We start from the raw sequence: 72,089 nt of genomic DNA, 5'->3' as shown, positions 1-72,089 counted from the left end.
AGAACATTTTCCATGGTATGACTTCGATTGCTTTCAAATGTTCATCGGGGAAATCATAGCTTACTTCTTCCTCTTCTGCATTCAGGGGTTGGTTAGCCAGAAACTCTGCCACGGCCCTTCCTTTGATACCCTTCTTCGTCACATATTCAATGTCAAACTCGGACAAAAGCAACAACCATCTGGCTAACTTCCCCGTCAAGGATGGGGTTCGGTATAGATACTTCACGGGGTCCATCCGAGAAATAATGATCACTTTATACGATTGGAAATAGTGCCGCAGTTTCTTCGTCAACCACACCCCTGCCACACATGTCTTTTCGATCATGTTGTATTTGAGCTCATACTCTAGGAACTTCTTACTCAAATAATACACCGCGTGCTCCACACCGGTGTCTCCCTCTTGGGCCAACATTGCTCCAATAGATCGCTCTTCCATCGCTACATAGAGGAGAAGCGGCTTTCCCAGTTTAGGCGGTCTCAACACTGGCGGATTAGACAAGTAACTTCGGACACTCTCCAACGCTTGTTGACACTTATCATTCCAAACGATGGGTTGGTCTTTCCTTAGCAACTTAAAGATTGGCCCGCAGATTGCGGTGAGTCTTGCTATGAACCGACTGATATACTGAACTTGCCCCAGAAACCCCCTCACTTCCTTCTCATTTCTCGGCGCTGGCATTTCCTTTATAGCCTTCACTTTATCGGGATCCACCTCAATTCCCTTATTTCCGATTACATAGCCTAAGATTTTCCCAGACGAAACGCCGAAAAAGCACTTCTTCGGGTTTAACCTTAGCTTGAATTCTGCAATTCGGGCCAAAAACTTCTCGAGTGCGGCAAAATGCCCTTCTCTTGTCTCTGATTTGACCATCATGTCATCCACGTAGACTTCTACCTCCTTGTGTATCATGTCATGGAACAGGGCTGTGGCCATTCGCTGGTAGGTTGCCCCGGCATTTTTCAAACCAAATGGCATCACTCTGTAACAGTATGTTCCCCACTCTGTTGTGAACGAGGTTTTCGCTTTGTGCTTTTCGGCCATCTGAACTTGCATGTAGCCCATGAAACCATCCACATTTGTGTGTAAGACGCTTGATGCTGCACTGTCGATCAATACATCGATATGAGGCAAGGCGAACTCATCCTTGGGGCATGCCTTGTTAAGATCTCTGTAATCCACGCACATCCTCACTTTGCCATCCTTTTTCGCAATGGGTACTACATTTGCGACCCAAGGGGGATAGTCGATCACTTCGATGAATCCTGCTTCTAACTGCTTCTTCACCTCCTCTCTGATCTTATCTGCCCATTCGGGTCTCATACGTCGGAGCTTCTACTTTACGGGCCTCGCCTCGGGATATGTTGGAATGCGGTGAGTTACGATTGATTGATCGATTCCAGGCATGTCTTCGTATGTCCAAGCGAATACAATTTCGTATTTTTTAATTATTCTCTCAAATTCTTTTCTCTCTTCAATAGTTAGTTCTTGAGCAATTTGTATAAGTTTAGGATTTTCATCCGTACCAAGATTGAAAGTTCACATTTCTATTGTATTGATTTCAAATGTAGGCATGTTATATGAATGAGAATGCATGGAATGATTATGATCAACATCAAGCAAGTAAGCAAAATCAGAATTCATTTCATTGATAGCATGGGTGATTACATCATCAGATTCAAACAAAGCAGTAATACAATTTTCATCCTCAACATCTTCGGACTTCTCATATACTCTCGAGGTACTAGGCTCAATTTCAGCTCCTGTAGCCGCTTCAATGGTAATGACCTGCTCCTCGGCATTTGAATCCAGCATCATGATCTCCTCGACAAAGCAGCTTGCCTTTCCTTTGCCCCAGTCGGCGACATCATTGAAGATTTCAAACCCTGGCAGAATCTTTCCTTCCGTGCTAGTCCACGACTCGGAGGTTCCCGAATATGGCTTTCCATGCCCCTCGCTTATAAAATGCTTCCTCAAACCTATTTTTCCTTCTGCAGTCATGTTGGATGGACTCCCCTGCTCATATCCCAAACCCCTCCGGGTTTTCTGACTTTTAAAATCCGGAAACTCCGACAACCCTTGATGGTGTGCTCCTAATCCCATTCCCGGGATGAAACCTCCTTTCATCATCTTCACCACATCGGTGGTCATGCTCGATTCGTAAATCCCGGAGACTTGGAATCCGGAGAAAAGTTGAGGCTCAATTCCCAATGCTGCCACCGAGCTCAGTTTCTCAGCTCTAATTGTTACTATTTCCTCCCCGAAAGGGAACTTGATCATTTGGTGGAGCGTGGAGGGCACACCTCCCAGCTTGTGGAACCAAGGGCGTCCCAACAACACAGCAAAAGTTACCGGGATGTCCAACACTGTGAACTCAGTCTCTTCCTCATGCGGCCCCACTTTCAACTTGGCCTTGAAAACTCCTTCAATATGCCTACGGCTGTCATCGTATGCTCTGATCACTGTTTCAGAAGCTGTCAAGTCTCCTCTCTCTACTCCCAACCTCGACAAGAGTTTCAACGGACAAACATTAATGGCCGATCCGTCATCGACCATAACACAGCTAGTCTTCTTCCCGTTAATTTCCGCTCGGATATACAATGGCTTGTTGTGAGCCTTCCCCTCCTCTGGGAGATCCTCGTCGGTAAATGTGATCTCAGTCCTCTTTCGGGCCATAATTGCCCCTACTAGCGCTGCCGGCTCCGTGTCGGTGGAAATAACCAAATTCTGCAACTCCTTCATCAGGTTCTCACGATGGTACTTAGAATGGCATAAAACTTCCCAGACCGTAGACTTAGCTTGCGTCTTCTTCAACTGTTCAAGAACTTGGTCATCGGGCTTAGGAGCCGACCCTTCTCCAATCTCAATCTCTACCATTGTTGCCTTTCCTTCGGCCACACGACCTGATCTCGTCATCACCGTAACTTCCAGCTCGTCATCCGACTCGTCCCAAATGTTGATAGGGATCTTCCGATTGGCATCCTCCTCGTCCGAGGAACTTGCCCAAATGTCCACGACCATCAAATCCATGACGTGAGGAACACTCGGATTTAGGAAAAAGGGATCCGCCGATCCATATAAGGCCCAACTTATCAACTCATCATAGTCACGGAGGGACACTCTACTCATCCTCCTTGCGGCCAACGGAATAGCGCCTCGTTGTATGCACATAAACTGCACCTTATCGCTCATTGTCTCATTACACTGCTCATAAAGGTGCCTCCACCTTCTAGCATAATCCACAAAATGTTCCTCGGGGAATTGCCTAATCCTGTCCAGATCATCCAGGGATCCCGTCCATGGAATGTACATTTCATATCTTGCCACAAAGGCATTTCGGAGCGGTATCCAATGGCACATCTCTTCCTCTGACAGACCCTGATGCCACAATAAGGCTTCTCCCATCAAGGTTTCCGGAAAATGTTCATGCAACTCACACTGTGGGAATCCAGCGTTATACATATGATCGCGGAATATCCTTGCATGCTCCACAGGATCCCGGTATCCACCATACTTAGGCATTGCTAACACCGCATCGGGTGTTTGGTAAGATGGGGAATCAGGGGTTTGCTTTGCTAGCATCCATACTGTATACTCCTTGATAAATCTCTTTGCCATAGCTGCCCAATCGGTCTTAACATACATCGGCAGCGACATATACCACATCAGCGGTTCACCCATCAGTGAATTACAAAACAAGCTAGTGATCTCTTCTTCTTTAAAACTCAAGGCTGTCATAGCTGACAAATAGAAGTGAAGGTGCTCCATAGGGTCCTTATTGCCGTTATACTTGCTCACCCTTGGCAATGGACGCTTGATGGGTCCAATCTGCATTGCAAAGTGCTCTGCGGTTCTATCCTCAGCTCTCTGATACTTTTCAAGAAACAAATCCGACAACCGATCCCAATCGTGCTTGCAAGAGTCGGGCAATGAATGGAACCATTGCAAAGGCTCACCTACCAGTGAATGGTGGAACCACTGAGCAATTTCATCTACCCCGAAGGATTCAATAAACATGTCGTGCATATACTCACGCAAGTGCACTTCGGGATCCCTTCCTCCACTGAACAAACCCAAATTAGGCACGATAGTCCGAGACGACCCTTCTCTGGTCTCTTCGGCACTATCCTCGTCGTATGGTGCTCCACCATCTGATCCTTCCTCCATTGGTTCATCCTCTTGTTCCTCACCCAAGAAGGACACATACAGACCATTTCCTACATTGATTCTTTCGACGGAGTCCAACAACTCCTCTACATCTTCCTCAAAAGATTCCATCACCACAGTTTCCGTCAAACCAACTCCGATCACGCTCACCCTATGATTAGGCAATGGATTGCGCCTAACGGAAGGGTTTGCTGACGAAGGATCAGCTATCTTCTTCTCCTCAATCAAATCTTGGATTTCGTGTTTCAGCCTCTCGCAATTCTCAATCGTATGTCCATAACTGCTGTGGAATTCACAATACCCTCTAGACTGAATCTGCGGAGTAGGTTGAGATTTGTTATACGGGGTAAGGGCTTTCAACAACCCCTTCTTCTGCAGACGTTCAAAAACTTTCGCATAGGTCTGATCGAACTTGGCGAACCGCCTCTTTTCGATAGCATTAAGATCAACCACTTTCACTGTCGCAGATTCCGTACTCGCGCTAGGCCCTCCGGCACTATATCCAGACTTCGTCCATTTGGTATAAGCTTTCTTCGGCTCCCCATCGCCTTCGACAGTCAAGGCACAACTATACATCTGATTAAAATCTGTGAACGGCATATATCTCAACTCATTCTTAATATACGGCAACGTATTGCCAATCACCATTCGGATCTGATCTTGCTCAAGCGGCTTCTGTTTCATGACCGCAGCCTTAGCCCTCCATCTTTTCACGAAGTCTGAAAGGGATTCCCCAGTCTGCTGCTTAGTGCTCTCTAACTCTTTCAAAGTGACTTCCAACATGGTGTTAAAACTATACTGAGCGATGAATGACTTTGCTAACTCCTTCTAATCCTTCTTTGTCACCATTGGCAGTGCATGGAACCATGTGAGGGCAGCCCCCTCCAGGTAAGTGTTAAACAGCCCCAAGACTTGATCCTCGGTCAGGATCGTATGCTTTATTACCACAACATACTGATTCATGTGAGCGGTGGGATCTCCAGTTCCATCGAACTTTTTCATGTCAGGGAGCCAGAATTTCAGAGGCAAAGCTGTTGCTGTCAAGCAATTTTTCAAGTTATAGAAATCCTGACTTCCGGAGCTTCCTCCGTGCAAGTCCTGCACTTCCTGTGTGATGTGTTGCCTCCACTCCTCTTCCTTAGCTTTCTCCTTCTCTAACTGTTTTCGGACATAATCCTGATAATCCTCCTCATTCCCAAAGCGAGGGCCATCGTTCACCTCATTCTCAGCATGCTTACTACCACTCTTGTTGTCCTTCAGTGCTAACTCAGCTAGCTGGGCCAAGATTGCGGCCAGCTGGTCGTTGATATTGTTCACAGAATTCTCCAATTCAGCCACCTTCTCGTCGGTTGCAGACATACTGACGGAAGACTGAGTATACTCGGATGAAGATGATTCAGAAGCCACAACTACTGATTCGGGACTGTCTACTCGCAACTGATCAAACTGTCTGACAAGCCGATTACTCTCGCGAAACCACAACCGCTTAATGATGACGTCTGCGCGAACGGTATCCATTAGTATGTATGCATGGTTTTATATGCATGATTCGTGGTGTGTGCGTTTATTTATTTACGATTATAAGATAAGAAGAACAAACGTTAGTTCTATTTACATGTATCACAACATCTCTCTTCCACCCTTATTCCTCCACACACTCGTTGGTCCAGGTCTCTTTCCTAGGATTTTGGTTTGGGGCTCACATTGCGGTCCAGGGGACGCGTGATGCCATCGATTATTGCGGAAAAATAAATCATTCATCAGACAATACAGTTTGTTTTGACGTATCAACGTTCAGTGACTAAGAAATCGACCCAGTTGGATTGTTCTTTCAGAATAACTCGTCTTTCGTCCTTTCGTGAGACGCATCAATTCGGGTTTCGACTCCCTTTGAGCGCATCTCAGTTTTTATACGTGGTTCGAGTTATTCTTCTAGTCCAATCGTTCGTTATTGTCAATGACTCGTTCCCTTTTGTTCGCGTGGGTTCGTGTCTCGATTTTTGGATTACAACGGGATCTTTTGGATCTATCGAGAGACGTAACCACGTGTTTATTTATTGATGGAATCACTTTTTGATTTTATTTTAGGGAACGGACTCATCGCGTAACGTGTTTGTTCTTAGCGTCGAGAATTCGTTTGCTCATTTTGCTACATGAAAAGACGGCGAGTCTTATTTTGAGCGCACGATAATCTTTCGGCTAATTACAACTCTTTGTTCCTCCCAATCCACGGGATATATCATCTCAATGTGGTTATAGAAAATCCATGTTTCGTTGAATCGCATGTTTATTCGAAGCGAGGATATCACCGTTTTCCTTCCTTTAGGCGCGAATTTAAGCAAACACGTATATCGGGCCATATTTCTTGCAGTTTTGGTAACGGTCGAAATGATCGAGTCGTTAGTCAAAACCCGCAGTCTCGTCCATATGGCGCAATTATGTGGTTTGGCTTAATTCGGCTTCGAGATTTTAAACGGGGTATACTCTCGTCCGAGGCACGTATTCAACGACATGGGTTTATTTTCTTTAACTACTCGCGGGATTAACATATATCGTAGATTTAGAATGATTTTGGTCGATTAGTTTATTTTTCTTTTCTTTGTTTTCTTAGTCACCTTTTTGCGGACACGTCCATTTCTCCTAAGAATGACACAAGGCATAACGTAAAAGCTCGTCTTTTATTCGGAAGGGACGGGCTACTTGTGCGAAACTTTTCACGTTACAACAAGGTCGTTCGAAACAGAAATGTTCTTCGTTTTCGTTTCGTCGTGATCTCGTTTTATCCTAATTTATTTAAAGAATGTGAATAACGGCTACCGTTAATATAGTCTTTTGTATCGAAATGTAATTATCCTTAACACCGAACCGCTTCATACTAATACGTGCTTATGTCATAACATATTTCCTGAACACGTGCCTTCGTCGGGACACCGAAAGGGACAAGGCGGGTCGCACATGTTCATTCATATGAGATGACTAAGTCGTCTTTAGTTCAAATCGTTTCGATGTTTTAGGGTAATTAGTATGTCGATTCATGAGTATATATTAACGCATCGTCTCATTTTCTTTACATAGTTTAGGATTAGACACGTATCATGGCGGTTTGAAAACACGAACTGATTCATTTATCACATCAAAAATAGTAACGGGTAATCCTATGGAAACTTCTAAGGCTACTATATGCTGACACGGCTGACCGCGGGACCTCACAGGACCGCACAGATTCGCCCCTCATGGATGGGGACCCTCTGGCGCCTTACTGTAAGGGGGAACTTACGCTAGCCTCTTTCGAGCGACGAATGGACTCTCGCTAGAGGTTTCGCGGAAATTACCCAAAGGGTTTGCAATAATGCTCGTGAATGCATACGAAAAGAAGTAAAACGATCCGTCCCCGTTAAGGGCTTAGTGCATGCCTTCCGGAATCAAATTTCTCGCTTCCCCAGCAGAGTCGCCACTTGTTAGACGAGGTGCCGCGGCCTAATCTCCCGGGCGGACCGGGGGGTGGACAACCTCATGGCGACGTAAGCGGTGATTGGCGCCGAAAGCAACCAATCGTGGAATCAAGCTGCTCGGTAGGACCGGAGCTCGGAGATATGGAAGAGTCGCCACCCACGAATGGGAAAATGAACACCGATCCCTTGCGGGAGACCGGTGTGGGTTCGGGAAACTTAGGTACGAGCCGAGAAGGCTAGCTCCTTTCCGGAGAAAGGCTACTAGGCACCCCGACATCGCCCGATTATGAACCACCGGCCTCCTACTCAGCATGTTAGGCGATAACGGACTAATCGTATACTTCTTTAAGTTTAAAATTCATTTGAAACCCTTTTCTTTCTCTTTTTAGAAACCGTTTGAGCATATGATATTGAAAAAGCCACACCAGTAAAGAATCACCCATTTATGTTTATACATACACAGAGAGGGGGAAGAAAGAAGTGGTTTATTTACAACCGTGTTAAATATTATGTCGTGTGCTTATTCTACATTAACTTATTTCCCCAAAACGGATTTATTTACATGGTTCGCACCTTAATCGCCGTTGGAACGATTAGGGTGCGCTTTAAAACCCCGTTTGATGAAGTTTACCCGAATCGCCGTTGGAACGACTCGAGTATTTGAAAACGTTCGAGATGAAAACCTTTTGATGAGAAAACATGGTTAAACATACAAGTCAATTTTATTTTGTACAAATTCATTAAGAAAGCGATTCAAAAATTCTAGTATTCACAACAAAAGTGATTTTAATTACAATGATCCTTTAATCCGCCTTTGGAACGGATTAAGGTTTTAAAACGTGGTGTTTTGAAGATGGTTTGAAATATTAACAAGAATGATTCTATTTATTTACATTAGAAATCTAAAAAAACTCATTAGTTTAAACAATTCAATTGAAAACTCTCTTTTTTGTGATTTATTTTCCCCATTTATTTAATAGACTCTCTAACCATTATAATTACATCAATAAACACATTTAGGCCTAAAAATTAATTTTTCCAAGTGAAGCCCATTTGAAACATGGACTTACAAATGACCAAAAGAAATAAAGAAAATAATATAGATATATATTTACACATTTTAGCCCAAAAGACATAAAATAAGAGTAAAAGAAAATATACTATCTAATACATATATAAGAAAGAATAATGAAAATAATATATTTATACTTTAAACATAAGAAAATAGTGAATGAAATTCATAAATAAGAAAATAGCATTTATCACTCAAATAATTTTATTTAACAATAATTAAGATAACCCTATACATAACTAATATAATCCTAATGTCAAAAAGACTATATTTCATCCCCCAATATCTACTAATTATCTCCCAAAATGCCCAAGTAAATAACATTTAAAATAGAATTTAATGTAATTTAAATGAATAATAATAAAAAAGAAAGTAATATGTACATATATAAACAAAATTAGAATAAAAATGGAATACCAATCTCCTAAAATAATTATATATATGTTAAAGTTTTAAAACAATTTGAAAAACATGTATTACATAATCATATATATATATACTAAGGATTAAAAGTCTAAAAGTTAAGAAAAAAGGACTGAAATGGTATTTTTTACATTTTGACAGATTTACCGACGGAAAATCCGTCGGTAAACAGCATTTAGTGACAGAATTGGCAAATTACAGCAGCACTCCAATATTTTCCAGATTTATTCAAAAGCTTTAAATTAAATCTAATTCAATCGTTTTGGACTTCCGAACTACCAAAGATGGATCATAGTCGAAAACGGAAGTTCCTAAAACGATATTTTTATTTTAAAACGTTATTTGGAAACCTCTTTTAAATTAAAAACTTATAATTACAACATTTTCGATACCCGAACTACCTTTTTATCGGATCACGGTTCGTATTGGGATATCCAAAACGAGGTTTTTATTTTAAAACAAAACCGAATTTTATTTAACACGAAACGAAAATTAAATAAATACGCTAACTAAATAAAACGTGACAAAATAAATAAATGACTAAAGGAATAAAAACTATAGCATAAAAAATCAATAGACGGAGAGAAATAAATAAAATAAAATAAAGAGTCTAGTCCTCGGATAATACCTTTGATTCGGTATCTGATAGTTGAAGCCGATTGATTCCACGAACCGCGAGCTCCTGATTTTAATAAAAATTTAGTAAAAATTGAACTTAGGAAATTTGGAATTTTTGAGAAAAAAATATTTTTCTCAAAAAAATCCACTCTCTCTCTCTCTAAAAATGTTTAGAGTGAGAAAGTTTTTCCCCCAAAAAAAGGCCTCTCCATTTTTCACCTTGGGATCCGTGCCCTTATATAGGGAAACGGATCCCGGAACAATGGGCGACGCCCAAAAAAAATTGGGCGTCGCCCATTGTGGTTGGGCGGCCGCCCAACCTTGTTGGGCGGCCGCCCAACATGAGTTGGGCGATCGCCCAACTTTCGTTAGGCGATCGCCCAACGCGAGGTTGGGCGCTCGCGCCCAACCCTCGTCGGGCGTCCGCCCGACGCGTTGGGCGTTCGCCCGACGTGGTTGGGTGCCCGCCCGGCGACCCCCGGGGCGTGCCCCGTGCCGTCGGACGCGTGCACTCCGTGGCCGCCGAGCGCGCGTTCCGCGCAGCTAGACGCTCGCACATCGCGGCCGCCGAACGCGCGCCTCGCGCTGCCAGGCACGTGTGCTCAACGGCCCACGAGGGCGTGCACCGCCAGCGGGCCCAGGCATTGCCCCGAGTGTCGAGAGCGTGCCACTCGCGGTGCATCCGACGGACGCCGCGCGCACGTCTCGAGCCGTCAAGCGGGCGTTCGACCATCGTCGTCCGCGTGCGGGATGCCGTTGCGTGCCCGCGCCGTGCCGTTAATTTTCCTCAGCTTATTATTCTTTATATATTTTTCAAAACTTCCGGAATCAATCGCTTCGACCGTCTTGTTTCAGGTTTTCGTCACAGGTCCTCCGACTCGGTGTCTACACCTGGTCAGCCTCCTACTGATCATGTAGTGTTTTGAATGTATTGCAGCTACAAGGCGTCCTGCAGACGCACTTTGGCATATGCCTGAGGTTGGTAAGCTCGTTGTAAAGTATTATGAGGTTCATGTAGTACTCGGTTACAGTACCTGCTCCTTGTTTTAACCCATGCATTTCTCTGTACAGCTCCAAAATCTTTAGGGAATCTGTTTGAGTGAAGCGTTCCCTTAGATCTGCCCAAACCTAATCGGCTTTGTCAAGCCACATAATGCTCCTCACGATCGAAGGAGATAAGGCGTGGTGTATCCAGGACATCACCATGTTGTTGCAGCGTTCCCACTGACTATACATGTTGTCTGCCGTTGCCGGCGTCGTGATCGTGCCATCCATAAAAGAGTATTTGTTCTTCGACATTAGAGCAACCTTCACGGATCTTGACCATTGATGGTAGTTCAGTGCAATCAAGACTTGTGATACCAGTGCCAATGCCGGTGTCTCATTTTGTGGGAGGTGGTAGGGCTATTCGAGCTGATGATCGGAGGATTAGCCATGATTCCGTTTCTGGATTTTTAGCAGAGTGGTGTTGATTTCTCTGATACCATGTTAAAGTGAATGAGGTAATGAACTATTTTATGGGCAAATACCCTCGATTCTCATTAATATTAAAGGTCTAACATTTACATATTTATATTCTTACTAGGTTTGCTCTCCAAGCAAAATAACTATGCTAAGGAATTAATACCATAAAGAGGGTGACACTTGGGTGAATCTGAGCCCTTGATGCTAGGGCAAACATTGGATGGTGCATTGTTGAACATGTGTTCCTCTTCTAGAATCTACCTAAAGGTGTTTGGACACAAAAGCCCCTGATCTTGGTGAAAGGACTTAATTACCCTTGGCAACTCAAAGGTTTCCCGACAAGTAGTTTATAGGCCTAATAGGCACCCAACCCCCTAAACTTGTAACTCTTTTTTCACCTAGCCCCCTCAACTTAGGGGACAACCTCTCAACCCCCTCAACTCTCTAAAAATATCACATAGAGCCCCTTACTCCTCTATGTTCGGTCAAAATATTGACCCGTGTAGAAAACGCGATTGACTGTTGACCACACCAATGCCACGTGTCACTCTTTTTATTAAATTTTTCCAAGTGATTTCACCTCGACGACAACTACCACCAACCTCAGCACCTCGATAAGGCTGCGATGACAAACACCGACAACACGTCGCATACAATAATCACTTGGAACAAAATCACTTGGATACATAACCTGTATATTAAAAAAAAACACTTGTCTAAAAATTGCCCTTCAATATTTTGACCGAACTGAATAGGGGTGTTAGGGGCTGTATGTGATGTTTTTGGAAAGTTGAGGGGGTTGAGAGGTTTTCCCCTAAGTTGAGGGGATCAGGTGAAAAAAAGTTACAAGTTTAGGGGGTTTAGTGTCTAATAAGCCTAATTTATAAGTCTTTCAGACTTATTAATTGTACTTTGAAATCTTGTGAACTCTTCATCTTCATCTCCTTTCTCCTCTCTCGAACGTTTCTGTGTTTCCAAAGCCAAAGGCTTTCTTTCTTCTTGTTGAATAATCTTCCATGGATGCATGTTGATGTTATTAATAATAATAAATCAGTTTCAATCCTCTTGTTTTTATCAAGTATATATGTGATAGTTGGATGCAGATCAGATGATCCTTTTTTCAATGTAATATGAATACTATAAATAATTCTATGTTTTGATTTCACATGAGAAAGTCATTTTGAAGTCTTAATATCCATTTTCATAAAATTAAGTTTCGCTACGAGAGGTTACCCAACTTCAGCTTTTATTGTGGTATCATAGGCCACTCGGACAAGTTTTGTGGGAAGCTCTTTGACAACTCGCTAGCTCCAACAGAGAGGTAGTTTGGAAGTTTCTTACGAGAAGCTCCTCGTCGCATAGGCAGCACAGCAGGTAAGGAGTGGTTACGCGAACCTGGTGAGGAAGGGGGCGAAGGTTACGTGGACAATATCGTATCTACTCGATTGAATATCCAGCAATCTGGTGGTGACTCAGGACCTAGCTCCGGAAAGGTTAGATCGATAGTAAGATCATTCGGTTTGCATGTCAAAGGAAGTCCACTTTCGACTAGTTACAGCAAACCTAATCAAGGGGTTACTCATGACCCCAAAAGGCTAAGAACGGAAGATAAGGATATGGAGATTGAGGAGACATATCTGCCAAAAAAACGAGCAACCGACGGGCCCTAGAATGGAGCCCCACCAGCATCAATGAGTCTACTTAGCTCGAACTATCGTGGGTTGGGTAACTCACGCACAGTTCAGGTCCTAATGGACCAAATTCGGGTTCACAAGCCCACGTTACTGTTTTTTATGGAGACGATGGTCGGTGAATCAAGAGTCCAGGCTGTATGTAAAAAGCTGGGGTTTAGTAAGCTCTTTGTTATTGACAGTGTAGGTCATGGAGGTGGGCTTGCTCTTCTCTGGAAGGAGCAGGTTAATGTGGAAATCATATCATCATCGTTAAATTTCATCAACGCTGTGGTCACAATACCAAATTTACAACCTTTTTGAGTCACGGGTTTTTATGGTTTCCTAGAGAGAAGTACAAGGTGAGCATCCTAGGACTTACTGCGATCCCTCAAGGTTCAAGATAGTTCAGCCTGGTGCTGTATCGGAGATTTTAACGACATTTTATGTCCGAGTGAGAAACAGGGAGGTAGGCCTCACCCGAACTGGTTAATGGAAGGTTTTAGAAACACAGTGGAAGACAGTGGGCTATACGAGGTGGAAATGGAAGGTCATCAGTTCACGTGGGAGGTAGGGGGAGGTTCAGACAGGTGGTTGGAAGAAAAACTGGATAAAGCTTTAGTAAATGCGAGTTGGAAAGATGTTTTTGCTGAAACTAAATTAAATAATTTAGTCACAATAGCCTCAAATCATACCGCCTTACTTCTGGAGCTTCAAGTCTGGGTTTGTCGTCCTCTTGGAAGTAGATTTCGATTTGAAAATGCCTGGCTTCAAGAGGATCAGTGTGAATCGATGGTAACAGAAGCCTGGAGAGCAGAAACAGGCCAGACGATTAGCGGGAAAATTCAGAATTGCAAAGAAGCTCTCACGAACTAGAGTTCGCAGTTAGACCTAAACTTCAATTGGAAATTGAATGATCTGCACCGGCAGATGCAACGATATAAGGGTAGAAGGGATGAATTTGGGGTAGATCAATTCAATAAATCTTCACATGCTTACTCAGATACATTGCGGCAATAGGAAGATTTTTGGAAACAACGGGCAAAGCGATTCTGGCTTAAAGACGGGGATTCTAATACAAGGTATTTCCATGCATTCGCCTTGGAGAGGAAGAAACATAATAGCTTCAAGGAGCTACAGAACCAGGATGGTATTATGTGCACTTGGGGGCAAGTTTAGGGGAACTGCTGGTTGATTACTTCAGAGATATTTTTACCAGTTCCGACATAGATGATTCAATGGTTTTGAATTGTGTCTGAGCAAAACTATCGGATCAGAAGAAGGTCAGCCTTGCTCGTCCATTTACTACAGTAGATGTCAGGAAGGCGTGTTTTGAGATGTAGTCGGATAAAAGTTCAGGACTGGACGGCTTTAATCCGGCCTTTTATCAGAGATTTTGGGAGATCGTGGGATCGGATGTTAGCAAAGCCTGTCTTTCATATCTCAGTCAATTCCAACTCCCTCCTCACCTGAATGATACTTTGATAATCCTCATCCCGAAGAAAGCAAATGAAAAATTGGTCACTGAGCTTCGCCCCATTGCTCTCTGTAACGTCCTCCTCAAAATCTTAACAAAAATGTTGGCTAATCGTCTCAAGCAGGTACTTAAAGATATTATCTCTGATAACCAAAGCGCTTTTCTGACAGGGAGATTGATTTCTGATAATATACTGGTGGCATACGAAGTTATACACAAGTTGAAAGGGTCTAGACATGGGCAAAGAGGATCAGCGGCCTTAAAGCTCGACATGAGCAAAGCGTATGACCGAGTGGAGTGGGGCTTCATTGAAAACATGCTTCAAAAGCTAGATCTCCCCATCAATTGGATTCGCTGGATTATGATGTGCGTCACATCAGTGTCGTACAAAATCTCTCATAATGGAAGAGACATTGGCTCGATTACTCCTCAATGAGGGCTCCGCCAAGGAGATCCTCTCTCCCTTTTTTTGTTTCTTATATGTGCAGAAGGACTGTCAGCAATTCTGTCAACTAGGGAAAGAGAAGGGTGAATTCATGGAATTCAAGTCGCAAGGCATGCACCACGGGTTTCACATTTATTCTTCACAGATGACAGCCTATTATTCTTCCGAGCAAACAAAAGTGAAGCCCATTGTATTCAGGAGTGTCTTTCTGAGTATGAGAGAGCATCAGGTCAGTGTATTAACTATCAGAAATTTTCCCTCTTCTTCAGTTTCAATACCAGGGCGGAAGCTAGGAAGGAAGTTAGTGATGAACTTTGAGTAGTAGAGGTCGACTCTCTGGATTCCTACTTGGGTGCTCTAATTGACATAGGAAGGAGCAAGATGAGGGTATTTAGAACCTTAAAAGATCGTATCTGGACCAGGATAAATAATTGGAAGGAGAAGTTCTTATCCCATGCAGGCAAAGAGGTCCTAATCAAGTCTGTATTACAATCCATTCCTACTTATATGATGAGCCTATTCTTATTGCCCAAAGAGTTCTGTGATGAAGTGAACAAGATGCTTAACCAGTTCTGGTGGAATACGGAAGGTTCACCGTCGTCTAGAGTACACTGGAAGAGGTGGGAGCGAATGAGTATCCTAAAATCTAGAGGAGGGATGGGCTTCAGAGATATCCATTGGTTTAATATGGCTTTGTTACCAAATAAAGTTGGAGACTCATACAGAACATGTCTTTATTAGTGGCAAGGATATTGAAAGCCTGGTACTATCCTCAAACTGATTTCCCACAAGCACAACTAGGCCATAACCCGTCATACACTTGGAGAAGCATCCTCGCAAGTCGGGAGCTGATGATGTCAGGACTTCGTAGAAAAATTGGTGCAGGCTCAAGCACAAATATATGGAGCTGCCCTTGGCTACCTGATAGCTCAAATCCGTTTATAACTAGTGCCCCGTTGTATGAGGAGCCAGTTGAGGTTGTGAGGGATTTGTTGGAGCAAATGGGTGAGTGGAACAAACAATTAATTCACAGAATTTTTAATGAAAGGGATGAGAGACTCATCCTTTCTATCTCTGGTGGAAGGTCCCTCTTCAGCGATACCTGGTTGTGGCAACATACCGCGAATGGGATGTACTTAGTGAAAAGTGGGTATATTCAGGCTAGTAGTACCAATACAGACGAACCAGTGGTGGCTAGTGGGAATTGTTGGAAACAGCTGTGGAATCTCAAGGTGGCCCCAAAGATAAAAAAAACTTCCTTTGGTGAGTGTTATCTCGCTGCTTGCCTTCCTTGTCGAATCTGAATGCGAGACACAGCTCATTGGTCAATCGTTGTCCGATTTGTAATGAGTCGGGTGAGGACGAGACTCACATTTTTCTAACTTGTTTCTTTGATAGACAGGTCTGGGAAATCTTTTTACTGATAGACGAATGGAGGGGATATGCGACTTCTTCTGCTGGTTTAATCAGTTATTGATCTCAAACTCAGCTACAAATGAAATAACCGTAGTAATTTTATGGCAGCTGTGGAAAAACAGGAACCGCATGGTTTGGGAGAAGAAATACAGCCTCGCAGCTTCGGTGGTATCAGTAGCACACATTGAGCTGCAGAACTGGAAGTCGGTCATCCGAGCGAAAGAGAGGCAGCATACGAAACCTACGGAACCTCAGTCAAAATGGAGAAAACCGCAGCAGGACACCTTAATTTGCAACGTCAATGAAGGTATGAACGAGTCAGAGAAATTCAGCTCGGCAGGCATGATGATTCGCGATCATAGGGGATATTGTTGTTGGGCTCGAAAGGTGGGTTTCCCGTACATGATCCTCCCGTCACTAGCATAGGCGATTGTAGTTAAAGAGGCCCTAAGCTGGATTAAGTCTCCCAATCTCTCCAAGGTGGAAGTTTAATCTGACTGTCACGAAGTAGTTCAAGTGATTAATCACCAAAACGTCAATCTTTCCTATTTTTCTGATGTGATACAGGATAGTTGTTCTTTATTAAGAGATTTGAACCAAGTTTCGATCTTATTCGTTAAAAGGTTAGCGAACCTAGAAGCCCATTTATTAGCAAAGACTGTTAGTTCTAGCTCTGATTTTAGTGAGTGGGCGTGTCCACCACCGTTCACTTTTTATACTCTTCTTTCAGATTCAATATAATTCATTCATTCTTTCAAAAAAAAAAAAAGTTTAATTTTATCAAATTCTATTAAAATTGGAAAGTTTTTGAAATAAATTCTCACCCCAAAACTGAAAAATCCGTATTTGATAAAAACAACTTTATTATGTGTTGGTAATATGAAATAAGCCAATAAGGGTTGGTATGAATGGTAAGAGTTGAATCTCTGCATGTCGGATTTGAGGTTTGATTTCCCACCCTGTCAAAATTTAAGCCTTAATTATTGGTAGGTAATTTGTAAATTGATTTTTTTTTTGGGTGTTATTACATAATAATAAAAGGTTAGTTACAAGTAGATACTCTATGGTTTCGCCGATTTGCAGATGGATACCTGTTGTATTTTCTTTTGCAAACGCAACCCTATAGTTTGCAAAATTTTACATTTGGGTTCACGTTGTCAGAATTTGACCGATAAGGAGCTCAAAATAAAAAATTTCAAGAGTTAAATAATATATTTTAAGCAACTTTAATTCGTCAACTTTTTTAGGTTTGAGGTCATTTAGGTGTTGTTTTTTTATGAGAGATAAAACTCCAAAAATGATGATTTTGGAAAATTAAAAATGTGATTACATAGTAAATATGATATTAAACAACTTTAATTCTTGAAAATTTTCATTTTGAGGTTGTTAATGTCCAAGTTTGAGAAAGTAAAAAAATGCAAAATTTTGCAAACCACAAGATTGCGTTTGGAAAACAAAATATCACAGGTATCCATCTGCAAATCGGTGAAACCACATGGCATCTACTTGTAATTAACCCAAAAATAAATTAAAAACTCATATACATAGAATTTTTAATGTGTCTCGGCGGCCAGTGAATGCCCAAAGCCCCTGTAGATCCGTCCCTAGTATTAGAACTAGGCATGATGTCACGTCCATGTCCCAAAATTTCAAACTTTTATAAGATGATATTAGATTATATAATATCTCGAATTCATTATTTGAATTTTAGACCCGAGATAACATCTTTGGTTATGTACGATGAAGTTTTGTAGTCGGAATCATAAATAAAGGTTCAATTTGGATACCGATTATAGTGACGTTTAGACAAAGGAACAGTAAATGATACATAAATATAAATAATAAAAATTTAAGTATCAGAATTGTTGTTTAAATATCGTAATTAATTTACAATATAGAAGTAATTTAATATCTTTATGAGTAAATTACAATTTTGGATAATTAAATACAAAATCAGAATAAGGAAAATGATTAAGCTATTAATGTTAGTTGTAAGTAAAAGAAAGCCATGTTTAAAGCAAATGTGGAATGCATTCGTTAGAACAACAAATGTATAGGATTTATGAAATTCTATTTTATGCTTATTTTATTGTTATAAATATATAAATTAAAAATGGATAATTCCATGAACCACAGGTAGGTAACATGCATGAATGACACCTAATGTGGTGATTTGGTCTGGAACTTTCTTAATAAAGAAAAAGAATGACATTTTTTTTGTGGAGGAGGGAGAGATAAAAGCTTCGAAATTTCATTTTTAAAAAAACATATCAGAGATGATAAAAAATTAAGGGGGGATACGAGAGAGTGGGGGATGGCTAGAGTAAACATGTAATTTTCCTCTCTCTTCATCCGTCGCTAGCGAGCTAAGTCTTCGTTGCTTATGTTTCTTGTGATGAATTCCGCTATTTGCCTCCACTTTCGAGTGATTTCAGGCAGTTTTCACTCAGGCGAAAACGGAATATTCTGCTCCGTTCTATGATTGTAAGTCACTTTTGAATAAATACGAATTCTTTGAGGAGTAATTCGTTACCAACGACGCTTCTAAGGTCATCTCAGTGTCCCTACTAACTAGGTCTACGCATGTAAGTTGAACCTAAAGGTAACAACCCGGTTTGTAATTTTGTTTTTACGTCATGATTTTCATCTATGATCTATGATCTCGGATCTCGGATTTTGTTTAATATTATCATTCTAACATTCCTTCTTTGAGTTCTTAAATTTTGAAGTAATACAAACTATTTTGAGGATGGTGTGTAAAATGAACAGCAAATTAAGTTGTCTATGTCTAATGAGTCGTCTTAGACTTTTGTGTTGGATTCGTATGGTAAAAATGGTTCGTTTGGTAAAAATGTTGTTAATCAAATTTCTATGTGTATATTTCATGGATTTATAGTTTACTGGTCTTTTAGTATCAGGTTATACACTCTTTTAGAATTTTTCTGTCGAGAATTTATAGGAAGATGTGTTAGTTAGAACTACGGGGCTTTGATTCCCGATTTAAAGATTGCAAGATGACTCGGAATACGTAGGAAGCTTGATAGAATTATCGAGTCCAAGCCAAATAATTCAATAAACTTTGGGTAGTCCAAATAATTTTTATTTTATTACTGTTAGAAGTTCGTCATCCTCTTTACCATTCATAACCGACGTCGTTTAGGGTCGGGTGTGACACATGATAATTATTAATCCAATTCATACTTATGCTAACGGATTTTTAAAATTCGTGGACTCATAATATGTCTAGAGATTGATGAAATGAAAAGAGATACTGAATTGTATTAAGACAAATAGGAAGAACTACAAAATACAGAGAATGAAAATTGAATTACAAGTTGAGATTTGTTTCCTATTTAAACTATTCTAACAGCTGTTGCAACAACACATAACAACTAATTAACTTCTTAACGACCTTTTACCCTTAATATTAAAGAGTTTTACTGTGGTTAAAATCTAATAATGATTTTAACCATATATCAGTAAACTCATCATCCCCCCTTCAAACTTGGTGTTATGGTGCTAATGACACCAAGTTTGCACAAGAACTTATTGATCTGTGTTCCACTTAAGATTTTTTTGAAAAGATCAGCAGATTGTTGTGCAGATGAAATATGTGGTGTAATAATAAACCCTGCTCCACATAATCTCTTATAAAGTGAATATCAATATCAAAATGCTTTGTCTTCTCATGATCAACCGGATTGGCTGCAATGGCTATAATTGAAGTGTTGTCACAATATAAGGGAATTGGTATGTCAATGTGGTTTTGGAATGTGGCTAATATAAATGTGATCCATTTTAGTTCACAAGCTGAAGTTGCCATACTTATGTATTCAGCTTCTGCCGACTATAGATTGCTTTTTGCTCTTCCATGATACTAATGACTTCCATTAAAACACACAATAACCTGTGATTGACCTTCATGTGACCTTGCATACTCCCCAATCTGCATCATAGTAAGCATATAATAGTAATATAGACAGAACATGAAAGAGACATCGAGTCAATGTACCCTTAAGGAATTTGAGAATACCTAATGCAACATCAAGATGATGTTGTTGAGGATTTGTCATATGTTGACTCAGTTGCTACGTGGGAAAACAAATGTCTGGACGTGTGAATCCTAAGTATAATAACCTGCCAATGAGCCTTCTATAGGTGTATGCATTTTCTAACTTTGCAGATTCTTGCTTAGGTTGAAATCCTGAGGGTAATGGAGATTTGACTGCATTTGCCTCCTGCATTTGTGGATCAGCTAACATGTTCTTAATGTACTTCATTTGGGATAAAACCATTCCTGTTTCTGACCTTGCAACCTCCACTCCTAGAAAAAATTTCACATATCCAAGATCCTTGATAGTGAACTTCTCATGAAGAAATTGCTTCAATTCTAGAATGAGTGCTTTTGAAGTTCATGTGATTAACAAATCATCAACATACATCACCAGAATTGTTAAATGCTCACCTTCCTGCTTGGTATATAAGCAATGATCATGTGATGCTTTAATAAAACCAAACTAAACTAGTTTAGTCCACATCTCTTTATTCCACATTTTGCCAGCATGTTTTAAACAGTATAAGCATCTAACTAGCTTATACACTTGCTCTGGTTGAGCCTGCAAATATCCCTCTGGTGATTTCATGTAAAGGCCCTCTTCTATAAAACCATGCAATTTATACCAATTTGATGCACTGGCCATTGTCTAGCTGATGCAACTGCTAGAAATATTCTAACTGTAACCAGTTTAGCTACCAGTGAATAAGATTCTATGTAGTCAATGCCATATTATTGATTATAGCCTTTAGCTACCAATCTTGCTTTAAAACGATCAATTGAACCATCTGGTTTCCTTTTAATGCGAAACACCCATCTTGAAGCTATACTTTGCTTTCCTTGTGTCAATATGGCTAGGATCCATGTATCATTTGCTTTTTAAGGCTGTAATTCTTCTGACGTGGCTTGTACCCATCTGGTATCTTGTGTACCTTGCTTGTAGGACTTAGGTTCTTGCTCATTTTGTATATTAGTAAGAAAGGCTTGATATTCTGTGGAGTACTATGGCAATGAACAAAGATCACCGTGTGAGTTATAACTAACATCTGCAATAAAATCAACACTGCCTACAAAGTCAGTCATCCAGGCAGGTTTTTTTCTGATTCTGCCAGTTGCTGTTGTGTGAACTTTAGGATCTCCTGCATATATAATTTCATCAACAGAAACAATTTGATCTACAAAGTTAGGAGATTTAGCTATTGTACTAGGTGGTATAAGATTGTTAGATGAAAATTCAGATGATGAGAGAGATGTCTTGAAAGGAAAATGAATTTCATGAAACTTTACATCTCTAGTTGTCATAAATTGATTTGTGTCTTGCATGTAGATCATATATCCCTTCTGCCCAACTGCATATCCCATTAATACTCCTTTGAAAGCTCTTCATTCAAATTTGTCCTTCTGCGGCTTCAACTTTGAGACAAAACACATGCATCCAAACACCTTTAGATGTGTGTAGTTAGGTGCCCTTTTATATAGTCTTTCAAATGGAGTTTTCCACTGTAAGCTTTCAACTCGTAATAAGTTAATGATGTGAATTGCTGTTTTAACAGCTTCACCCCAGAAATCATTCGGTACCCCTGATTGGAATAATAAAGCCCTTGCCACTTCTAGTAAATGTTTATGTTTTCTTTCGATAACCCCATTCTGCTGAGGTGTATAAGCATATGCTTTCTGATGTTGAATTCCAAAAATAGACTAATGGCCCATTCCATTCCCCAAATCTCTACTCTAATTCAAGCTAGAGTTCCCTTGCCATCTTCACATATAAAAAAGAATCTGCAAGATCTTTTGTAATGAAACTTAAAAGCCATGAACTCTGACCATCTTTTTAATAAAGCAGGGGTTGATGGATATGGTTTTGAATCAGCTTTCAGTACAAAATCGAGTTTATCCTTCGCTATAAGTCCAATTTTAACTGCATGTAGCCAAGACAAATAATTGATTTCAGTTAAAGGAACACTCAACAAAGATTGGCATGGATCGTCTGATTTCTCCATATCAATATACGAAGAATCCATGGTAGCCATTGCTGTATTACTGTAAAACTGATCTTATTAGTTTCAAGAATCTGAAACATGTTGTTTCTCCTTTGATTACTTCTCAAATTCACCATATGTCTTTGTGGAAGCTCTGATACCATCTAGATTGATGAAATGAAAAGAGATACTGAATTGTATTAAGAAAAATAGGAAGAATTACATAATACAGAGAATGAAAATTGAATTACAAGTTGAGATTTGTTTCATATTTAAACTATTCTAACAGTTGTTATAACAACCCATAACAACTACACTTCTTAACAACCTTTTACTCTTGATATTAAAGAGTTTTCCTGTGGTTAAAATCTAATAATGATTTTAATATTAAACTCGTCAATATGTCAATGAATTTTTGTAAAAAAAAAAATTTTAAACTTTATATGCTAATTATTACATTCATTTAGATTATTCGAGAAATAATGAATGAATTATTAAGATATATAATTCGATATTTTTCTTATTTTTATGTTTTTTTGTTCATTTTTCTGTTATAAGCTTGAGTTTGATTAGGACCATCTGGATTAACTATCTCTAGAAAATGTTTGTCAAACGTCAAATTTATGTTAATTATTCAAAGTTATATCCTTGATTATAAAGGTATATCCTTGATAAGTTGACATAATTGATCGGATCAACTTGGTTCAATCAAAACAAGTCATTATTTCGATCCGATTGAGATCAAAAATTCATATCTTTGAAAATCAGTTAGACCCATTCAAATCAGTTGGAATAAACGTGAACTAGTTGATCTAGTCCCGGTCCGATTATTCAATCAGGAGTTCTGTTTATGATGCATTATATACTTACTTAATTATTTATAATCATTATTTTCAATTATTTTAATTTTGGCTTATAATAATATATAACAAATTAAACTATATATAATTATTTAAAATTATCACATATTATTTTTTTATTTTTTTATTATTTTTAATTACTTTTCTAATTAATTTTTTAGATAACTCATAATAATAATATATGTAAAAAATAATAAACTACTAATCAAAGTTTTGTTGAATGAAATAAAGTGGAAAATATTTAGTGTAATAACCGATATAGTGGTTTGAATGAAAATAAAAATCATTTTTTAACATTACTAAATTTTAATTAATGTTTAGACTTTAAATATACACAAAATAAAGTTAAAAAATGTACTAAATTACAAAATTTTAGTTGAATTTTTATAAATATATATAACTTGTTATTATATGTTATTTACATGTGGATAATACTAATAATATAACTCTTTTTATCAAGAGTTTATTTTAATTAAAAATACTTAATTAATGAATTTTGAACAGTTTATTGAGTCATTTGGAAAGTCAAATGTGGCGTGGGAATTAATACTCACTATTTTGTACTCTTTAAATAATTTATACTACTAATATTGTCAGAATCAAACCGGAAATCAAATCGAATTGATATTAGATCATGAGTCATTTGGTTCAACTAAATAAAAGTATCTGTAGTGGTGGTAACACCCAAGTGGTGTCACCTAGACATAAGTTACTCTTTAAAATAACATCCCACTAGAACTGTTGTAACTTTTTAATTTTAGAGGGTCAAAAAATAAAATCAAACTAATGATAAAGGATTGAAAAGAAAAAATGACATAATATAAAACTATATACTGTAAAAGTAGTGGAGACAGTGGACATACTTTATGAGGCATGCTTGTCTATTTTGATGTGCCAGACACGCCTCCTCTGGCGCGTGTATTACACGCGCCAGATGCATCGCATCTAGCACCTTCGTGTTGTGTCTTCGCGTGTTGTTGAGTGCTTTTTCATTTTTAGATGTAAAGTTTGTGGTTTGTTACCACAAAAACTAATAAATTTAAATTAGTCAAAACCTCAATATTGGTAGGTTGTAACTAATTGGAAGAAAGTCACACTGAAGTTAGAAGGATTAGAGATGCTCTAATTCGGATTGATCAGACAAGATGATGTAATAATAAATGAATAAATCATATATATATATATATATATATATATATATATATATATATAATCTAAAAGTATACACCAACTATATATCACTTGGAAAATATATTATTTTTTCAATTGTAACCTAATAAGCTTTATGGTCTCATCACCACCGTATTTTAGTGTACTTACAACTATTTCTACGTCAAATTATTAGTATTTTAAAATTAAAATATTGATTATTTAAAAAAAATTAAAGAAAAGTTAATGAATTATGAAAGTAATGAGAAGATCCAAAGTTTTTGGAAAGTAATGATTCTTATCTCATTTCTTTAAAAATAAAAAAATAAAAAATCGAGGTCATATTGTGCCGTGATTGGACCATCAGATCCCGAGTTGACTCTGATTTTTATTGGTTGTTGAAGATTAATAAACCCAACATGATCTAAACTAGAGACCTTGTTGGTTTTCGGTCAAACCGGCCGATTTATTTCGAGTCAAACAATATTGTATAATACTTAATTATTTTTAAGTGGGGTCATTTATTTTTTCTTATAGAAATTGGGACGAGACAGAACTTGGGCGGGGTAAGTGGGGTCATTTATTTATTGGTATTAATGAAGTTCATTACAATTACAAAAAATACAAATTGAGTTAAAAAAAAAAGTACAAATTAAAATCATTACTATATAGTATAAATTTTTATTGATATTATAAATACTCTGTTAGAAGGCTAAAAATATTAATTTTCACATAATATTTTTAACCTAAGTTGAACCTTAAATTTTTAACCATCTACCATTTCATGTTTCTAGGCTAATCCAGTTTTGATAACTATGTTATCAGAAGTCAAGTCAATGTGTTACAAATACATTGGTTTAAAGCTTTGATGATTGTAGAGAGCTCGACTGAGAGTGAGATACACATACATACCTCCAACTTATAAACATAATAACGTACTCATAATAATATAATCACTATTTCATCCTACTATATTACAATTTTATTTTTACAAACTTCGCTTACATAATATTGCTTTACTACAAAGTAATAAATGCTACCTTAGTATCTCTAGAAATAGTTGAAAAGTGAGTCATGCAATCTATAAATTAGCTGTTTCAAAAAATGAATGATTCTAATATCAGTAAAAAGGATAGAGTAGATTATCGAAGTATGTAATAAAGATGTATCTCTGGAAATGTTACGTGATAATTGAGAGTTTAATTGTATTTACTCTGATGATTGATTACAAAGATAATAGGATTACATTGGATGTCCTTATCAGAGTAGGATTTTATCCTGATTAGAAATAGATCTCCTAACTAATCTAAGTTTGAGTATCTGGATTATTACACTAAATGAAAGGAGAAACAAAATGCATAAATGAAATAAACAGAAAATAAAAACACAAGGCATAAATTGAATTTAGCAAAATTCACCATTATCCACAGACAATTATTGTAGAAAAATAATTATTTGAACACGATTCCTTTTCTACAGTCTTTTCTAGTAAACAAATACACACATACAATAATAAATAATTAAAATTGAGCATAGGCGACGTCTTCATCCAAAATAAATTCGGGTGTATCAATAGCAACAGGAGTAACTTCAGGTTTGTGCAAAATGGTCATATAATCCCCATCAAAAGAAGAGAAATAAGCATTCAAAAAAGCAGCCATAATTCCAGCAACCGTTGTTCTAATTTGATTTTTATTAGGATCCCCATTGACACATTTATGTTGAGCTATGAAGCCCATAGTACCATCCAGATCATCATCTAGCATGTCGACATGGCCATAATCTGTGATGACAATATGACTAGTAGGAGGTGTGGTCTCCCTGTAAAACTCAACATGATTCATATCATTGGGTGCACAAGCTGGGCAAATCAATGCACATATTGTTTGATTACCCAAACCAGTACCGATAACAGTATTAGGAATGGTTAATTTAAAAGAGCGAGGAAGGTATGTGAGAATTCGGGGTTCATCTTCATTTCCTTTACCTAAGCCAGCAACAGGGTCTAAAGCTAATACTGCCGCAATATCTACATCAAAGCCTTGTGTAATTGCCATTGCAAAAGATGTCTTTGCTCCTCTTCCATGGCCTCCAAGTGTAAACATGTCGAGGTTGGCTTTAGAAGTGGAAGGTAGCACTGACTGTAGATATTTGGGTAACCAGTTCACCACTTCTGCTGCATACTTAACTTCATCCGTTCCACTTATAGGGTTACCAAATACTTGGCACATGTATAGCTGCACATATTTACATTAAGAGAGAGATTTAGTATAATTTAAAATGATGAACACCGACAAGTGTGAATAAAGAAGAAGTACCTGAGGAGCGATGACAATATAACCATGAGTAGATACGAATTGAAGGATTTTAGAGTAGTAAGAGTTCTCAAGGCAGGAGGCATGTAGAAATAAAAGGACTGGGAAATTACCGGGGAGCTGATCTGGGCTGTATATTCTTAAAGGTTTAGGAGGTGTAGAAGGGCTTGATTCATCGAGTTGAATAAAAGTAGTTGGGTATTTTCCTGTTTTAAATATATTTAATGTGAAAGGTGGTTTATCATCTACTGCTTCCGACACCTTCAATACCGTCAGAATTGCCAACACAACTGTTACTTCTACTACTCTACCCATCTCCTCTTTCAGAATAATTATGGGAGTTGCCTTAAACCTCTCCCCCTATTTATAACACAACTCTTACTTTCCTAATTAACTTATTATATTATAAAAGTACTTTTTCTTTAATACAATTTTAAATGCATCTGTATTATTAATGTCCAATGTCTATCATTATAATTATTCTTATTCACAATAAAATTCTATTTTTTATAAGTTCCATTTGGTTCATTCATCAGGGTCGGTCCTGACAATTTAGAGGTCCTAGACAAAACAAGTAGTAAGGGCCCCTTTAATATAAAACTTACTAATTGATTTTGAGTTAAGGTGCAAAAATATCTCTAACGTTTTGGATCAGGAGCAATTTTACTTCTAATATCTAAAATGATGCAATTTTATCCCTAACGTTGGAAGCCAAGAGCAATTTTACCCCTAACATTGATAAATTGGGTTTATTTGATAAATATTTCATCAAACTGTCTTCTCGATCATGAATCTTGTCATCTACACTTCACACATGCGTCAATTTATCAGTAACAAATCACAAACATATGTTGGGATGTAAAAAAAAATAAATAAAATATACAGTCTTTTGTACGAATTGGACAAAAAAGAATTCAAAAAATTCACCGAATTTGTAAATATTAATCTTCAGTTCTATTATTAAATTATAAAACACATGAAATCTTTTTTAGAACGAATTGATATGCAATTGGTACAAAATGAGAGACAAAAACATGTGTTTTATAATTGTGTCTGAAGTTGACCTAAATTATCAAAGTTATGGGTAAATTTGCTATTGGCTACCAACGTTATGGGTAAATTTGCACCATTTTAAACGTTAGGAGTAAAATTGCTCCTCGTTTGCCAGTGGGTAAATTTGCTCTTGGCTACCAACGTTAGGGGTAAATTTGCAACATTCATGTATATATATATTCTTACAAATAATATATAGAACTTATTTTTGTATAAGTTCTATTTGGTTGATTCATGTATAAGTTCCATTTGCTTACGATAGAAAAGCTTGATTTGTGTTGGGTTTTAAATATTTAAAAACAAGGCCGAAAAATAATCTAATCACCCGTATTGATTCAAAGATCCATGCTTCATTTAAAAAGTAAGAAAATCATATCATTCCGAGTAGTTTTGATGTCGAGTCTGACGAGATCAATTGCTGAAAAGAAAACTCTTTCTATGATCACATACATACACGAAGGATTCACTACTATAATTGAATATGTATACTATTACCATTGGTTCAATTACAAAGATTATATTTTCTCTCTATTTTGGTGCTCTGAAGAACAGAGTGCCGATTTGCACAAAATGACCTAAAAGATAAAATCATAAAAGCTTCCCTTTTATAGTTTCAGTTAGAGAGAGAGAGAGGGGGGAGGCATTTAGGTTAGATTTTTTTTTCATTTAATTAAATATAAAATAAATTCTTGGGTTAATTTCAAATAAATGTTTATGTTTCGTGGTTTAATGTTTTTACAGGCCGATGGGGGGATTTAGGTTAGATTTTTTTTCATTTAATTAAATATAAAATAAATTTTTGGGTTAATTTCAAATAAATGTTTCGTGGTTTAATGTTTTTACAGACCGATACCTGTGGTTTTTCTTATTACAAACCAAATTCTATGGTTCGTAAAATTTTCATTTTTTATTGGCTTTAATTTGGCCGATAATGACCTTAGAAAAGAAAACTTTCAAAAATTAAACTTGTTTAGGATCATATTTACTATGGAACCATAATTTTTATTTTCAAAATCGTCATTTTTGAAGTTTTCTCTATTTAAACATTAATCTTCACTCTCATAAAAAAAAACATCATCTTAATGACCTCAAACCTAAAAAGTTGAAAAATTAAAATTGTTTAAACTATCAGTTGAAAATTTTTCATTTTTGGTTGACTTTGGCAAATTTGACCGATAACGACCTCAAAATAATAATAAAAAATTCAAAAATTAAATGATAATTTAAGCAACTTTAATTCTTCAACCATTTAGGTTTGATGTCATTTAGGTGTTTTTTATGTGAGAACTAATGTTTAGAGAGAGAAAACTCCAAAAATGATGATTTTGAGAAATAGAAAAATATGTTTTCATAGTAAATATGATACTAAACAACTTTAATTCTCGAAAAGTTTCATTTTAAGGTCGTTATCGGTCAAATTTGGCAAAGTCAACCCAAAATGAAAATTTTACCAACAAGATGCACTATGTCATTTTCCCTTTCACATGACACAAGATACATGATAGAGATTTGTTTTCTTGTCGTCTGATTATTTTTCGTGACAGTTTAAATCAGCTCAATTCAAATGTGGCCTTCCAATGACACAAGTCTGTCATCTATAAAAAGCACGCGTTTATGTCAAAATTTACTTAATCATTAGATGACATTAATTATAAATAACTGTCATTGTTTGCGGAAAACAAAAAAAAAACAGCAATGAAATTTTCACTTACGCGGCCAACAAAAACTTATCGCGCTCAATCTTTTTGACTGAAATTTCAGCTCATATATAAACCTCTCTCTCATTCCAAATCCCTAACTAAGTTTTGCACAACTCGTCTTCATCTCTCCCACCCCTCTCTTTGGCTATCTCCGGCCGGTTGCTTTCTCACTGGGTCGAAACAAGGTAATGGCAAGCCATATTTACTTCGTTCCTGGATGTATTAGAGTTTCATTGTTCCTTACAATTCCTTTTCCTCATCTGATTTACTCTTGTGTATGTTGATTTCAGCAGCTGAAAACGATATCTATTATATCGTTGAAAAGGTTAAATCTCTAGTCTTTATCTTTTTTAACCTAGGGCAATATATACTTTGTGATGATGACATAGGTAAATATTGCTCTTTTTATTTGCAGGGATAGTACGTAAGAGTGCTGAAGTATATGGGACGGCTGATGGAAAAGATGGTTTCATGCCTACAACATATGGGAAGATTTCTTTAACTTGTTGAGTACATATATTGTTATGTTGGTTGCATGCATGATGTGGTTGTATGCCTTAGTCAGACATGAGTATGTGATAAAGGGTTGTGTATAGGAATTTCCATATACTAAATTCGTTTGTATATACAATAGTCAGACATGAGTATGTGATAAACAATGGTTGTGTATGTGTATTGCTATGAAGCTTATGGTTGATGTTCTGTTTAGGGAGCTAGAACTAACTATGAGTATGTTTATGAACATGCTTAGTGCTACTTGTATATAACTTGAGTACGGTGAAGCATAGTCATATGGTCATCTAAATCTCCATCACTATGTATCGTATCACTTGGCTTGGTATGCTTATGGAAAAGCATTCAACATGGTGTTGTTTATGTGTATTGCTATGAAGCTTATGGTTGATGTTCTATTTAGGGAGCTATAGAACTGACTCTGAGTATGTGTGTGAACATGTTTAGTGCTACTTGTATATAACTTAATCAGTGAAGTATGGTGATATAGTCAACTGTTGCTATCTGTGTCACTTGAATATACATATACAACATGTTTTGTGTCACTTGAGTATTGTGCTTGGCATATTCATATGGTCAACTAAATCTTCATACTATGTATCTTGCCACTTGGCTTGGCATGCTTAGAAAAGCATTCAACAAGGTGTTGTTTATGTGTATTGCTATGAAGCTTATGGTTGATGTTCTGTTTGGGGAGCTATAGAACTGACTCTGAGTATGTGTATGAACATGCTTAGTGCTACTTGTATATAACTTAATCAGTGAAGTATGGTGATATAGTCAACTGTTGCTATCAGTGTCACTTGAATATACATATATAGCATGTTTTGTGTCACTTGAGTACAGTGAAGCATAGTCATATGGTCATACTCAGTACAGTGAAGCATAGTCATATGGTTATACTCTTATGCTATGAATGTTCATTGAGTGAAATAATGTTCATGCCTACAACATATGGGCTGTGTATAGGAATTTCCATGTACTGAATTCGTTTGTACACAATAGTCAGACATGAGTATATGATAAACAATGGTTGTGTACGTGTATTGCTATGAAGCTTGCATGTATGAAGCATAGTCACCAAGTGAAGCATAGTCATATGGTCAACTAAATCTCCATCACTATGTATCGTGTCACTTGGCTTGGTATGCTTATGGAAAAGTACTTAACATGGTGATGAAGTTATATGATTCTAACAACAGAAGTTTATGACTAAGCTTGTGGTGACAGTATCATACACTTCATCACCGCACTCACTTCATCATGAACTATACAATCCAAGTGGCAGGTACATAGTAATGGAGCTTTCAAGTATCATATAGCATGTTATATGTCATGTTATATGTCCCTTGTATATATTGTGATTGGCCATACTCTTATGCTATGAATGTTCATTGAGTGTAATAATGAAGTATATGGGACGGATGATGGAAGAGATGGTTTCATCCCTACAACATATGGGAATACTCTTATGCTATGAATGTTCATTGAGTGAAATAATGAAGTATATGGGACGACTAATGGAAGAGATGGTTTTATCCCTACAACATATGGGAATACTCTTATGCTATGAATGTTCATTGAGTGAAATAATGTTTATGCCTACAACATATGGTTGTGTGTATAGGAATTGTCATATACTGAATTCGTTTGTATACAATAGTCCGACCTGAGTATGTGATAAACAATGGTTGTGTATGTGTGTTACTATGAAGCTTGCATGTATGAAGCTTATGGTTGATGTTCTGTTTAGGGAGCTAAAACTAACTATGAGTATGTGTATGTGTATGTACCTGCTGCTATCTGTGTCACTTGAATATACATATAGCATATTCTGTGTCAGTGAAGTATAGTGATGGGTTGATGATGCTATCAGCATGAGTTTTATATCAATTTAGGAATAGACATGTATGTTGAAACACCTTTCCACATGATTTTGATTTGACAAAATTATTTAAGTTAATCCCATAATTAAACAATTAAATTTAAGTGCTTTGATTTAATTGTACTAATGAGTTTGTTCAATGTTGAGTAAGCTAAGTAACAAGAACAAGAACTAAGAATCTATAAGAGAAAGACAAGACAAAGTCAGCAAAAGCAAATCACACAGCAGAAGCTGAGTAGAAAGCAGCTCAGCTTTAAGAAAAAAAATGTCTTCTTCAGAAAAGCTTGAAGGCGAAGTCGCTAAGTCAAGCTGAGTAGTCGTCAGGTCAGCGTCAATGATCCGTCAACTTGGAAGACAAGGTCTGACAAAATTCTGAAACAAATCAGAAGCCTCGGAAATCTATCTTGAAGACTTTTTCGAGAAAGAGCATGGACCATCTGACTTTTGCTAGAAGAAAAACCTAGTGCAAGAAGAAAAACCTGGCGCAAGAAGACGAATCTGGCAAAACTGGCTCCTGACGAAAACAGAAGACAGGATTGGCCTGCAACTCTGAAAGCTGACCAAGTGATGACGAAGAAGACCGTTTTCCCACAACGGCTATGTCTGGATTCAAATCATTGAAGCCTCAAGATTACTATAAAAAGGCCAATTCATCACTTGGATCAAACACGCATACAAGAGATACATATAACAAGCAAAAATCTTCACTAAGTCAAAATCCAAAATAGAAGCTGTCTGAAAAGAAAAAGCAAGCTCTTACACCAAACTCCAATCATTGTGTAAAAGTCTAGAGTGATTTTATTCATCTAAGGTGTTCTTCATTAAGTGGGAACAATTCTTGTATCATTTGTAAAAGGTTAGAGAGAAGCTGAGTACTCGGTTATAGTACTCAGTGGTAGAGAGAAGCTGAGTACTCGGTTATAGTATTCAGTGGTAGATAGGATTGAGTAGACAAATAGAGGACGGTACTCTTGCATACTCAGTTGCTATTGTAAAAGGTTTGTGCTCTACCTTTAAAGAGCTCAGTAGAGGATTGAAAAAGCTCGGAAGGATTCCGGGACTAGACGTAGGCGGAGAGGCCGAACCAAGATAAGTCTGCTGAGTAACTTCTAACCCTTTCTCTTTATATATATATGTATATGTTTCTTGCTTAAAATTACTCAGTAAATAATCTGTACAAGCTGAAGCTGAGTAATCTGAGTGTTGAGTTGGAAACTGACTTAAGTGTTACTTCCCAACTCACAACTGAAACAACTCCAGTTAGTATCTGATTACAGTTGTCTCACACCACACTCAGCCTTGCTGACCTAAAACTGAGTTAAATTATCAAACATAAAATTAAGTCAGCATTATTAAGCGAAAAAGTTATATTAGTTCCTAACCCCTCCCCCTTTGGAACTAATCCTATTACATTACACGGGACCAACAAGTGGTATCAGAGCCTAAGAGCTCACTATTCAAGATAAAACTATCTTGAGCTGATCCCTGTAATGGCTGAGAACAGCACTCATTTCCTTCTAGGAAATCAAACAACCCAGATACTCCCTGAGGGATTATCTATTAGTCGGCCTTCTCTGTTCTTTGGATCTAATTATACATTTTGGAAGAACATGATGAAAAAATTCATTCAGGCAACAAATATGAGTGCATGGCTAACTATAGTCCAAGGCCCTTTTGTTCCCTATGAAACCATTGATGGTGTAAAAACTGTCAAAAGCGAGGTGAAATGGTCAGAAGATGACCTTAAGAAATTGCAAAATAATGCTTCGGCTATAAACATACTTCACTGTGCTTTAGATGCTGCAGAATACAATAAGATTTCAGGTTGTGAATCAGCACAAGAAATCTGGAAGAAGCTGGAGGTGACCTATGAAGGAACCAACAAGGTCAAAGAGTCTAAAGTGAATCAACATATGCGGCTGTACGAGCTGTTCGAGATGAATGATAATGAAGACATCTCTGAGATGAATGCAAGATTCACTAACATAATCAATGAGCTTAAAAGACTCGACAAGAACTTCACTGAAGAAGAACAAGTGAAGAAGATTCTAAGAAGTCTCCCTAAAAGCTGGCAAGCAAAGAAAACAGTTGTTAAAGAAGCTCAGGACCTGACCACATATAAATATGATGAACTCATTGGATCTTTGCTGACCCATGAGATTTCAATGAAGAACTTTAAAGTAAAAGAAAAGTCTGCAGATAAGAAGCAAAAATCCCTTGTCATGAAAGCTGACTCAACTGATGCTGACTCATCAGATGATGAGGAAATGGCCATGTTCACCAGAAAGATAAAGAAGCTGTTTCGAAAGAATGACAAATACAGCAGAAGGTCATTCAAGAAAGGTGATAAGTACAAAGCTGAGTCTAGCGACAGCAGACACAAGAAAGACAGCATAAAGCCCGTTACTTATTTTGAATGCCATCAAGCTGGGCACATCAAATCAAGTTGTCCCACTCTGAAGAAAGAAAAGAAGAGCAGCAGAAAGGTAATGGTGGCAACTTGGAGCGATAGTGATGAGTCAACCTCGTCAGAAGCTGATGCCACTGAGTCAGCAAACACCTGTTTCATGGCTGACGAATCTGCTGACACTTGCCACTCTGAGCAAGCTGACCTCTCCGGTAGGTTTGACCATGAGGAACACTCAACCGAGGTAACATCTCTACCATTGCTCAGAAATGAAATGATAAATGCCCTGAGTGATCTCTATACACTTATCAAAAAGTGTAACAAGAAAATAAGAGCACTCAGCAGGCGATGTGATGAGATTGAAGAAGTCAAACTCAGTGACCTTTGACGTCTCCTCCAGGACAATACCAGGCAAGATGAAAATCTAAAAATCATGCATAGGTTTGTCTCTGAAGTCCAATCAGATTCTAAGAAGCTGAGAAAGGACATCACATCCATACAGAACCAGCTGAGTACATTGGCTAAGAAAAGGTTCTATTCAAAGACTGAGTATTCGGGTACTAGTCAGCAAAGACGGTACACTCAGCAGAACAGTTAGTGTGACTATTGTGGAAAGAAAGGACACACTATAAATGTGTGTTGGTATGCTCAGCACCATTGTGCTGATCAAAAATGGAAATACCCCCAATGGGAAGTTTATTGTGACTTTTGTGGGAAAGATGGCCACACTATAAATGTATGCCATCACAAAATAAAGTATGATGCATCACCTGTTGACTCTAACAAATGAGGATCCAAAAAGACTTGGGTACCTAAAGATAACTAGTTACATTGTAGGTGAGCCTGAGGTGTGCTGAGAAGTCAAAGCTATGGTACATTGATAGCGCATGCTCAAGGCATATGACTGGTGATGAAACTCAGTTCATCACACTTGTGCATAAACGAGGAGGAAATGTAAGTTTTGGAGACAACAAAAAGGGTAAGATAGTAGGGTCAGGAACTGTTGGTGGTAATCCTACTATTGAGTCAGTCTCCCTAGTCAGGGGTCTTAAATATAACCTACTGAGCGTAGCTCATCTATGTGACAGCGGTAGAAAGCTTGTATTTGATGCCACTGAGTGTAAAATACTCGAGGGAAAAACAAATGAGTTGATTTTAACCGCCCCTCGTATTGACAACGTCTTCATGCTAAACTTAGAAAAGAAGTTTTCAAAGAATATATGCTTAGTGTCAAAGGAAGATAATTCCTGGCTATGGCATAGGAGACTTGGTCATGTAAGCATGGACCTCCTTGCCAAATTAGCAAGAAAGCAATTAGTTGAGGGATTGCCCAAACTCAGGTTTGAGAAGGATCAATTGTGTAATGCATGTCAGCAAGGTAAACAAACTAAAAAATCTTTTCAAAGTAAAAATGTAGTCTCAACTAAGCATCCATTAGATTTACTACACTTGGATCTTTTCAGACCAGTCCAACCGCTGAGCTTGGGTGGTAAGAAATTTTCCCTGGTCATTGTAAATGACTTTTCTCGGTACACTTGGGTCATCCTGATGAGTAGCAAGGATGAAGCTTTTGAGATGTTCTCAACACTAGTTAGAAAACTTGAAAATGATAAAAACCTAAAATTAGCTCACATCCGAAGTGATAATGGCGGAGAATTCAGAAATCAACAATTTGATGAATTCTGTGAAGCTAGCGGCATTGACCACAATTTTTCTGCTCCTAGAACTTCTCAACAAAATGGGGTAGTTGAGAGGAAGAACAGAACCTTAGTTGAAATAGCTAGGACAATGTTGAATGAGAATAGGCATCCAAAGTATTTCTGGGGTGAAGCTGTCAACACAGCTTGCTATATACTCAATAGGGCTCTAGTCAGACCCATACATAAAAAAAACCCTATGAACTTTGGAAAGGACGAAAATCCAATATTGGATATTTTCGTGCCTTTGGTTGCAAATGTTTTATTCTAAATACTAAAGACAACCTTGCTAAGTTTGATTCAAAAGCTGATGAAGCTATCTTCTTAGGGTACTCAACAAACAGCAAAGCATATAGGGTGTTTAATAAACGAACTCAGGTTCTAAAAGAGTCTGTACATGTTGAGTTCGATGAAACTGACCCTGCAGGGAAGATAAGTCAGTCTACCGAAGATGACCCATGCTCAGCTTCCGCTGACCAAAATGGAGCCGTTGAGTCACTACCTCAAGGGCTGACCAAAGGTAAAAACGAACCTCAAATTATCTTTGCTGACCAATACAATCCTGCAGAGATTGTTGAAACACCTACCCCTGAAGACACTACACTACCAAAGGAGATCAAGGTTCCAAGAGGACACTCTAAAAGTAGCATTCTTGATACCGCTGAGAACACCCTGATGACCAGAAATCAACTCAGGAGATATCTCAGCAACGTAGCTTTCGTGTCAGATCTTGAACCAAGAAACTTCTCAAAAGCTGAGAACGATGAATTCTGGATAAATGCGATGCAAGAGGAGCTCGATCAATTCAAAAGAAATGAAGTATGGGATTTAGTGCCTACACCAAAGAATCAAAAGACCATAGGAACAAAATGGGTATTTCGTAATAAGCTAGATGAACAAGGAAACGTAGTCAAGAATAAAGCCAGACTTGTAGCTCAAGGTTATAGTCAGCAAGAAGGTATTGACTATGGTGAGACTTTTGCCCCTGTAACTAGATTAGAAGCTATAAGAATATTGTGTGCATATGCTAGCTTTATGAATTTTAAATTGTTCCAAATGGATGTCAAAAGTGCATTTCTTCATGGAGTTATAAATGAAGAGGTTTATGTTAGTCAGCCTCCAGGGTTTGAGGATCCAAAATTCCTAAACCATGTCTATAAACTCAAAAAGGCTCTGTACGGCCTGAAGCAAGCACCACGTGCTTGGTATGAAAGGCTCACCAACTTTCTGTTGACTAGAAACTATGTCAGAGGAAAAGCTGACACAACCTTATTCATTAAGAAAAAGGGTAAAGATACCCTGCTGGCACAAATATATGTTGACGATATTATTTTCGGTGCTACTAATGAGTCAATGTACAAGGAATTTAGCAAGCAGATGCAAACTGAGTTTGAGATGTCAATGTTGGGAGAACTCAACTTCTTCCTTGGACTTCAAATCAAACAAGGCAAGAATGTCATCTTCATTAGCCAGACCAAGTATGCCAAGAAGATATTGAAGAAATTTGATATGGAAAATTGTAAGCCAATATCTACTCCAATGGGTACGGACACTATGCTTTGTGCTGATGAAAAAGGTAAGTTAGTAGACAGCAAATTATATCGAGGTATGATTGGCTCTCTACTCTATCTAACGGCAAGTAGGCCAGATATTCAGTACTCGGTATGTTACTGTGCAAGATATCAAGCTGACCCTAAGGAATCTCGTTACATAGCTGTAAAAAGAATCCTTAGATATTTGCAAAGCTCAGTGAATGCAGGTTTATGGTATCCCAACACGAATGATTTCACACTCGTTGGATACACTGACGCTGACTATGGACGAGACAAGCTTGAGCGGAAAAGCACTTCAGGAGGATGTCATTTCCTTGGAAGCTATCTAGTGTCTTGGTTCAGTAAGAAGCAGTCGTCAGTTGCCCTGTCAACAACTGAAGCTGAGTACATTACTGTTGGAAGCTGTATTGCACAAGTCCTATGGATCAAGCAACAACTTGATGAGTATGGAGTTCAAACAAAAACAATTGAAGTCAAATGTGACAACAAAAGTGTCATTGACTTATCAAAGAATCCAATTCAACATAGCAGGATGAAGCATGTCAGCATTAGGCATCACTTCATCAGAGATCATGTACTCAAAGGTGAGATCAAGCTGACCTATGTTCCAACAGATGAATAGCTCGTAGATATCTTCACGAAGCCATTGGCTTGTGAACAGTTCAGCATACTTAGGGAAGCTACCGGTATGTCTAATCCTCTTCAATAAATTTCTGAGTGAAATGAATGTTGAGTGATTATAATATGCCGAGTGATTATTACATGTTGAGTAACTGTTAGATTCTGAGTAAATATGAATGCTATGAAATCACTATATGCTGAGTTGCTATATATATTGAGTGATTGCTAAAAGCTAAATTACTACGCATGCTGAGTACCCCTTTTACGCTAAACTATACGCTTAGAAAACCAAACGTTGAATACCTTAGACGCTGAGTTAAATAACTTGAATAATAAATGTTTGCACGCGTATTTAAGTAGCCACATAGGATGACGTAAGCGTAATGATTAGAAAACCATGCGCCGAATGTGTCATTAATGTCAGAATTAAATGTCGTTGATTGATTCAAGAACGAACCGCCATTCTGACCTATCAGATCAACACGCTCCGACTATAAATAGTGAAGGATGTCTCACTAATCCCCTCTTACGCTTGATAAATTCGCACTCGATCTCTCTCTCAAATCCCCAAATCCTCTGCATTTCTTAAGAACTTCTCAAGAACACCATGTTCGACGATTCCCAGAACCATTCAAATGATCAATACGATGACAACCGCTCAGATATAAATCCTCCCTCTCCAGCTGAGCAGGAATATCATGATATCAGAATGGGAAAACAATAATAAGAATGAAAACATGAATCTGGCAGCTTGGTCTCCTTGGTGAGGAAGTCATCTCACACAACATGTGACATGTTTGACATGACATATTGTTGTAAGCTTTGACCGCTCCTTTGCTTGACGATGAGTCTTCAATCCCCCCCCCCCCCCCACTTTGCAAGTCACACTACATATGAATGAAGGCCACTCGCCGTGTGAATTTCTTCGAAAATTCTAGGAGCTCAGCAACCTACCCACACATCGTGTGGCTCATTTGACACATAGTGTGGGTTCTTTTTCATACTTCTTCATCTTACACTCGACTCACATGGTGTGTAGCTGATGTTATGCGTCTTGTGAGGCCTTCCTCCATATTGGTTCAGATTCTTATAGAAGATGTTTGTATCATTCTCCCCTTCTTAAAAAGATTTGGACCCCAAGTATAGCATAGGACAAGAAACAACGCGCCTCCCGACATGTGTTGTCCGCTCTACAAACCTAAGAACTCCATTGCCAACCCTAAGCTCGATGGAGCCATTTCCAACCATCAACAACTTGCCGGGGCCCAAGGCATTCACCGAGCACGCTATCTTGTGGACTCGTGTCATGGGAACTTCATGCTCATTTCTCCACTTAGATTCTTCGTCATTGCCCAAGTTTTGTACCTTAAGCTTAGAGAGGATGCATAGTGCTTCGAGATACCCCATAATTCCACTTTGGTTTGGGGTCAATCAATCTCGGGCCTCCTGACGATTCCCTTCTTTGCTCCTCATATCGATGTCTTTCTTAGCACACTTCCCGAACCTCTAGCTACTCCTTATAAGGTGATACTTTATTATAGGAACGTAGAATGGATGTCTTCCCAACAAGGCTATCATAGCTCTTAATTTAAGTGAGTTAACAAAATATGCAACAATGAGTTTGGATATTACCCGGTAAGAGACTTGAGCCAACCATTGCTTGCTCGTGTCAGGGTCAATGACCAATCCACAAGGCAACATTAATAGAGAACTAGTGAATCCATCCCCTAGAGTCAACTAAGTGTGGCATGTTTCTTCACTCCATCAGATTCCCTTTGAAATGCACTACCTGTTACCACTGCTTCAAGGGCTTGACAAGTCATTGCACTGCCTTCCAGTACCAGTTCCCATGTTCGGCAAACAATCAAGGTGGCCTTCTTTTTCCCACTAGAAGTACTCCTCAAAGGTGTAAGAACATACTTAACTCCATCCTTGAATATGATATAAGTGTTGATTATTCCCGCAGTGTGGCATTTTGATCGAATTGACAAGGCCTCTGTAGGAGCAAATGGTACATGTGCATCTCGACCACGTCACATATAGCCTTATCTTGGTAGGTCCCAAGGGAGATAGGAACCTTACACATGTGAGTGACATTAAGTTTCTCTCCATATTTGATCCAACCAACCCGATACGGGTGCGTGTGCGGTTCGGATATCAAGCCAAACTTGCTTAACGCGGCTCTACTAAGGATGTTCTATTGACTTCCTCCATCAACGATCACTTCACACATCATCCCAAGGATTAAACATCGAGTTCTACACAATTAGTGTTTCGGATTATACTCTTACTCACTCGATATTAACACTCTCTTTACCACATGCACATGCACAATTGGTATTTCAAATTATATCTTCTGTTTAGTATTGAAAGGCAAAAGACAATTCTGAAAAATGAAAACAAACGAGCACTAAACTAGTTGAATAAAATAAAATTTTAAGAATCTTATAATTTATTATTAAAAATATGAAGACTAAAGAGTATATTCGTTTTAAAATAAATCAAATACATAAATTATTTACCACTTTTATTATTATTATTAAAAAAAGAAAGATGTTGTAATACCAGTCTGGTGCAGAGACTGAAAGAATTAAAAATTGTAAAGGCTCTAGCGTGTTGACATGCCTTTTATGATTGGTGGGACAACACTTTTAAAGGGTGGTGTTTGAAACTGACGCAAAGATTGTGGCTGATAGTATTATTGATTTGTCAGAATTTGGTAAGTTGATACAGATTTGGTAAGTTGATACAGAACTGTAGAAGTATTTTGACTTTTGATTCGGACTTTAAAATCTCTCTACTTAGTTACCAAGCTCCAATTCTAGCTTCTTCTTTTTTTCAATTATGCCAATTTGACATGAAAATGTAATTTTCCAGGATTTACATTCCATGAGTTAATAAAGATTTAGTTTTTCTTAAAAAAAATAAAAATAAATAAAGATGTGTGTTATTGTTTTTTACCTTTATTCATTGCAATTATTGGATAATGATATGGAGGGTAAAAATGAAAAAAAGTTGCGCCCTCATCTTTTATATCAATTATCAAGAGTTCATCAAACATTATTAGTTCTATCTTCTTTATGCAATAATAGTAGTTTTGGTTGAATGTTAATTACTTAATCCCTCCATCTTTATCATGTGTGACATATTTGTTATTTTGATTAGAATCTATTAATTAGATTTAAATTTAGAATAAGATTAAGTGATTAAAAATTAAATTGTCTTTTTATGAAGAAACAAATTTAATTTTCTTTGTTTCAGAAAGATTTAAAAATATCTATTTCTTAAATTTAAATATAATTCGTTATAAAGAATGGATTAAATATGTTTTCTCAATTTCAAAAAGAATTTTTTTTACTGTACTTCGATAAATACATTCAATTAATCAAAATTATTTTATATATCACTTCATGAGAGATGATGGGTAAACAAAAAAAATTATACACATGTGACTGTTGGTGTCACGTCCGTGACTAAATTTCTAGAATTTATATTAATATATATTATAATTATTGGGTGTGTGAAGTTAATTTGGTACTATAGGAAAAGTTTGGAGTTAATTTGAGAGTTTTATGTGTAAATTAAAAGTTATGATAATTTTTAAAAGATTATAGAAAGATGGAGGATCAAACGTGATATTCGTCAATTTGAGATATATATCTGAAATGATATATACGATAATCATCATCGTCTTTGTTTCATTTTTTCTTTTTCTTTTCTTTATTTGCCTCTTCATCTTTTCCATCGTTCCTGAACCGTTTTTCCACCGTTTCTTTGATTTACGGAGATTCGACCGTCCGAATTATTCGAAATTGGAACCATAGCATCCTTATACATAGATCTAAGTCCTAACCAAAGAATTTTTGAGTTTTGACAGTGTTTGGACGGAAATGTCTTAGACAGAATTTAGAGGAGAATTGAACGGGTCTGTTTTCTTCAATTAGTAACCAAGGTAAGTAACTATCAACTATATTTTGAGTTTTATGTATACAAATATATATATAAGCAAATAATTTTCAGAAATTGATATTTTAAGGTTATATAGGAATTTTGTAAAATTGAGGTTTTTCACGATTTTGCTTTTTATTGTGAAATTATGATGCAAATGAAGCTATTGCCTACGCTTCTATGTGATTTTCAGATTTTACTTGATTATGTTGATTTAAGGTTTAATTTGGTTGAAAGTATATACATATATACATATATGTTTTTGGTTTCAATATATATCTATATTGAACAAAATGAATTTGATGATTTCTTACGAATTGTTTTTGGATTGAGAAATCTGTTGCGGTTATTGTTGTTATTATTTGGATTGAAGTCCAAATATGATTTTTATGATACAAAAAGGGCTAATTGAAGCCAAATGATTTATGGTTATGAAATAGTTTGGAAATTTGATTGTGAAAAGAGATTTGAGCACGTTATGATTTTATGATTTTATATTCATCGAAAGTTATCCGGATCGGTGGTTTTATATTTGAAGATCATGTTCAGTGAGGGACATGGCCTGTGTACACAGTTTGAAAGACCTATTGGGTATGACAAAGAAGTGTTGGGTAAGACCATATGGGATAGGCAATATTAAGAGACGTCTCGACTATATATGTGGTTATTGATTGATACTTAAGGGGAGAAACTCGAAGATGGATACAATGTTTTAAGTTCATTTGGATTATGTTTTCGGTTATGATTGATTTTAATATAAGGTTTTACGTTTGATTAAATACGAGTTGGTTTGATAAAACACTTATTTGATTAGAATATGTTATAAGATTTTGAACTCAAGAATGGATACAAGATTATATATTTTTATGGTTTTAGTTTACTACTTTGACTATATTATTAACTTAAGTTTGAGTATATTTTATAAGATTTTGATTAAATCCCTTTATAAATGTATATATGTAGCTATGTTAAATAAAGTTGGTTTTTATAGTTGATAATTGCTTACTGAGATTTTTGTCTCACGTTTTTAAATGTTTTAATGTTTTTAGGTGAGAAAGTACATGATAGAGAGACGGTTACCGATCGATTAGACGAGGATCGGAAGTTGTTGCTTATTGTTAGAATTATGGTTAGAACTTTGGTAATTCAATTGTAATATGATGAAGTTGGTAAATATGTTGAGGCTTCTTAAATGTCGATCGTGATCTTTCTATTTCACGCCCGATGCCGATTGAAATCGTTTAGGACCGGGTGTGACAGTTGGATATTTTGGATGGATCACCCTTAATGGGACCCGATCCGACCTATTTAGTTTATTCTATATATGAGGAGTTTGAAATAGGGATAGCAACGGGTACTATACCTGCAGGTATCCGACATTACCTGGCCTTAATGGGACTACCCGTACTCTGTATAAAAGGGTATGGGACGGGTATGGGGATCAAAACCATTGCCCGTTAGGGTAATGGGACAAGTATGAGAATACCCCCCAGGGTACCCGTTACCCGTTATAACTTTTTTATATATTAAAAGAGATTATTATTATTTAGACGTAAGATGTGAGATTTGAACTCCAACCTTGTGTTCTTCAACCATTGAGTGATACCACTGAATTACTTTATTCTTATTGATTAAGGTTCAATTTGTTCAATTTTTAGATGGATGATTTATTAAATTTATACTGTGTTAACTTTGTAGTATTTTTTATTTTATTTATTAATTCTTAACGGGTAAAGGTACCCGCGGGTACCCGTGAATTAAATTGGAAGGGTGTGGGATGCAAAAAGTATACTGTTAGAATAATGGGATGAGTACGGGTAATTAAAAAATAAAAGGGTAAATGTTTCAGATTGACACTACCCACGGGTACCCTACCCGTTTCCATCCCTAGTTTGAAAGTGAAAATGTATCTTTTCATTCTCGTTGAAAAAGAACAACATTTTCTCTCTCTCTCTTTCTGTGAAAAAATTTAGAAAATCTAATCTTTATCTTTTAATTCCGGATTTAATTCTTCATTGTATCTGTGTCAATGAAACGTACTTGAAGAAACATATTTATGAATATATACCTATAGGTGGTATTCCTAGTTTCGCCACTAAAACATTTTTTGTTAAAATTAATAAGTTGTGAGTCCCTTATGTGTGAAGAATCCTATATATTTAATACATGTTGCACATGGTACGGTAGGTCAATAATAGTGGCAAAGATAGTCTAAAGTCCCCCTCCGATCATCGATCCCCTTTAAGCAGAGATGGTCTATCAGATGTTTAAATTTCATTAAACTTTTTTTTTATAAAATTATTTCTTTCTAAATAATTATGTTAATATTATTATATATTAATTAATTGTTATGCGCTCTTAATGTATGAAAATTATAACAAAATTATAACAAAAAATAAAAATATAAAAGTGGTGTAATTTTGAAAAAGTTAACATTAGATTTATAAAGTATATATTAAAGATACCTACTTTTGGGCTGGTCACTTTTAATCAATGTTATTAGAACCGGACCGGACGTCAAACCGGATTTATGACTGGATCACGGGTCACTTGGTCAGATCGGATGGTTCGGATTGGTCGGACCGGATGACGTAATAAATAAATAATATTTATATATAAATAATTTAAAACTAATTTATATTTAGTGGAATGAAAACTAATGAATATGAGTAATATAGTAAGTTATATATTTTACTAATCCACAAATTACTTGGGCTTTAAAGTTATTTGGACCATTAAAATGATTTAGCCCAATAAAACTAACCTAGCCCATCAGTATGTGTAACTCCACAAGACCTAATTTTGATTCTTATGTTCCACTTTTCATCTACTTCATCCGCCTCTCTCTTTCTCTCCTGCTATTCCATCGCCTCCCTCTTTCTCTCTCTGCTATTCCTTTTTTCTTTTTGTTGAAGTCTCTCTGCTATTCCTAAGTTAAGAATTTTCTGATTTTTATTAAGCAATGACTGATTTTTCAGGCCCTGGTTATTGTTCGTAGATTTTTCTTAAGCATTGGCACTGAACCGGAGCTGCACCGGTTCCCGGTTAGACCGCCGGTGTCCGGTTCAACTCCGGTTGACACCGAGTTTTTGAAGGTCTGTCGGACCAGTCAAGCTCGGACCGGATTTCTTGCCGGTTCTCGGTCCGACCGGTCGGACCGGCCGGTCCGGTCCGGTCCGAGCTTGATAACATTACTTTTAATTTTATAGCATACATCACACAAAATCGACAATGTTTTAAGGTACTGGGGGCCAAAAAAGTTTTATCCAATCCTAACGTCTTTTAGGCTGAGCAATTTTAATTTTTATCCTCCAAGACAATAAAACTAAAACGACGATGTCTTAGGGTGTTGAAAGCTAAAAAAAAAATTTATCCAATCCTAATAAGATAGACTTTAAAAAAATTACCCCTAAATTTATAACTCTAAATTTTGTATCAGTGTGTGAATGAAACGTAATTCAAAAATTAAGTTATTTTAATTCTCAAAAGTATGAAGTTTGATTTTGGATAACTTTTTAGTTTAAAAGGATAAATAAGATAAAGAATGCATAAAAATAATCTATATATAATATAAAACAGTAATAATGGAATTGAGGTGTCACTTCCTCCATTTTTACTGATAAAAAATATAATAAAAAATATAATATATTAACTTTAGTTATATTATTATATTGATTTATAAAAAGATTATTTTATCCGTACTATATCTAAGAGTTCTACAGAATTTAAATTAATCCCTAAAATCTCTTTAATTCTCTGCATACCTATATCTAAAAATTCTACATAATTTAAATTAGTGTCTAAAATCTCTCTAATTCTCTGCATATCTATATATAATATAAAACAGTAACGATAGAGCTGAGGTGTCACTTCCTCCTTTTTTACTGATAAAAAATATAATAAAAATATAATCTGTATATAATATAAAACAGTAACGATTGAGCTGAGGTGTCACTTCCTCCTTTTTTACTGATAAAAAATATAATAAAAAATATAATATATTAACTTTAGTTATATTATTATATTTATTTATAAAAATATTATTTTATCCGTACTATATCTAAGAGTTCTACAGAATTTAAATTAATTCCTAAAATCTCTCTAATTCTCTGCATATTTATATCTAAAAGTTCTACATAATTTAAATTAGTCCCTAAAATCTCTCTAATTCTCTGCATATCTATATATAATATAAAACAGTAACGATGAAGTTGAGGTGTCACTTCCTCCTTTTTTACTGATAAAAAATATAATATAAAATATAATATATTAACTTTAGTTATATTATTATATTTATTTATAAAAAGATTATTTTATCCGTACTATATCTAAGAGTTCTACATAATTTAAATTAATCTTTAAAATCTCTCTAATTCTCTGCATATCTATATCTAAAAGTTCTACATAATTTAAATTAGTCCCTAAAATCTCTCTAATTCTCTGCATATCTATATATAATATAAAACAGTAACGATGGAGCTGAGGTGTCACTTCCTCATTTTTTACTGATAAAAAATATAATATAAAATATAATATATTAACTTTAGTTATATTATTATATTTATTTGTAAAAAGATTATTATATCTGTACTATATCTAAGAGATGTACATAATTTAAATTAATTCCTAAAATCTCTCTAATTCTCTGCATATCTATATCTAAAAGTTATACATAATTTAAATTAATCCCTAAAATATCTCTAATTACCTGCATATCTATATCTAAAAGTTCTACATAATTAAAATTACTCCCTAAAATCTCTATAATTCTCTGTATATCTATATATAATATAAAACAGTAACGATGGAGCTGAGGTGTCACTCTTTCCTTTTTTACTGATAAAAAATATAATATAAAATATAATATATTAACTTGAGTTATATTATTATATTTATTTATAAAAAAATTATTTTATCTGTACTATATCTAAGAGTTCTACAGAATTTAAATTAATCCTTAAAATCTCTCTAATTCTCTGCATATCTATATCTAAAAGTTCTACATAATTTAAATTAATCCCTAAAATCTCTCTAATTTTCTGTATATCTATATCTAAAAGTTCTGCATAATTTAAATTAATCCCTCTAATTCTCTGCATATCTATATTCTATATATAATATAAAATAGTAACGATGGAGCTGAGGTGTCACTTTCTCCTTTTTTACTAATAAAAAATATAATAAAAAATATAATATATTAACTTTAGTTATATTATTATATTTATTTATAAAAAGATTATTTTATCCGTACTATATCTAAGAGTTCTACAGAATTTAAATTAATCTCTAAAATCTCTCTAATTCTCTGCATATCTATATCTAAAAGTTCTACATAATTTAAATTAGTCCCTAAAATCTCTCTATTTCTTTGCATATCTATATATAATATAAAACAGTAACGATGGAGCTGAGGTGTCACTTCCTCCTTTTTTATATCATTAATTGTAATTATTAATTATATTTTTGTTAATATTTATATATTAAGATGAATCCGTGCATCGCACGGGTCAAAAACTAGTTAATATATAATAATATGAACATAATTATTTAGAAAAAAAAATCTAATAAAAATATTTTTATAAAAAAAGTTTAATGAAATTTGAACATCCGAGAGACCATCTCTGCTCAAAGGGGAGCGATGATCGGAGGGGGATTGAGCTCCCTAAACTCTAGAATATCTCTGTCACTGTTATAGACTTATCGTACCATGTGCAACATGTATTAAGTATATAGGATCTTTCACACGTAAGGGACTCATAACTTATTAATTTTTTTAAAAAAAATTGTTTTGATAATTATGAGAATATCGAATTTGATTATGTGCGTATTTATAGACTAAATTTGTAGTACCAAATTCACTAATGTTCAGGGAAGTAGGGGGAGAGTGTACAAAGAGCTTTTCTGTACGGGGCCCCAGTTTTTTTTATTGTATAATATCTAATTGAATTGTTTTTATTATTTATTATGTCCAAAATTAAGTGAACGTTAACTTAACCAGAAAATATCTAATCTAATGGTTTAAGAGTTTTAAGAAACCTAATTTATTATTATTACATAATATATAATTAAATTATTTTTTATTATATTTATTATATCAAAATCAAATTAAAGTATTTTGGTGTTTCATTTTGTAGAAATATTATTTTTATATGAAATATTAATTTTTTTAATGAATAAGGTCCAATTTTTTCATTTAGCACAAGTAAGTTTTATTTTTTATTTTTTATTTTTTTTTTCTTTCAACACTCTAAAACATCTTCATTTTAGTTTTAGTGTCTTGGAAGGTAAAAATTAAAATTGTTCAGCCTAAAAGACATTAGGACTGGGCAAAACTTTTTTGGCCTCCAATACTCTAAAAACATTGTTGATTTTATGTAGATGCTATAAAATTAAAAGTCACCAACCCAAAAGTATATATCTTTAATATTTTATAAATCCAATGATAATTTCTATAGATCTAATTACTTAAAATATAATTATTATAGATTTCATCAATTTCTTAGGAATAAACAATCAGTAGAGATGTGTGTGGTTCGTGCACGTCACTAATGACCTGTTATATAAAAAAGGGATAAGGTACGAAAATAGGCCTAAGGTTTTTGGAAAATACCAATTTAGACTCAACGTTCAAAATAGCACTAATATAGGCTTAACGTTTACAATATAATATTAATTTAGACTTAACGTTTACAATATAGCATCAATTTAGGTCTCACGTACAAATAGCACTAATATAGGCTTAAAGTTTACAAAATAATATGAATTCAAGTTTAACGTTTTACAAAATATATACAATTTAAGCTAAACATCATAATTAAATTAATCATATTATATTCTTTCCCTATTAACTTTATATTAGGGTTGTCAAAATGGATAAATGGATTGACTCAATTCATTTAATATATGAATTGATACAACTCGATTCATTTAATAAATGAGTTGGATGACCCATTTAATAAATGGGTGGATATGACACAACTCATTTATTAAATGAGTTATATGAATTGACTCATTTAACCCAATTAATTAAATCTAAGCAATTTTTGATTTAAATACAATGAAAATTAAAAATCAACATATTTAATTCATTTAACCCGATTAACTAAATATAATTAAAAATTTAAACAAAAAAAAATGTAAAAACGGAAACAACATTAAAAAAAGGATACGTTAAATGTAAACAATGACATAAGGGATGGTTCCTGGCAGTCGTGGGTGTTAGCACCTCGTGCCTTCTGCCACTGTCTCTAAACAGAAAAAGTAAAAAAAAAATATGAAAACATAAACAAAGGTTAAAAACACAAAAACATGAAAAACGTTAAAAACACGAAAAACTTGAAATATATGGAAAACATGAAAAAATGCAAATAAACAAACTATTAAGACACGAAAAAAGTTGAAAAAATGTGGAAAACGTGAAAAAACATAAACAAACTATTAAAAACACGAAAACGTTACAAAAATAAAATTTGAAAAAATGTGAAAAACACGAAAAACATAAAAAAAATGTGGAAAACACTAAAAAAGTGAAAAACACGAAATCTGAAGAAAAAAATTAACTTTGAAAAAGCGAAAATGTGAAAAAATGCGTTTTAACGTTTTTTCACGTTTTTGTGTTTTTGGTGTTTTCATGTTTTCATGTTTTTTTTTTGTGTTTGTTCACATTTTTGCATTTTTCGCGTTTTGTCACGTTTTTGTTTTTGTTTTGTGTTTTTTCGCGTTTTCACAATGTCTCACTTTCTTCCATTGTTCATTTTTTTCGTGTTTTCACATTTTCGTGTTTTTTCATGTTTTGTATTTTTCGTGTTATTCACGTTTTTTTTATTTTTCGTGTTTTGTCATGTTTTTGTGTTTTTTTGCGTTTTCGAGGTTTCAGGTTTTTTTTTTCGTTTTTTGTTTTTTGTTTTTCGTTTTTCACATTTTTGTGTTTTTCTCACGTTTTTTATTTTTCGTATTTTGTCACTTTTTCTTGTTATTCACTCTTTTCATTTTTTTAAAATTAACCCTTAAATACATTAAGTTTCTAACTAATTTTCCGTTTTTTATTTTTTAGTTTTTTTCCATTTTTCTCGATTTTCTGTTTTTTCATGATTTATCATTTTTTCATAAATTATTAAATGAGTTAATTGAGTCAACCCAATTAACTCATGACCCAACCCATTTATTATATGAGTAAGGTGGGTCGACTCGTTTATGACTCAACACATAAATGGGTCAACTCTAATTCGTTTAATTACGAGTTAAACGAGTCGTTAAATGAGTTATGATCCATTTTGACACCTCTACTTTATATGTTATCTTTTTATTTAGTTCTATATTCTTATTTATTATAATACAATTAATTAGTATTCTTGCCCATTAAAATCTTATATTCGTTTTTCATCAACCATTCCATGACTACTAAACTTCATTGCTCATGTAATATCCACAATATTTTGAACACTAACTAGTATTCAAAATATTGTGGATATTCAATTACTTTTAGTTTGTATATATTACATGAGCCATGGAATTTAGGAGTCATGGAATGGTTGATGAAAAACAAATATATTTAATGAGCAAGAAAACTAATTAATTGTATTATAATAAATAAAAAATAGAATTAAATAAAAAGATAACATATAAAGTTAATAGGAAAAGAATATAATATGGTTAATTTAATTGTGATGTTTATCTTAAATTGGATATATTTTGTAAATGTTAAGCTTAAATTCGTATTATTTTGTAAACGTTAAACCTATATTGGTGCTACTTTGTACGTGATGCTTAAATTGATGCTATATTGTAAACGTTAAGCCTAAATTAATATTATGTTGTAAACGTTAAGCCTATAGTGGTGCTATTTTGAACGTTGAGCCTAAATTGGTACTTTCCCAAAAACCTTAGACATATTTTGGTAACTTATCCCTATAAAAAAAAGTTATATAGTTAATTTTAATTTCCCTATAAAATTAATTATATAACTTCTCTATAAAATTATTGAATATCTATTGAAAGTGTCTTCTATGCTTACTTTGTTTTTGACAAAGTAAGCATTACTTTGTTTTTTTACCATTGGATAAGCTTACTTTGTTTTTCCTAACCCACTATTGAATATTAATTTCTCTATAAAAATAATAATCAAATTTTAATTTTTCAACAAATCAATTTTAGTTTTATTGAATATTTAAATTAATTAATGAATTACAGGTAAAATTAGCGGTGAAGCTCTTAACCTAGCGGTTGAGAGCTTACATATGCCTTGGGAGGTCATGGGTTCGAATCACATCCGGGTCTGGTGGGGATTTTTCTTTCTTCTTTAATGTAAGCGCATTGCGCAACTTTAAAAAAAAAATTACAAATATAATTACAATAGTTGTAGTTACCTAAAATATTAGTTACTTAAAATATAATTACTCTAGATGTAAAGTTCGTTTATTTCTTAGGAATAAAAAGTCAGTAGCGACGCGTATGGTTCATTCGTGTCGCTAATGAGGGTCAATACTAATGCTCATGGTGTACGCCCATCACTAATAGCCTGTTATATAAAAAAAAGTTACATAGTTAATTTTAATTTCTCTATAAGATCAATTATATAAATTCTTTATAAACTTATTGAATATTAATTTCTCTATAAAATTAATTTTTAAATTTTAACTTCTCTATATAATTATTGAATTTTAATTTCTTAATAAATTAATTTTAGTTTTATTAAATATTTAAATTAACTAATGAATTACAGATAAAGTTACTTAAAATATTTAATTATAGATTAATTATCACTTAAAATATAATTATTATAGATTTAAAGTTTATGTATTTATTAGGAATTAAGGGTCTGTAGCAAACCTTTTTCAAAAATAAAAAGGGTCAGTAGCAACGCGTGTGGTTCACGCACGTCGCTATTAAAGGTCGGTAGGTATACACTTGTGTTGTACGCGCGTTATTACTGACCTATTATATATATATATATATATATATATATAATCGTAATTTCTCTATGAAATTACTTATATAACTTCTCTATAAAATTATTGAATATTTAATAAAAATTTATTTCTCTACAAAATTATATAATTTATTTATTGTATTTTTGTAGAATTATTAAATAACATTAATATATATATATATATATATATATAATTAATTGTAATTTCTCTATGAAATTACTTATATAACTTCACTTTAAAATTATTGAATATTTAATAAAAATTTATTTCTCTACAAAATTATATAATTTATTTATTATATTTTTGTAGAATTATTAAATAACATTAATAATCATTAAATAATAAAAAGTAATCTAAATAATATAAATTTAATAGAATATATATTAATTTAAATATTAAATAAAATTAATATTGAATATTTAAATAAAAATTACTTAAAATATTTTCAATTGAATAATAATAAAAATATTACTAAATTATAAAATAAGTAAATATATTAATAATTAAATATAGTAATTATTTCATAAAATAAATAATAAAATATAACTTCTGACCGTTCCCTAATAATATAGCGACACACATAGTGTACTGGCATCAGTAATGATCCTTCTTTATTTTTTCACTTTGCATGTTGTCTACATGCGTCGCTACTGACCTTTACGATATAGGTCATTAGTGATGTCAATGGATCGCGCGCATCTAATGATCCGTTAAATATATTTTTTACAAGTTAATGGTAAAATATAATGTCAATTGTGATGCGTCTTGTTAAAGCGTGTCACAACTAACAGTCGTTTTTTATATTATTTCTATTGAAGCGTCGCAATTGATAAATTTTATCATCATCTACGACAAATATTTCTGTAGCCATCGCTATTGAGACGTCACTAATGCTTATTTTGTACTAGTGCGTGTTTAAGAAGTATGCCTCTCGAATGCACTATCGAGGTTTACACAGAGCTAAATGGACCTTGGGAAGATCATCATTAAAAAAATAGCTTTATTTTGATTCTCCCTTGTAAGCCAAAAACAACTAATAATGGCCGCAATCAGTGGCGGAGTCAGGATTGAAAATTTGGAGGGGCTTAATAGAAAAAAAATGAGCAGTAATTTTTTTGATCATTCCACGAGATAAAACGACATTTTTATTTGAACAATAATATTAACTCAGTTTAAAAAACAATAATGTTAATTCAATTTATAGCACAATAAAATTATTTTTAAAAATTAATTTAATATATAGAAATTTTTTTAATTTATAATCACAATCTATCTATAAAGAATAATTTGTAATCATAATCTCTATAACACAATATAATTCCTTAATTTTAGTTTTTTTTTGAGAAATGCTTGTAATTTCATTAGATAAAACATAAAGAAGTACAACAAGCAAAATGTAAGGAATAAAACCTCACATGATTACAGACTAAAGCAAATACAATATCCACAAAGGGATGAAAATGATTACAAAGAGCAAAAAGAGCCCATAAAAGGCACAAAAAACACAAAACAACAATATATTTCTCGTTAATCCAAATCTGTAGAAAGACATCTGCAATCCAAACTTCATCATTTAGACCATTCCGAACATTCAGATCTGAGTCTTTTATTTTGTTGCAACCGCGTAGATTTATTGATCTACGGACAAGATAAATCATTTCCGCTCTTGCTAAGTTCGAAAAGAGCATAAACGACAGAATAATAGAGAACAGATGCAATCAGACGGATAAAGAGTTCCGAAGAAATATATGAACACAAACTAAAAAGACAAAAAAAAGAAAAAAACAGAAACCTAACCCGATGTGAGGAGGAAGAAGGAAGACCCTTCATCCTGCTCAAAGGAGATCAACAAAATAGGAAGATTGACAGAACAAGGAAAGAGGGAGGAAGAAGAAAAGGAGGAGTTTTTTTAAAGGGATAAAGTGTAAAAATACACTTAACGTTTATAGACATTAACAATTTTACTCTTAACGCCTAAAATTGGCAATTTTACCCCTAACATTAGTAGCCAAGATTAACTTTATCCCTAACGTTGATAACTTGAGTCATTGTAAAAACATCTAACTTTAGGAGTAAAATTGAATCATTTTAGACGTTAGAAGTAAAATTGTTCCAATTTGTAAACGTTGGAAGTTAAATAAGAATGATATATTTTATCCCATCTTTAAATAAGAATTATATTTAATAAATTAAATTATTTAATCATTGAAAATATATAAATTAAGTTAAAATTAAAGTAAAATAGTTTATTAAAAAAACTAATTGATTTGATATAGAAATTTGAAAATATTAAAAAGGTGCAACGTGATGGTCAGGGTAAATTGCTTAAAAACCTTTCCAAGAAACAAATAAAATATTTTAAAATTTGTGAACCGATATACGTGTTGCTTGCTGGTTAACTTTAAATTACAACACATAAATTACAAAAGAACCAAGAGATATAATTGTCAATTCACAACAAGAAAAGAAAGAGATATGAACAGTTCTTCTTCTTCCTCTGCGAACCTATTTCCTTCGAGATCAGCCATGGCAGATCCTGGTGGAGTCAGGATGGAAAACCCCTCTATGGGGTTTTCGGGCGGGGTCGGAGGGTCGGCCGACCCTCCCCGCCCCCTCTGGCTCCGCCCCTGGCCGCAATCCAAAGCCCTCACAACTCCGAGATCAAATGAACATTTAAGGCTCTACAAAAAGATCCAAAGGTGAACACAAAATACATATTCGGGGAGTAAGGCCACATTACAGAACTAAATAACCACCGTCACTTTACAAAGATTCCACGTGTATGTGGATGCAAGTGTAACATATCAACTACTTCCATTATGACAAATAAATCGAAAGCAGTTGCGATTAATTAAATTTATGGTATGTGAGAGTGCAGTTAAATCATTATCTGATTACTATAGGCTTAACTTCAGCTCATGGTAAGACACAATACGCAAAAGAACTAAAAAAAGGTAACTACTAAATTCCCAAAATACTATAATTAAACTATCATTTAGGGTTTAATTCATATATAAGATTGTAGCATCTGGTTATTGATTATAATCTTTTCAGGAAACTGGAGATTATATTGTATGAGAAATACAAAATGAGGGAAAAAAAAAGGTAAAAAGAGTTACAAATTAAGATATCTAAAAGAACAAAGTATTCTTATAAGAATTAGGATCGTTTAAGAGGTATTTGATCTCTTCATCTTCATCTTCATCGTGTTCTCCTTGTTGGTGAAGATTAAGAAAAAAGGAAGAAGAATGTTGTTTATGAGGAATGATGGAGGTGGCCATGTTCTTTCTTTTCTTGTAATTAGCCTTGAAACAGGCTTGTCTCAGCCTCTTAGTTTTATGCTCAAGCTGCATATCAGGCACTTCCTCTACCTGCTTCTTTTCCCTCTCCAATATTTTTATAGCTTCCTTCACTTTCCCTTCACTTTCCTCACCTTCCACCTTCTTCATTTCCTGCATTCATATATATTTCATATCTAGGGTATACAAAAAAACATATGGTTTCACTTATTTGTAAAATAGAGATTCTTAGTATGTTTTGTCACTGTATTTTAAATTTTACAATTAAGTTTCTTGATTATGTCTACAACTATAAATAACCAATGATAAAAAAAAATATATTTATCTATCAAAAAAACATAGCCCTCTAAAACGAAGCCTTACAAAACAATGTAATCGTAAACCTAATTTTTACTGGATGGTACAATTTTAAACCTTATTAACAAAATACATTTTTTTTCACATACAATTTCATGTTTTACCTATCCTTCAACCTACATTTAGACCACCCAATAAGGTTTTAAATGGCATATGACTAAATTTGATCTTATAGTACTATTTTTTACAGGAAGATTAAACCATTCTCTCCAAATAACCGTAGAACTAAATTTGTAACTTATGAATGAAATTGAATTAGAGGAAAATCCTACTATCAATGGACCTGATAATTAATGATCATACAACTTTATTCTCTACACCAATCATTTCTCAATCAGATAGTAATCCATTTCTTATGGTCCAATAGAAGACCTCTAAATAAGAAGCCCTAGGGCAGCTGCCCTAGAGCTGCTAGGGCATATAAGAATAGTAGAGGATACCTGGACATTATTAATTAGGGTTTGAAGGCTCATTAGCTTTCGGTGTGGCCATCTCTTGATGCCCAACTCTCTGCATCTCTTCTTCAATATGGTTAAACCCACATTGAGTTGTTTTGCAGCCTGGGTTATTGGCAAGTAGAAGTACTTGGAAATTGCTTCTTTTGTTAAACGTTTTGATATGCTCTTGTCTTCTCTCATTTTCTTTACCTCTTTTTCTTCTTCACTTGATTTTATTACACTGCTTTCTTTCTCAAACAAACACCCCAACTCACTCCATACTGTATCATCTGCATCAATTCAACATTAGTAGTAAATATAATAGAAATACAAATATAGAGGTTTCAGAGTATTTAACAACCTTCAATCAGGCTTGGGAACTCTTCAGAAATATCAAAAGAATAAGGAAGTGTAGGTGTACAAATAAAACTCTCCATTAATGGAATATCATTATGGAAGCTGTCTAGTTGGTCAAAATAAGCACTTCCATAAAGAAACTCGGAAGCAAAACTATTGGATGAATCTGCCATTCTTTTTTTCTAACTTCAGGAAATTGCAGAGTGATGACAAGTAGCAGAGATTTTAGCAAGGGGAAGAAGACGGAATGTATATATAGAATTTTTAATGAAAATCTACTAATAATTATGTGGGCGTCGCTTGAAATAACTTCCCAATATGCATGAACATTTATATTATTAAATAATGGTTTATTTAGGAGTTACAATACTCATAGCAATTACTAACCTCTTCATCGGCTGGTTACATTAATTTTACTACAAAACTGAACTTACATTTTTCTTTTCAACTTCCATAATAAAATCATTAAAATCAAATTAATACGAGGATAAAGTGCATACAATTGTTTGTTACATATATGTTGGGTACACGTGTAAATTATTAATTAACTAGAGAATGTTATTATTAGTGAAGTATATCACTAACATGAAATTATTGATCCAATTTACCAATGATGTAATGGACCACTAATGAAAAAACGCTTAATTGAATCGACATAATTACATCGGGCTATAAAAAAATCGACACAACTATGTAGATTGTGTCGAGCTTCAAAAACGATTGACGCAATTGCTGAAAATTTAATTAACTGTGTTGGGTCTAGACGTCGAGTCGACGCAATTGACTGATATTTTAGATGCATAGACGCAACTATTGTACATCAATTGCGTAGTGTGTAAAGCGCGTGAAGCAATTGATTTTCATTGTGCTGGTCTCGTTTAGAAACCGGCGCAATTGTACTTTTAATAAGGACATAAAATCGCGATCAAAACATGGAACTGTTTAATCCCTAATTTTATTTTCCCCCAAACTTCTCCAAACAGACGAAGTTCTCTCAATCCTTCGTCCTCCGTCGAACTTCGGCGCCTCCAACCGAGCCCATTGTCACTTTGAGCGACCACCGCCGACCGAGTGACCACCTCTTTGAGCTACTCTGATGAGTTCTCATCCTTGCCCAGGTATTGCCTGTTTTTTCCCTTTTTGTTTTGTGCATTCAATCTCAATTTGTTGGAGTAATGCTACTTAGATTTTTAGCTAAGGCTTTTGCTTAGATTGATTTGTGTTGGTGTGTGTTACATGGTGTGATTTTTCATATCATTTTATCATTTAGGTTAAGGCTAAGTTTGGTATTTTATGGGACTGGTTATTGATTAGGGAAGTGAGTAATTCTATGCATATTATATTTCTGTTACAAAGAATAGATGCTTGGTGAGGGTATTTTAATTCTATAACTAGTCGAAAACCCGTGCGATGTACGTGGTATAAAAATTTATATGCAATTTAGATAAATAAATAAATTGACATATTTACTTTTAAGTAATTTTATATGATGCTATGAAATTTTTTTATATTATGTATATTTAAAATTAATATATATTTTTTATTTTTATTTTTTTTTGTAGGAAAAGGAAAGAAAAAACAAAACAAAAAAAAACCTAATCCGGGATTAGCCTAGGGAAGCTAACCCCCACAACATCTTCCAAGAGAAGAGAAGATAAATAATCAGGAGGAGAAGAGAAGGTTGTGACGCCCAACATCCTCTCATGGCCAACAACCGCCAAACGATCCGCAACCCGGTTTTGCTCTCTGAAGACATGACTAAACTTGATAAGGTCAAAGGAAGAACAAAATCTTCTAATACATTTGATTAAATTTTGGCTATTCAAACAAATAGTTTTTTTATCGGAGATCATATTGATAGTCTCGAGGTTGTCAGATTCTACAAGCAACTTCTTTTTTATCAATATATATTTTTTATTGATAATTCAAATTAAATTAATTTTGAAAATAATTGATTAATTTTTTTATAGAATTTTAATTAAAGGTGAATGATTTATTTATTTTTACAAAATTCAATGATTTGTACTTTTTAGGAATTTTAATACATTTTCATATTTTAGAATTCTGTGAAACAATAATAATAAAATAGGAGATTAATTAAAAAATATATTAGAATATAATGAAAAACCAAAAATTGAATTAACCTACAATTAAAATTAAATATTATATTTACGATACAAAAGAGTTACAATATATGTTAAACAAAAATTGAATTAAACTACAATTAAAATTAAATATTATATTTACGATACAAAAGAATTACAATCTATGTTAAAATGGAAGCAACATCAATATATTATTCTATAAACTATTACAATCAATACGTTTCTAATGTTGTATATGAAGAAACTTTATCAATTCAATATGTTACATATTAAAAAATCGTAAGAATTAGTCCCAAATTCATCTTGATGATAATCATTTTGCTTGATGGAATTTTATGATCACCAAGTATTCGAATTCAATTATTCATTCTGCTACAATAACCCAATATATCTAATTGAATCAATTTAAGGTGATGATTTCTCCTATTTTCATCTCGTAATATCCCATCAAGACATTCAATCAATTTGTTCTTAATTCTTTCACTATATAGAATATCAGTCATGCTCGCAGATATCACTTATTTGACTTCATTAATATTTTCTAATAATTATATATTCTTGAATTTCGTACGCAAGAAAAACAAACAAAAGAATAGAAAACAAAAATGAATGGACAAAAAAGATAATTAGGAGAGAACTATCTTCCTCTCGGTTTTTCTTTTGAAAATAAGAGAGAATGTCGAGATATAAGCATATAAAGAGGAGAGTGAAAATATTTTTTTGCCTATTAATTAAACATTTTATTTTTTCTTAATGAAGTATTAAGTCCATAAATTAATTTTAGTTAAATAGAATTAAATCGCAATTGTAACCACTCAGTACAAAAAAAAACATTTTATAATTAATATGTGAAATTAATTATATTAATTAGAATCATTATGCTCAACATTTGAGAATTTGAAGAGATTCAAATAATAATATTTTTCAACAACTTTTCCTATGATCATGTTTCATTTTCATCTGTTAAAAACTCTTGAAATACTAACAATTTTGTACGAACCATAATATAATAGTTAAAAACTATATAAGTCAATATTGCAAAAGTAATTATCTCAATATCCCATAATTAATATACAGTTTTAAGATTTTGAGCATCAAAATTTATTTTTATTTACCTTCATTTTGAATTCGTATCTAGCATAATCCACACATTCTTCAAGAATAAACACCTTATCAAGTGTATTAGACGCTTACAATCTCTTTGTCTAGAAAATTGAGGAAAAATAACTTTTTGATAATAATAATAATATAACAACAGAAATGAATCTGAAAGATGAAACTATAGCAACTATTGTTTAATAAAAATAAAACAATAACATAATTGAGAACAAAATAACTATAACATACGAAAAAAATTGAATAATTACCTTCAGAAATATAATACTATCTATCATGCTTTATATAGAAGTTTATTTGTGACTTTTGGATTTTCTTTGCTTTGTGTTTTTTCATCTTCCCGTAACTCTTGTTTTCTTTTATTATTTTAATTAATAGGCTAGTAATTATTTAATATATTATAAATATAAATCTATTATTTTTAATTAATTAAATCTTTTTAATCTGATTTTTTACTACGTTGACAACTCATCAAAAAGGCCTCTAGAACACTTCTCCTCATTTCTCTCTACTTCCGCTATTATATATAGTATAGATTATCAGGGAGGGCAAGTTAAGATTAACATTCAAAATTGCTCTATATTTTTTATTTTTTTTGGTAAATTCAAAATTGTTCTATATTAGGTCTATAGTTATATGGATCGAGAAACTTTAAGTACAATTAACAATACAACAAATTAAAGTCTATTAATGTCACGTGATTTTTTTAATCATTAAATATTTTTAATCTAATTTTTTTTATCGTTAAATTTAGTGGTTGAAAATGGATCAGAGTTGGATGTATGGTATTCGAACGACTACAAAATTTCTACAAAGGATTTAGGAATTTATTATGGTTTCCCGTAAACACCAATAAGAGAGTGAATCAAATACAATTCTTTGTCCTTGTATTGATTGCAATAACTCGAGGAGGTATACTGATATAGTTGAAGTTCATATACTCACTTAGTTTGTCATAGGTTTAAAAAGAACTATATAAGGTGTACATGGCATGTTGAGATGTTTGGTGATGCGAAAAGCTCTAATCGTGATGTAGATTGAAGTCGAGTTGAGAGTTTTAATCGTAAACTCACAAAGAGTACTAACTTCTCAAGCTAAAACTTGAAGGTTGAATGAACCCAACAAGAAAGAACCTTGGCTCCAATGGATGCTATGTTTTAATTCATCAAAAGTTGAAGATCATTACAAAATAAGGAGCTTATATACTCCATCTAATTTTGGGGGAAAATACTAAAAGCCCTCAAATACGGTTTCCAACACAACATCATGGATAGGGGCAAAATAGGTAGGAAAGTAGTAATGGTAATTCAGTAAATAAAGGGTTGGTGGCAAAACAGTAAATTAATGTGACACAGAAATGGTCCCCGGCAACAAGAACTTGGTGAAGAAGTATTTCCCCGCCGAGCACGCTCCGTGTATGTCACACCCGATCCGAAAACGACCTCAATCGGCATCGGGCGTGAAAATAGAAAGATCACAATCAACACTTAATAGTCTCCAAATATCATAAATATCACTTTCTAGGTATTCTTCTTAAATATATATTCTAAACAAATCCATATTCCTATTACATTAAAACCTCAACATATTTACCAACTTCATCATAATACAATTAAATACTAAAGTTCTAATAATAATTCTAACAATAAGCAATAACTTCCGATCCTCGTGTAATCGGTCGGTAACCTTCTCTCTATCCAGTACTTTCTCACCTAAAAACATTAAAACATTTAAAAATGTGAGACAAAAATCTCAGTAAGCAATTATCAACTACAAAAAGTACTTATACTCAAAATAACTATATTTATAGTTTAATTTTCAAAATGCATCATATAAAATTCATATTTTTAAAGATGAACATTTTATGGATTAAACCATAATAAAAGGGTGTTGTTAAACCCAGCCCCAAATTCCCACCCCTAGCCCCGTGAAAGGATGAAAATGCCCTTTCATGGGTTATGGGGTGAAAAAGCCTATTTTTTTTTGCCTTTCCGTCACGCGGGCGTGTGGCTATCACGCCTCACCGCATGGTCGGGCGTGATAGCCACACGCCTCACCGTGTGGTCGGGCGTGAAAGCCACATGCCCAACCATATGGTCGGGCGTGTGGCTATCACGCCCGACCACACGGTGAGGCGTGTGGCTATCACGCTCGACCACGCGGTGAGGCGTGATAGCCACACGCCCACATGACGGAAAGGCAAAAAAATAGGCTTTTAAACCCGTAAATAGGTCGTTAAACCTGTAACTACACAATTGTACTTAAAGCCTATAAATACCATACAATTTTAACTAAAATCAGTAACAATAATATAAGTTCATGAATAAATATTATTAATTACAACACATAAAACTAATGTAATCTAGTCCATTCCGCTCTCCTTTCAGCGTATAGATTGTCGAAGTGACGAACACTCAGATCACGACATGTACGACATTGGGTGGCAATGGGAGGCATTGGAAATCCAGGTCTTAAATAAAGACGTATGTAGTGTTCATAACTCCCCAAATGACAAATCACAATCTCTCGCTTTGGTGGTCTTCCATCGCCTGAACGCATCGGCAGTATAGTGCAACATCCTAACTGTTGTGTAGTAAAAAGGAATATTACTGCATTCAATACAAATGCAGCAGCATATAAGTCATCCGGACTCACCATCCAGTGGGACTCACCATAACCCGCTCCTGCCCATCTAATACGCGTGAGGGCAGCATCGAATCCGTTCCAGAACACTGGCGCATACAGATCACGGTGTGCCCGCATCTCATTCTGTATGAGCACTCTCATCAGCTTCCACTCCTCCTGGTTATAGGTGATGGCATCGGCTAATACACGAAATCCACAGTTACCATCTGCTACAACATCATGGATTCGGTCAGCACGAACATTATAATTTGAATTATAAATATTATAATTATTCTAAAAAATTCTAAATATTATAATCATTAACATTATAATTTGAATTATAATTATTAACATTATAATTAAATAATATACATTAAGTATCAAATATGTGTTAAAATGTGTTAAAAACAATAAGTTCTAAAGAATTCTAAATATTAACAAATTACAACAAGCCAATTCGTCTGGTTCCATTCCTCAATGAATCGATGTATGATAGATTTAAGAAAGACAGTTCACATGCTCACGTGTGAATTTATTTTTCCAATTTTACATTTTAATTATTATTATTCCATGGAACCGGACGAATTGACTTGTTGTAATTTTTTAATATTTAGAATTATTTAGAACTTATTGTTTTTAGGGTTAAGGTGCAAAAATACCCCTAACGTTTTGGGTCAGGAGCAATTTTACCCCTAATGTCTAAAATTGTACAATTTTATCCCTAATGTTGGAAGCCAAAAGCAATTTTACCCCTAACGTTGATAAATTGGGTCAATTTGAGAAATAATTCATCAAATTATTTTCTCGGTCATGAATCTTGTCATTTACACTTCACACATGCATTATTTTTATCAGTAACAAATCACAAACATATGTTGGGATGTGAAAAAAATAAGAAAAAAATATTAAAAATATACTGTCTTTTGTACGAATTAGAGTAAAAAATTTAAAAAATTCACCGAATTTATAAATATTAATCTCCAATTTTATTATTAAATTATAAAAAACATTATATCATTTTTTTAGAACAAATTGATATGCAATTGGTGAAAATAAAGAAAAAAAATGACTGTATTTTATAATAGTGTCTGAAATTGATCTCATTTATCAATGTTAGGGGTAAAATTGTAATTTAATTATAATGTTAATAATTATAATTCAAATTATAATGTTCATAATTATAATATTTACAATTTGTTAGAATAATTATAGTATTTATAATTGTTTAGAATAATAATAATTAAAATGTAAAATTGGAAAAAAAATCTCACGTAGGCATGTGAAGAATATGCCTCCACCACAGGTGAGGCGTATGAACATCACGTGTCAAACCCGATCCAAAATAGAATCGGATATGACAGTGAGACATTACCACAGACGTGAACGAGTCGAAAGTAACATCTCACAATCAAATGTTAAGAATTAAAATTCTTGTTTGAACTTAAAAACATTTTCTACATATACTTTTACATTTGTAAAAGGTCGAAAATCATTTATAATTTCCAGTTACGAATCCTTTTCTCGTGCGTTTTACCAAAACGAGTTCGGAACATGGAAAATTACTCCAATTCTAACATGTTAACTTTTAAATTGGTCTAATCTCACAAATTAACACCATAATTGGACATTCAAACCAAAATCCGACATACCACAACTTATTTATCCCTTCAAAATTGGCAACTCGGGTGTCTAAACATTCACAAGCACAAAACAAACCTATATCTACATGTACAAAATGGTATGCAATACCCTAGAAGACGACTTGGACAATCGTGGCCGTATCCAATCCTCGTCCTAGTGTCGAACACTTCCCTCAGTACCTCGTACTTCTTCGCCTAAAAACATTAAAACATTTTAAAATATGAGACAAAAATCTCAGTAAGCAACTATCAACTATAGAAACTAGTTTTTACGTAAAATAGCTATATGTATACATTTGTGAAAACATTTAACCAAACCAAACCTTAAACTTATTAACTTGTAAACAACATCGAATTAAAACGGAATCTTGATCAATAATCTCAAATCAAACTTAATCAAAATGTAATGATTCTTATATAAACGTTTACTAAAAACCAAAGTTCGAATCAAATTCAACATCGTATCCATCACCGAGTATCCCCTCGTAAATCGATCTACAACACGTAAACATAATCGAGGCGTCTCTTTAACCATGCCTAATCCCGTATTGGTCTTACCCAACACTTCGCTACCAATACTCGACTAGGTCTTTTGACTGTGTACACAGGCCATGTTCCTCATCAAAGTCTTCAAATATCAAACCACCCGTCCGGACTACTCCTGATGGATACAAACTTTACCCAAAATCCAACCAAACTTCAATTGTATACATTTTCTCATCAAATGGATCAAACTTTACTACAATCATCAATAAATCGAAATCCAACATTTATTGAACCAAAATAGCAATTGAACCCTTGAAGAAATCCAATTTAACACTAATTGAACCAAAATAACATTAAAACCCTTAAACAAATCCAATTGAACACTAATTGAACCAAAATAACATTAAAACTCTTAAAGAAATTCAAATCAACATTAATTGAACCCAAATAGCACTTAAACCCTTAGGGAAACCAATTCAACATCAATTGAACTAAATCATAATCAAACTCTTAAGAAAACCAATTCAACATCAAGGTATGAATCAAAATAGTCCAAAAATTACCATTGTGAACTCATTTTCTTCAAACTTGAACACAAACTCAAATCAACAACCAATACTCAAATCATTTCTAGGAAAACCTTTAGGAGACAAATTCAAGAAAATTTATAGCTCAATATACATATATTTATACATGCAAACCAAAAACTAGTTGATAGTTACTTACCTTAGCCTAATTTGAGAACAACACCACCAAAACCCTAAATTTGTCCCAAATCTTCTTAGCCCGTATTCATTGTACACTACTCCAAATCACGATCCCTCCAATCAGAAGTTGCTTCTATGTGTCTAGAGTCTCCAGTTTAAATTTGAGGTGATTTGGACGGTTAGATCTTCAGCAACACCCAAAACGGTGGAGCTGCCCTATTTTGGTGGGTGATGGAAGGTGGAGAGAGAATGGAGGAGAAAGATGTAGAAGCTTATCCTATCACAATGCTGAAAATGAGGTTTATATAGCCCACTATATTAATTCTAAAATATCATTTTTGGTCCCTCAAAGTCTAATTTCTTTTTAAAATTTACTCTAAACTTATAATCACTTCTAAAAATATGCAATTACCCTCTAAACTATACCCGTAACATCCAATTAATCGACTAATCTTAAAACGAATATAATATAACTTAGGTTTCGGGGTATAATAAATAAAAAATTAAGGACACGAACGTGACAATTCTACCCACCTTAGAGAATTTCGTCCTCGAAATTTTTACTTACCCGAAGAAGTGAACAAATGAGGGTATTGGTGTTTCATATCCGCTTCTCTTTCCCAGGTTGCTTCCTCCCGAGAATGTTTATGCCACAATACTTTCACCAGTGGCACTGTTTTATTCCTTAACACCTTTTCCTCTCTAGCCAAAATTGCTACTGGTTCTTCTTTATAAGTCAAATCCTCTGAAAGTTCGATTGGTTGCTCCTGGATAATGTGATTTGGATCACTTCTATATCTCCGCAACATTGACACGTGAAATACATCATGAATGTTTGAAAGATTTTGAGGCAACTTCAAACGATATGCAACAGGTCCAATTCTTTCCACAATTTCATACGGACCAATAAATCTAGGGCTTAACTTTCCTTTCTTGCCAAATCGGAGTAAACATTTCCACGGTGATACTTTCAGAAATACTTTATCTCCCACACTATACTCAATCGGTCTACGTTTCAAATCTGCATAACTCTTTTGTCTGTCTTGAGCTTCTTTCAGTTTCTGTTGGATAATTTGTACCTTTTCAGTCGTCAATTGCACTATCTCAGGGCCCTATAACTGTCTTTCACCCACTTCAGACCAACATAGCGGAATCCTACACCTTCTTCCATACAATGCCTCATAAGGTGCCATATCAATGCTAGACTGATAATTGTTATTATATGCAAACTCCATCAAAGGCGAATGCACATCCCAACTACTTTGGAAATTCAGAATACTAGCTCTTAACATATCCTCCAAAGTTTGAATGGTACCCTCACTTTTGACCGTCTGATTGTGGATGGAAGGCAGTACTGAAGTTCAATTTAGTTCCTAATGCATCTTGAAAACTAGGCCAAAATCTTGATGTAAAACGAGGATCCCTATCAGACACAATAGAAACTGGCACACCATGAAGTCTCACAATTTCTTTGACATACAATTGTGCCAACTTTTCTAAAGAGAAAGTTACCTTCACTGGCAGAAAATGGGCTGATTTTGTCAATCTATCTACAATTACCCATATAGCATCATTACCATGTTGCGTACGAGGCAATCCACTAACAAAATCCATTGTAATATGCTCCCACTTCCATTCCGGAATAGGAAGTGGTTGCAAAGTACCAACAGGTCGTTGATGTTCGGCTTTGACTTGTTGGCAACTCAAACATCTGCTCACATATTCAGCTATCTCTCTTTTCATCCATTTCCACCAAAAATGATCACGGAGGTTTCTGTACATCTTTGTACTCCCAGGGTGCATTGCATAGGAGGAATCATGAGCTTCTTCTAATATCTCCTTCTTAATATCACTAATATTTGGAACACACATTCTATCTCCAAACATTAGCATGCCGTCTATTGAAATCTTGCAATCAGCACACCTTCCTTGCACAACTTCATCTTTAATCCGCTCCAAGAACTCATCTTGACTCTGAGCTTCGCTGATTCTATCCCTAAGAATTGGTCTCACTTTCAACATTGCACATAACACTCCTTCATTTTCACAATTCAACTCTACATTCAAAGCCCTCATTTGAAGTAACAAAGGAATTTTTACAGATTTAATATAACTCAAACTTCCAACATTCTTGCGACTCAAAGCATCAACTACAACATTAGCTTTACTAGGATGATATTCAATTGTCAGATCATAATCTTTCAGTAGCTCAATCCATCTTCTTTGCCTCAAATTTAATTCCTTCTGACTCATTATGTACTTCAAACTCTTGTGATCAGTGAAAATGCGACATTTCTCACCATAAAGATAGTGTCTCCAAATCTTCAAAGCAAACACAACAGCAGCTAATTCAAGATCATGTGTCAGGTAATTCAATTCATGCGGTCTTAACTGTCGTGATGCATAAGCAATTACTTTATCATTCTGCATCAACACAATTCCAAGACCTTGCCTTGAAGCATCACTATATATTGTATACCCCTCACCCACTACAGGTAGTGTCAACACTGGAGCACTAATAAGTCTTGACTTCAAAGTATCAAAACTTTTCTGACACTCGGGTGTCCACTTGAATTTTACTCCCTTTCTCGGCAATTGCGTCATTGGAGAAGCTATAAGTGAGAATCCATTCACAAACCTTCTGTAATACCCTGCTAACCCCAGAAAACTGCGCACTTCATGTGTTGAAACACCTTTCCACATGATTTTGATTTGACAAAATTATTTATGTGAATGATAAAAATATTCCAACACATTAAATTTAAATGCTTTGATTTATTCATACTAATGTATTTGTTCAATGTTGAGTTATTTGATTTATAAGACATTAAGATAAATGGCCCAAAGGCCCAAAAGAGGAAGTCAAGCCCAAGTCAACAGATCAAAGCCTCACGGCCCAAGAAGACTCAAAACGTCGTCGTACTGAGTAAAGCGTTAGCCCAGCAACAAGAAGGATCGAGAAGCCTTCTACCAATTGCTTCAAAGTGAAGCTGCTGAGTTGAACGACAAGAAGTACAAGTCAGCGACAGAACGGAGTAAACTTGGAGGCAAAGTATTTCTACTTTGGGTAAAGCTCAGAAGGCACAGAAAGCTGTCTGGAAGACTTTGCCATAAATATGGGAACATTCTGTTTCATCTGACGAAAAGCTGCTGTGCACTGGCGAAGACATAAGATACAAGAATATGATTGGCCGAAGACGTTGAGCATGTACTGAGTGAAAGCGACAGGAAGCCGTTTGACCCCAACGGTTATTTCGAAATTCGAAATCACCGGTGCTTGAAGTGTCACTATAAATAGGCCTTTCAAATACTTCATTCGATGCAGATCTTCAATCAAGTCGAACCGCTGACCAAATTCATACTTGAAGTTCTGTGATAAAAGCAAAGCAAATCTTACACCAATTCTAATCATTGTGTAAAAGTCTAGAGTGATTTCATTCATCTAAAGTGTCTTAGCAATTGTTGTTTAGGACAAACACTTATCATTTCTAGAAGAATAGAAAGGAGAAGCTGAGTACTCGGTTATAGTACTCAGCGGTAGGTATATGAGTGAGTAGAGGAATAGAGGAAGGTACTCTTGTATACTCAGCTTCTGTTGTAAAAGGTTTCGTGCTCTACCTTTAAAGAGCTCAGTAGAGGATTCAAAAAGCTCGGAACGAGTTCCGGGGACTGGACGTAGGCGTAGAGGCCGAACCAGGATATGTCTGCTGAGTAACATATTTCTAACCTTTAAACTCCTTTATATATTGCTTGCTATAAAACTGACTAAGTAACGAACTCACGCTGAGTTGAGTGCACTAAGAAGCTGAGTTCAGGAATAGACTTAAGTGCTATCTCCTGACTCAAGGAAAGAAACAGACTTAGTCACCAGTTGACTAAGCTTGTGTCTTAAAACTACTTAGCGCCGCTGTGTAAACCTTTTCTTAAAGAAAAGAAGTCAGCCTTAACGGATAAAATTTTAAATAGTTCCTATCCCCCCCCCCTTGGAACTAACCTTGTCACGTTATACGGGACCAACAAGTGGTATCAGAGCTTAAAAGCTCACTGAGCAAGATATAACTATCTTGAGCTGATCCCCACAATAGCTGAGAACAGCACTCGTTTCCTCCCAGGAAATCAGACAACTCAGATTCTTCCTGAGGGACTGTCCATTACTCGGCATCCTCTGTTCTTCAGGTCTTGATGTCTAGTTTCGTCTAGTGGTCGTGTTTTCTACGACAGAATGTATATTATGAAAAGTGCGTTACGATTATGGATGTGGTCTTTCTAAGTGCTTTGTACCTATTAGACGTCACTACTTAGGGGCAAGTGTACCCCGTCGTATCAAGTAATAATCCGGTTAAGACCGGGTATCGAATCCGCGGGATTTATAACTGCAAGTATTAAACGACTCGGTTTTATACGTTATTTAAGCGGTGAATACTTTGAGGTTGATGGGGGAACCAACTACAAACTACTCCTAACTACAGGTGAGGCAAATTTATATAACGAAACTCTAAGAGATGATATGGATGGCGATAAGTTATAACTATGACAAATAACGTCTCCTAATGCATATACGGTTGATATTTTGCTCTTGCAAAGACGACTACGTGTAGTGTAACCGACCCGTGAGGTACTTAGACTACGTGGTTCCTAGTCAAGGCGTGTCTAATGCTTGGGACCAGAAATTAGGGCCTGTAAGTTCTGTGGCTTGTCAATTCCTACGGTTTCCAGAGCGTCACTTTCGGTAAGGCAACACCTATATGAATCCCTAAAGATAGCCTGAATGGCGTCGGAAATCGCGTTCTCCTACACAATAATCAATTATGAATATCAAAACAAGTAACAACCATCAACACATATATATATATAAAAGAAGATTATGAATCATAAATTATAAATATGGAGAGTGTAAATATGAATTACAACCAAGCCTAGTACATAGGATGAGATCAAGCTAATTAGCAAGTGTAAAGGGAAGAATCCACCCTCGGAACTAGCTAACCGGACTCAAAAGCCGTCTCTTAGGACTTGGATGGTGGAGCTCTCGAGCTTGGTGTGCGGAGATGGAGCGGAACTTCGATGGAATGCCGGGATCAACGAACAAGCTCTCAAGATGGAAGAGTTTAGTTACACAAAGCCTAAAAACAAATCTAAAACTACAAGATTTTAAGCAAAAGATGTATACAAGGTCTAAGTGTGTGTCAAATGAGTGCTAGACACTCTTATTTATAGATCAAGCTAGGGGCAAGATTGTAATTCCACAAGGTGCAAGCATGGAGGAACATAATTTTGTGCAGAAATCCCATAATACGCCCCGCGTATGGTGGTGTATGCCTTGTGTGTATGCCCATTTCATCAGAAATCTCCTGCATGTGGACCAATTCCAGATCTTGTTGTCTCAAACACGCCCTGCGTAGAATGGCATACGCCTTGCGTGTTTGAGACTCTGACTTTTTATTGCTTGATTTGGTCCTTTTACACCGTGCGTAGCTTGAGGCACGCCCTGCGTAAATGAGTCTCTGAACTTTTTGCATTGAAGAACTCCCTTACACGCCCCGCGTGTAAGGTGGTACGCCCCGTGTATGGATCGTTGACTCAGGGAGACCATGCAGTCTGACTTTTCAGGATTAGGCAATTATTTCTGACATGTGTTATACGCCTCGCATATGCTGACTCGATACCACGTGGTGTCTGTGGATAGGGCAATCATTTCTGACTTTATGTTTCACGCCCCGCGTATGGGATGATGCGCCCCGCGTATGGAGTGGATTTTCACTCCTTGCTCATACCTGAAATACAAATCTAGAGAGCCGAGTTAGCTTGACGTTTTTATTTCTTAAACTAATCAAAAACAAAGAAAATTAACTAAACGCATGGAATTTATTTTTATTCCGTTATTTTATTAAAACACTCTATTTTTGTAATTAAACTTATTTATTTCTTCTAAAATTAACCCGTAAATCACGCTAAAAGATAGGGGTAAAATACCCCTATCAAACCTCCTCGGACTTTAAAGTTTTACTTGTCCTCAAGTAAAAGAAATCGAAAGACAAGAGATTGATATTATTAAGAAACAAACCGACGGTTGGTTTTACCAAGTGCGTGATTTCAAAGTTAAAGTTTTATGCAAAGTTTTCGGCGAGTACCTACGCAAACAATCGAGCGACCAAAACTTGTTTGAAACCTCCATAATTAAAATTAATAGGCAATAATAACGGGGGTTGACTATCTTTTGAGAACCCGATAATACCTCACCAAGGGATTTCACTCTTACGCTCAAACTTTGGTGGGTCGGTGTTTTAGCACTCTTCTTTGCACTTACCCGATATCACTTTGAGTTTGTATTTTCATCCGGGTTTTTCCTCCTATGTCATGGTTTAGAAAATATTAAAAATGAACCCAAAGGGATGTTGTAATGTGGGTGGCTTTTTAGTGGTTAATTTTTGAAAACTCGAGTTTAAATACCATTTTGATGACTGCACCATATTTTATTTTGGCCTTGGTAAGTTTGTAAAATAATACTCGAAATTGCTCGGGTGGAGCTTGAGAATGCCTTTTTGCTCTTTCTTGCGTTCTTCTTTTTCTTTTTGTTTTGAGAGTGGCACAAAAACGATCTCGAGAACTTATGGTGCTCACTTATTAAGGCATTGACTTATTTCGGGTGCAAATTGATTTCATTGGTATTTAAACAAGAGGAAAAAGAGGGTTAATTGTTAAAAGGGTGTTGACAAGAAAAGTCGGTTAGTAGGCTCAAGGGGGCTTCCTAGATGATAAAAACGAGAAAAATAAATTAAGAAAAAAATTAGACTAAGTGGGATCGTTTTATCATCTATTGCCATTTTAACCAAAATAAGTGTACTTAACCCGGTATTAGGTGCAAACTCTATGAGTCGAGTGAAGTCAAAGCTCTCGAAAAATTGTGAAAGAAATAGAGTTCTCGTACGAACTCCTTTAGGCTCAAAATTACCTCACAAAATTTCGGGTTTAAATTGTGTACTATCGAGTCTTCTCTAAACTTTCAAACATCCCGTTTTTATTGCCTTTTTAAATTTCGTTATGGAGATGACTTATGGGTTAGGACTCAATGCTTTTGTTTAGTATCACCTGGGC

The 72,089-nt window shown here is 35.1% G+C and overlaps 2 protein-coding genes across 2 annotated transcripts; both read right to left on the bottom strand.

Annotated features, from left to right (window-relative positions):
• Nucleotides 1–25,638: 25,638 nt before the first annotated feature.
• Nucleotides 25,639–26,900, bottom strand: LOC136218256 (chlorophyllase-1-like). Its single transcript, XM_066005049.1, has 2 exons — nt 26,563–26,900; nt 25,639–26,481 (listed from the first exon to the last, which is right to left on the bottom strand). Exons 1-2 carry the CDS (start codon nt 26,872–26,874, stop codon nt 25,765–25,767), a joined length of 1,029 nt encoding a protein of 342 aa, XP_065861121.1. The 5' UTR covers nt 26,875–26,900; the 3' UTR covers nt 25,639–25,764.
• Nucleotides 26,901–54,996: 28,096 nt separating this feature from the next.
• Nucleotides 54,997–56,488, bottom strand: LOC136216997 (protein RKD1-like). The gene is made up of 3 exons (XM_066003554.1): nt 56,320–56,488; nt 55,962–56,248; nt 54,997–55,317 (listed from the first exon to the last, which is right to left on the bottom strand). The coding sequence occupies exons 1-3, from the start codon at nt 56,486–56,488 to the stop codon at nt 54,997–54,999; spliced, it is 777 nt and encodes a 258-aa protein (XP_065859626.1).
• Between the last annotated feature and the right edge of the window lie 15,601 nt (nt 56,489–72,089).

The sequence above is a fragment of the Euphorbia lathyris genome, chromosome 2, assembly GCF_963576675.1.
Source record: "Euphorbia lathyris chromosome 2, ddEupLath1.1, whole genome shotgun sequence".
In the NCBI taxonomy this organism is placed as follows: Eukaryota; Viridiplantae; Streptophyta; class Magnoliopsida; order Malpighiales; family Euphorbiaceae; genus Euphorbia; species Euphorbia lathyris.
This window is presented reverse-complemented; position numbering and strand designations above follow the sequence as displayed.

What these genes read in the sequence shown, in the direction of transcription:
- LOC136218256 (XM_066005049.1), bottom strand. Translation starts at nt 26,874, where the DNA reads ATGGGTAGAGTAGTAGAAGTAACAGTTGTGTTGGCAATTCTGACGGTA. An exon ending in ATATTGTCATCGCTCCTCAG is followed by an intron (nt 26,482 to 26,562) that starts GTACTTCTTCTT and finishes AAATATGTGCAG; the next exon opens with CTATACATGTGCCAAGTATT.
- LOC136216997 (XM_066003554.1), bottom strand. Translation starts at nt 56,488, where the DNA reads ATGGCAGATTCATCCAATAGTTTTGCTTCCGAGTTTCTTTATGGAAGT. An exon ending in GTTCCCAAGCCTGATTGAAG is followed by an intron (nt 56,249 to 56,319) that starts GTTGTTAAATAC and finishes GAATTGATGCAG; the next exon opens with ATGATACAGTATGGAGTGAG. An exon ending in CCCTAATTAATAATGTCCAG is followed by an intron (nt 55,318 to 55,961) that starts GTATCCTCTACT and finishes ATATGAATGCAG; the next exon opens with GAAATGAAGAAGGTGGAAGG.